We start from the raw sequence: 72,089 nt of genomic DNA, 5'->3' as shown, positions 1-72,089 counted from the left end.
CCTTGTCTTGTTCCTGATCTTAGAGGACATGCTTTCAGTTTTTCACCATTGAGAATGATGTTTACTGTGGGTTTGTCATATATGGCCTTTATTCTGTTGAGGTAGGCTGCCTCTATGCTCACTTTCTGGAGAGATTTTATCGTAAATGGGTGTTGAATTTTGTCAAAAGCTTTTTCTGTATCTATTGAGATGATCTTACGGTTTTTATTCTTCAGTTTGTTAATATGGTGTATCACATTGATTGATTTGCATATATTTAAGAATCCTTGCATCCCTGGGATAAATCCCACTTAATCATGGTGTATGATACTTTTAATGTGTTTTTGGATTCTGTTTGCTAGTATTTTGTCGAGAATTTTTGCCTCTATGTTCATCAGTGATATTGTCCTTTAGTTTTCTTTCTTTGTGACATCTTTGTCTGGTTTTGGTATCAGGGTGATGGTGGTTTCATAGAATGAGTTTGGAAGTGTTCCTTCCTCTGCAATTTTTTGGAAGAGTTTGAGAAGGATGGGTCTTAGCTCTTCTCTAAATGTTTGATAGAATTCACCTGTGAAGCCATCTGGTCCTGGACTTTTGTGTGTTGGAAGATTTTTAATCACAGTTTCAATTTCATTACTTGTGATTGGTCTGTTCATATTTTCTATTTCTTCCTGGTTCATTCTTGGAAGTTTATACCTTTCTAAAAATTTGTCCATTTCTTCCAGGTTGTGCAATTTATTGGCATAGAGTTGCTTGTAGTAGTCCCTTAGAATGCTTTTCTGTATTTCTGTGGTGTCTGTTGTAACTTCTCCTTTTTCATTTCTAATTTTATTGATTTGAGTCCTCTCCCTCTTTTTCTTGATGAGGCTGGCTAATGATTTATCAATTTTGTTTATCTTCTCAAAGAACCACCTTTTAGTTTCATTGATCTTTGCTATTGTTTTCTTTGTTTCTATTTCATGTATTTCTGCTCTGATCTTTATGATTTCTTTCTTTCTGCTAACTTTAGTTTTGTTTGTTCTTCTTTTTCTAGTTCCTTTAGGTGTAAGGTTAGATTGTTTTTTTGAGATTTTTCTTGTTTCTTGAGGTAGGTTTGTATAGCTATAAACTTCCCTCTTAGAACTGCTTTTGCTGCATCCCATAGGTTTTGGATCATCATGTTTTCATTGTCATTTGTCTCTAGGTTTCTTTTGATTTCCTCTTTGATTTCTTCAGTGATCTCTTGGTTATTTAGTAACATTTTGTTTAGCCTTCATGTGTTTGTGTTTTTTACGTTTTGTTCCCTGTAATTGATTTCTAATCTCATAACGTTGTGGTCAGAAAAGATGCTTGATATGATTTCAATTTGCTTAAATTTACTGAGGCTTGATGTGTGACCCAAGATGTGATCTATCCTGGAGAATATTCCATGTCCACTTGAGAAGAAAGAGTAATCTGCAGTTTTTAGATGGAATGTCCTTTAAATAGCAATTAAATCTATCTGGTCTGTTGTGTCATTTAAAGCTTCTGTTTCCTTATTTATTTTCTGTTTGGATGATCTGTCCATTGGTGTAAGTGAGGTGTTAAAGTCCCCCACTATTATTGTGTTACTGTCGATTTCCTCTTTTATAGCTCTTAGCAGTTGCCTTATGTATTGAGGTGTTCCCATGTTGGGCGCATATATATTTATAATTGTTATATCATCTTCTTGGACTGATCCCTTCATCATTATGTAGTGTCCTTCCTTGTCTCTTGTAACATTCTTTATTTGCTGAGAATCTCTTTTAATTAGTGTATTTAAATCATCAATGTTCAAAGTCTTTATATAGTTAGTTTCATATCTACCATGTTCATTACTGTTTTCTGTTTATTGCCCTTGTCTTTGTTCCTCTTTTTGTCTTCCACTCTTTTTCCTGCCTTTTATTATTTCAGTTGAGCATTGAATATGATTCCATTATCTCCTCTTTCTTAGCATACAAATTGTATGTTTTTAAGAACTTTTCTTAGTGGTTTCCCTAGAGTTTGCAACATATATTTATTAGGAATCCAAGTTCACTCTCAAATAACACTGTACAACTTCATGTGTGTTATGTATTTTATAATGACAAAGTAATTTTAGTTCCTACCTCCCATGTCATTTATTTTACTTATATATAAGCATACATAAGTGTGTATATTATACTTCACAAGTACAGAATTCTAGGTTGGTAGGAGGTTTCACACAACACTTCAAATATTTTACTCTATTCCTTTGCTGCTCAGTGGTTTCTGAGGAGAAGTTGGATGTAATTCTTACTTTTGTTTCTCTATAAATATGGTATTTTTCCCCTCTGGCCTTTTTTCAGGATTTTTCTTTATTATTGATTTTTGGTAGTTTGAAAATGATATGCCTAAATGTAGGTTTTATTCATTATTATTATTGCCATTTATGTTGTTCGATGTTCTCTGAGTTTCCTGGATCTGTGATGTCTGAAATTAATCTGGGGAATTTATCAGTCATTATTGTTTTAAATATTTCTTCTGTTTTTTTCTGTCTTTATTCTTCTCCTGGTGTTCCCATTATATTACACTTTTTGTAGTTGTCTCACAGCCCTTGGATATTTTATTCATTTTTTTTTAGTCTTTGTTCCCTTTGCTTCTCAGTTTTCAACACTTCTATTTGTATATCCTCAAGCTCAGAGATTGATTCTTCCCTCATCCATGTCCAGTGTACTAGTAAGCTCATCAAAGGCATTCTTTATTTCTGTTTCAGTGTTTTTGATCTCTTGCATTTCTTTTTTCTGCTCACTTAATATTTACATCTCTCTGCTTACATTGTCCTTCTGTTCTTACATGCCATCCATCTACTTTATCCATTAGAGCCCTTAGCATATTACTCATCATTGTTTTATTCCCAATCTGATAATTCCAACATCCCTGCCATGTCTGGTTCTGATACTTGCTCCTCTTCTCTTCACATTTTACTTTTTGCCTTTTGGTATGCCTTGTAATTTTTCTTGATAGCTGGACATGGTGTACCTGGTAAAAAGAAATGTTTTAAATAGTTCTTTAGTGACGTGGTAGTAAAGTGTTGGGGGAAGGGAAGACATTCTTTATTCCTTTGATTAGGTCTCAGTCTTTTAGTGAGCCTATGCCTTTGAACTGTGAACTTCATAAGTGTTTCCCAGTTTTTTCTCCTTTTTTAGGTGGAACAAAATTGTTAGAGTGGGTTGGAGTTGGGTACTTTCCTTCTCCCAGATCAGTTAGGTCTGATGTTGCCCCAGGAGTTTAAGTTCTGGTTAAATAATTTCTCCTGAGGGCAAGCATTGTTAAGAACAGAATGCTATGTCATATTTTAAAATGTTTTTTTCCCCTTCCTATGCCAGAAACATGAGGGGAATTTTCACTGATATTTACTGTGGGAACTTAAAGTCTACTTCACAAAGGTAAATCTCACACTAGTGTGAGGGCTCTTCAAATGACTGGGTCTCCCTGGAGTTTTTAAGTCTCAGAGTTGTCCACAGTGACCCTCTGGCAATTCATCAATTACAGTTCAGGTTTTTTCTATGCCCGCCCTGGTTTCTGTGGAGGTTTCACTCATAAGTCTGCTCCAGTAAGCTGTGACTCCCTGTGTTTTCCAGTCTGTCTCCTGAGTCTTAGGGGCAGACATTTTCCCCATGTCTTACCCTCTCTTACAAATCCAAAAAACGTTGATGATTTTTCAGTCTGTTCAACTTTTTACTTACTGTTCAAATGGAATGATGATTTCAAAGCTCCTTACATACAGAATTAGAAACTGGCCCTTGATAATCTTTTTAAAAGGTAGTTACCAGTCTTGTTTTTATGTCCCAAAATATATCCTGAATCAGTTCACTTATTTTCATTCTCTACTGTCATGAATTTGGATCAAGCCACCATCATCTACTTCCAGGAGTAGTACTGTGGCTTCCTAATTGATGCCTCCACTTCTTTTGGCCTCACTTTAATCAGTTTTTCACACTGTGGTAAGAATAATCTAGCATGCAGAGATCATTTCACTTCACTACTTAAAGCCCTTCGATGGCTCTCTTAGGCACTTAGAGGAACACTGCTTAACATGCATAGCCTAATATACCTGTTCACACTGCTTCCAGCTGCTCTAAGCTCATTAAGAGCTACTTCTGCCCTTGCTCCAGTCACAAATTAGGGAAATAATTGAGTCCAGCTCTTTTCCATCTCCGAGCCTTCTTACACACTCTTCCTTCATACCCGAAATCTTACTAATTCTTTGGGTCTCAGTTTTATTGTTCCTCCCTCAGAGAAGCCTTCCCTGACACACCAATCTAAAGTATCTCCTGTTATTCTTCCTTATTGTACTCTATTCTTTCCATCTATAGCACTTGTCACCATTTTTATTTTGGCTGCACCATGCAGCTACGGGATCTTAGTTCCCTGACCAGGGATCGAACCTGTGCCCGCTGCAGTGGAAGCACGGTCTTAACCACTGGACCACCAGGGAAGTCCCCTTGTCACCATTTTAAATTAACACATTTATGTGTGCATTTTAAAGTTTCTCTATGTTCTTCTGTTAAACTAACCATGAATTTAGAGATTATATCTTGTTTATGTTTAAAAAATGGAAACTATTGACTTCTGGCTTCAGCTCCAACATGTATAAAGAGCTTGGAAGTCCTCACTCCTGTCCTACAAAAGGAAAAGCTGAATAAACTGAAAATCAATGATTTTCTTTGATTCATTGGAGAACTGTTTGCAGGGAAAATCACTACCTCAGAGTCTGGAGAGACAGGTGAATCAGAGAGTCACAGCTGAGATCAGTTTGCTTGAAGGAGAAGATGTTTGGGTTACAACTGTTAAGAACACTTCAGTGGCATGAATAAATGATAAATTGCTTGAGGATGAGTACAGACTAGCATAAGAGTGGGAAACTTCCTCGGGGCTGCAGTCTTATGGGGGACCCACACTTTCATGGGTTTTTGCCTCCAAAACCCCCACCAGATTCTGAAGATAAATATTTGAAAAATATCTCCTCATGCCTGAGGTAGGAGCAAGGGAGTTGTAATCATTATGAAACACAACCTGAAGTTTCCTCATAACAAATGCCTACTCTCAAGGGAAAATGACTTTACAAGAAGCTTATTCCAGGTAGGGAAGGACATTTCTCCAGTTCCCTCTAGCCTTCCTGTCTCATCTGTTTGGGGGGAAAAAGGATATTCCTCTGGAGAATGTGAAGATCACAGTAAGAGGCCCATTAAAATACAGAGATTTAATCATAAGATTATAGGACACTTTACTTCCCGCATATCTTATCACACCACCAACAGGACTCTAGTATAATAACAGTGGATTATAGCTGAAAGAACTGGATAGTGGAAGAGTAATCATTGTGCAATACATCATGAGCGTTCTCCATAAAAAAGGCCTAATCTCCAAGGAAAAAGACTTTACCAGAGTATTATCACAGATGAGGAAAAAGTGTTTCCCACACTTTACTCCATTCCTACCACCTTTTCTTGCAATAAAATAAGCAAACATATTCAATAGATGCTAAGACTCAAAGGAAATGAATAGGGAATGATACAGTCAGGGAAAAGAAGTACTGGGGAAACATTTGTGAGGGTCACAGCTCAAGGCACAGTTTCACTAAAAGACAGATTTCTTCATAAAGTTATAGAATACTCCCCATTTCTCCATACCTTACCACCATGCTAACAAATCTCTAGTGTGATAAAAGTGTATTATAGTTAAAAAGCTGTAAAACACAGACTTTCTCTGAAGAGGGGAAAGCTCAAAATCAAGAGAGGAGACAAAAAGCAAAGATAATAGAGGAATTTAAAACCTCTGGCACCTATAACTACAGAAATAATTAAATACATCATAATAAAAATTTTAAAATAACTATGATTACCATGTTAAGGTCTCTAATGGAAAACATAGACAACATATAAAAACAGATAAGTAATGAATTTAAAAATTAAATCAGTACTTAATTATATTTTTCCAAAATAGAAAGCAACAGAACCAGATCATTTTCAGTGGAATTTCTAGCAAGTAGTTAAGGAAGAAATTATATCAATTTTTAAAATCTCTTCTACAAAAATAGAAGCAGAGGGAACACGTTCTAACTTTTATTCTCTTAGGCTAGCATTATTCTAATATCAAAACTGGAGAAGATATTACAAGAAAACAAAAGTATAGAACAATATGTCTTATAAATACAGATACCAAAATTTTCATCAAAATATCAGTAAATTAAATCAACATTATATAATGACAATTGTATACCATGACCAAGTGAAATTTATTCCAGATATACAAGTCTAGTTCAACATTGGAAAATCAGTCTATGTAATCTACAACATCAGTAAGCTAAGGAAGAAAAATCATATGATCTCATCAATTGATGAAGAGAAAGCATTTGACAAAATTCTTCACCCATTCATGATAAAAAAAAAAATTCTCAGCATACTGGGAAGTGAAAGGAACTTCCTCAATTCCATAAAAATTATCTGTGAAAAGCCCACTGCAAACATCATACTTAATGGTGACAAACAATATGCTTTCCCCTAAGATCAGAAACAAGGCAATGATGTTTTCTCTCACTATTTAACATCTACTACTACTTAACATCTACTACTAGTGCAATAAGACAAGAAAAGGAGGCAAATGTATACAGATTTCTAAGGAAGAAATAAAACTGTCCTTTTTTGCAGATGATATGATTGTCTACGTAGAAAATTAAAAAATAATTTACACAAACAAAATGTCCTGGAGCGAATATGCCAGTATATCAGGGTCATGTGGTTCACGGTTACTATATAAAAGTCAATTACTTTCAAATATTCCAGAAATGAACGATTATGATTTAAAATTTTTTAAATATTATTATCAATAGCACCCCCAACTTAATTCTTAGAAATAAGTTTAACAAAATATGTACAGAATCAATATATCAAACCATAAAGCTCTAAAGAGAAAAATCACCAAAGAACTACAAAAATTTTAAAAAGTCTGTGCTTATGTATCAAGACTCAATATTGTTAAGATATAATTCTTCCCAATGTGATCTATAGATCCACTGATTCCAATCAAAATTCCAGCAAGCTATATTTTAGATATTGACAAGCTGATTCTAAAATTTATGTGGAAATATCTAGAATAGCCAACATAATACTAAACAGTATGAAGTAAAACAAAATTGGAGGATTCACACTACCAAAATTCAGGACTTACTGTAAAGTTACAGTAAGCAAAACAGCATGGTATTAGCAGGAGAATAAACACATAGATCAGTGGGACAGAATAGTGAGCCCAGAAGACGTATACAGTTATACTCAACTGATTTTTGAAAAGAAGCAAAGCAATTCAATGGAAAAAGGATAGTCTTCTTCAACAAATAGTTCTGGAAGAGTTGATGCCTATATACAAATAAAATTAACCTAGATGTGACTTTAGACATTTTACATAAATCATCTCAATATGTATAAGAAAATTAAATGCAAAATACAAAACTATAAAACAACTTCAAAAACATTAATAGAAAATGTATATGACCTTGATTTTTTAAATAAACACCAAAAGCATGATCCATGAAAAAACTTGATGAGTGTACTTTTCTTAAAATTTAAAAATTCTGCTCTGCAAAATATATCGTTAAGAGAATGAAAAGAAAAACCTCAGTCTGGTAAAAAAGTATTTGCAACCACACATATGAGAAAGGACTATTATCCAAGACATACAAGAACTTTTAAAACTCAGCAGTAAGAAAACAAACAACCCAATTTAAAAAATGGCCAAAGATCTAAACAGAAATCTCACTAAAGGGAATTCCCTGGCAGTCCTGTGGTTAAGACTCAGTGCCATGGACCCAGGGTTCAATCCCTGATCAGGAAACTAAGATCCTGCAAGCCATGCAGCACAGCCAAAAAAAAAACTCACTAAGGAAGATATGATGTGTCAGTGTAGGCTCATCAATTGTAACAAATATTCTGCTCTGGTGGGGGATGCTGATAATGGAGCAGGCTATGCATGTGTGGGGCAGGGAGTGTATGGGTAATCCCTGTATCTTCTGCTCAATTTTACTATGAACCTAAAATTGCTCTAAAAAATAAGGTCTATTAAAAAAATAAAGTAAAATAAACTGAAATATACCTGAATAATTTTCCTTTCTTTAGCTATATAGACAAGTACTCAGAACAAATGCAGAAGTGGAGAAATTCTTCATGAAAAATTGCCAAAAAAAAAGAGGAAGGAGAATAAGATATATAGATGGAAAATAATTATATGAAAGATGCTTAACATCATTTGTCATTAGGAATTTGAAAATTAAAATAATAACATACTATTAAACACCTATTAGAAGAGCCATAGTCTAAAAGTTTAAAATCCTTTACAGGTGAGCTAAACAACAATAATTCTCATTCATTGTTGATGAGAATGCAAAATAGTACAGCCACTTGGGAACACATTTTGGCAGTATTTTACAGAGCTAAACATAGTTTCACCATATAAGTCAGAAATTGTGCTCCTAGGAGTCCACCAACTGATTTGAAAATTTATGTCCACATGAAAACCTGAATACCAATGTTTATAGTAGCTTTTTTCATAAAGACCAAAAAATTGGAAGCACTGAGAGGCCCTTCAGTGAGTGGATAAACATACTCTTATTACATACATCCATGTACATACATCCATACATACATCCATGTATGAAATTACATACATCCATGAATGAAATATTATTCAGTGATAAAAAGAAATAGGTTATCAGGCCACAAAAAGCCACGGATTAATTTTAACTGCATATTTCTAAGTGATAGAAAACAGTCTTAAAAAGTTACATATTATATAATTCCAATTATATGACATTCTGCAAAAGACAAAACTATGGAGATGGCTAAAAGATCAGTAGTTGCCAGGTTCAGGGGGCACAGGGCTTGAACTTGTGAAGCATTGAGAATTATTTAAGATGGTGAAACTGCTTTGTATGAAATGATAATGGCAGATATATGATACTACACATTTGTCAAATCCTATCGAAATTTACAGCACACGAGTGAACCTTAGTGTATGCAAATTTAAAACATTATTTAGGAGGTCCGGAGATCCCAGGATGGAATGCAGAAAGTGACAAAGCAATTCAACTGTTTTACAAATGTATGAAACCAAGCCCACTGAAGTATATGTGGGGGAAAAGGTACTAACTTAAGTAACTTTGGAAATAGATGGAGTCAAAGACTAAAGGCAAAAGCAACTGTACATAACCACAGTACTCTAGTTGATAATGTTATTGCTTATGGGGGTAAAGTCAACAATCATGAAACCACTATAAATATAAACTGGAATTAAATAATTAAGTAAATGAATAGCAGATGGTGGCAGCTAGTTTTTTCATTTTTTTTTCTTTTTTTTTTCTCATCGTTTTAATGGGAGATTACAGATAATCAATGAGAGAAGGCTAGAATGATCCATGTGGTAATGGATTAGAGTTAGAGACAACAGTATGCACTCATGTTTAATATAGCTACAGATAGTTACACGTAGAAATGTTTCTAGATATTTTTATATACAAGACTTAGTAGACACGTTTATTCTCTTGCTCTGTTAACTGAGAAGGACCAGGAACAATGACAGCTCAGTATCAATGAGTGCACCTACCACCCAGATCTTGGTTTCTAATACAAATCTCCAATATGAGGACACTGGGATTTAAAAGAAATGGCTGGTTCTAGGACTGGTCCAGAATATATGAAGAATGAGACTTGAGGAGATTATAGTGAAAAAAAAAGTAAAGAAATGCTCTAAAACCACAAAAACACCAAAGTAACCACAATGATGGGTGTATGTCCAAGGGATACAGGAACCAGCCGAAAGAGTACCCAAGAGGTAAATCTGATCCACTCTCAGCAAAAAAAAAAATAAAGTAGTAATGGATTATAACTCACAGTATAAAATAAATATCCACAGTGTAACATAAATATCCACAATATAAAATAAATATCCACAAGTCCATATTGATATAAATAAACAATTGAATAAATAAATAAATGGAGAATAGCCAAATCTCCTATGCAGAAGAATTCCAAATAATTTATGTAGTTACTCTGTCCTCAAGGAAGTAGAGCACAACTTCCTACTTTTTAAAGTTAGGTTGTACATAGTGACTTCATAGAATATGAAAGGGGAAAAGAAGAATAATTTTACAGTGGAGAAACCTGACAAACACTGCCTCAGCCAGGTAATCAAGATTAATATCAACAGCAATAAATCATGCTGATAGTGTGTACTCTTGATATGATGTTATGAAAATGGCACTTTACCTCTGTGGTCTTTCTCCCTCAAACACAAAACTCCAGTGTAATCATGAGGAGATCAGACAAATCCTAATTTAGGGATGTTCTGCAAAATACCTGACCAATACTTTTCAAAATGTCAAGGTCATCATAAACAAGGAGTCTGAGAAACTCTCACAGCTAGCAGGAACCTAAGAAGACATGACTTCTAAATGTAACATAGTATTCAAGATGAGTTCCTGGAACAGAAAAGGGCGTTAGGCAAAATATAAGGATTTCTGAATAAATTATAGACTTTAGTTAATAATAATATATCAATATTTGCTCACTAATTGTAATCAATGTTGTCATACCAATGTACTGTGTTAATAATAGGGGAAATATGGATTTGCATTGTATGGGAACTCTGTGTACTGTCTGAAATTTGTAACTCTTAAACTGTTCTAAAATTACAAATTTATATATATATAAAAAGAATACGAAGACTTGCACTAGTAAATATTTGCGAATTAATGGTTAGTGGCTGCCCAGTGGACTGAGCTACAAGTATTCTGAGGCTCAATGGAAGATCAGCAAACTGTCTCTACAGATTAAAACTGTGTTAATATTTTGGTGAAGTGTGAGGTATCAGGAGGCAGTATTACATCGGGAGTGCCATGAACTCACATGATAATAAAATTCCCTCGATTCATACATGAAGTAATTAAGGCACATAGTGGCTGTAGGTATATGGCATAGCAAAGCTAGGAGAATCCCCAACATTGGTCAGATATAGTACAGTTGAAAATTTTGATCTGGGTTGGACTCCAACACCTACTGGATGAGTGACCTTGAGTAAGTGTCCTACAAGTGATGGTCATTATAATACGTTGATAGTGTACTGGGTGCTGAGTTCTGCACACCCTTCTGAACACTTTATTATGTATCGACTCATTTTATGCATAAACACACGCTTGTGCATGTACACACACACACACACAGCGAGAAAATTTATGAGGCCAGTCCTATTATTTTCCTTACTTTACAAAGAGGTCAAATAACTTGCTCTAGATCACCAAGTGGGCAAATGTCAGAGCCAGTACTCACATTTTAGTAATCTGGGTCCAGTGTCTATGACCTTAAGCCATAAGAACAGAACTGTTTTGCAAGTCTGTATAAAATATAGCCTTTTGAGTTATTGGGATATTGAATGAGCTAATGAATATAAGGTATTCGGTACAATGGCAATTAATAAATATTTTTTGCTCTTATTCTAAAGGAAGACAAAATAGCATTCTCATCAGTCTTTAACTGTTTGGCTAGAGTTGAAACCCTTGCCTCGTTTTTTCCAACAGCTTTGCTGAGATACAATTAATATATAACATTGTGTATGTTAAAGGTGTACAAATGTGTTATGATTTGTACATTTGTTAACGGTTTACAAATGATTATCACCACAGTGTTAGCACACATAGCCATCATGTCACAATAATTATCATTTCCTTTTCTGTGGTGAGAACATTTAAGATTTAATCTCTTAGCAACTTGCAAGTATATAGTACAGTATTGTTATCTGTTGTCATAATGCTTTGCATTAGATCTCCAGAACTTGTTCATCTTCTAACTGGAAGTTTATACTCTTTGACCAACATCTCTTTGTTTCATCCCCAGCCCCTTGTAACCATCATTCTACTCTGTTTCTATGAGTTTGACGGTCTGTAGATTTCACATATAAGTGAAATAACATACAGTGTTTGTCTTTCTCTGTCTGACTTATTTTACTTTAGCATAATGCCCTCAAAGTCCACTGCCTCATACCTGTTAGAATGGCTATCATCAAAAAAATCAAGAGATAAATGTTGGTGAGGATGTGAAGAAGGAGAACCCTTGTATACTATTGGTGGGAATTTAAATTGGTGCAGCCATTATGGAAAACATTATGGAGGTTCTTCAAAAAATTAAAAATAGAACTACCATATGATCCAGCAATTCCACTTCTGGGTATATATCCAAAGGAAACAAAAATAGGATATTGAAGAAGAGATATATGCACCCCCATGTTCAGTGTACCATTATTCACAATAGCCAAGATATGGAAACAACCTAAGTGTCTGTCAATGTGTGAATAGATAAAGAAGATGTGAGATATATACATATGTGTGTATGTGTGTGTGTGTGTGTGTGTGTGTGTGTGTGTATATATATATATATATATATATATATATATATATATATATTCACTGACATTTTATCTCCATGCTCTATACTTATCACCAAGTCTTAGAGAAGATGTCAGCCTGAAACTTTTATTATATGTAGTTTTACCTTATTTTTAAGGATTTATATGTTGAACCAGACTTTTAAAATTATTTTGATAATTGAGTACCAAACAATGCTATTTATAGGAAGATATTCTATGATAATATTTATTACAATTTTGATAATTTAAAAGTCTAATATTTATAGAATACTGACTATGTTGCAGGCGTTGGGTTAAACATTTGCATTTATTAAATGCCTTTTTTATCCCTCCCATTGTTTTTGAACTGAGAGTATCAGGGCACAGAGCAACCAAAAGAATGTGCCTAAATTCACACTGCTAATATTCCAGACAGCAACAACTTAAACCAATATGCGCTTAATCATGGACCATGCTCTTAACTGCTGTTCTACAGCAAGGTGAAATTTCCCCAGTATCCAGCCAAATTATAAATTACACATACAGGTTTTGATTATTAAAGACATGATAAAGATACAATTTTAGCATAAAATGCAATTTCTTGATTTAGGTCTTCTAGGTTCTCTGAAATTATTTCAAAGAGAGTTTGTTGCTCTGCCTTCATTTCTTTTTCTTATTTGGGGATTCATTGCTCTAGATTACAAGACATATGTATGCCAATATTTTTTGTAATATCACAAAATAAACAAAGGTACTTAATCAGTCTCTATTTTATGACTAGTTTAGCCTTTCAGCATTCAACAATACTATTTGCTTCTTTTAAAATAATTTACTTATCAATATATTATGAAACAAGAGCCTTTTTCATTGTCTTCGGTTGCAGTATTATGTAAAGTACCACAGTAAGAAAGTAAACTCATGTTTACTTTCTGAAGCATTTTACTTAGAATAGGAATACAAAACATTAGTGCAGGCCTTTGTTAAATTTGCCACTTCTCTGATATTTGAAAAGTACTTGAGTTGAGGACAGCATTTCAATGGTACTGAAAACCTCAGAGGCTCTTCAAGCAAATAAAGACTTTTTGTCATTCTCATCTGCATTAGACTAGGAAATTGAATCAGAACTCTTTGCCAGTGTTCAATTTTCAGATCGTTTTTTCAAGACTACCTTTGCTTTCCCAGCTAGGGTATCTGCATTTATGGGTCAAATTAATTTTTGTATATAAAAGGTATATATTTGCATTTATGCATATGCCATTGTGAAGATGTATGCCTTTAATATATAGAATATATAATGTGTGTCTTTATGTTATTATTAGAACTAAAAGGATAATGAATAGTGTTGAGGGAGAAAACAAAAACACATTATGCCATGAAAACCAAATCAATTAGCTCTATATGTACCAACTAAAAATGAAATCCTGTTTTAGAGGTATTTTTTGACACTTGCTTGAGAAATCTTTAATTTTTTACATTTTCTAAATTCATATTTGATTTTGAATTTTTTCCCTTCACATATAAAAACCTCCTTCATTGTGCCCCTTCAGTTAAAAATGTCATAATAATAGTACAGGCTTATCATTTTTCCCCTTCTACTTTCCATTATTGCTAGCAGCACGACAACTCTCCTATCACCCAGGGTTACAACCTTGAGTCCATCTTTGATTATCTCTCTTTCTACCTTGCATCTAGGACCTTTCTATGTCCTGCCATTTCTTTTATAATGTTTGAAAAGCCAGTTTCTTCTTTTTTGGTTTCCACCACCAAGACCCCAATCTACTTTCTTTTATTTTCTTTTATTTCTGCTCCAACTATTGCAATCTTCCACATTCTTGCCTCCATATCTTTCTTCTTCCATCTCAACTACTAGATTGCTATGAAGTCCATGTATCTATTGGCACATCTGAACCAGAGGAAAGAAAATGGCTTAACTTTAAAATGAACATGTTGAAAAGCAGAAGGCACTGTTTGTTGAAGGTACAAATGATCATCAACATTTCAAACAGTGCATCCCATGGAACTTTTAGTCTCTTGAGATATTACACACATACATACACACACACTCTCACATACACACATACAATTTTATGCTCCAATAATCTTGGGAAACGCTTCACACAATATATTCTTTTAAAGAGTCAAATTCACACCAGCTTAACTTGAAGTTATAAGAAGTCCTGTTGAAACATGCATCTTTTTTAGCATTTTAAAGACAATGTTTCTTAAATGTACTTGACCAGAGAGTTGCTCCTACAGTAATTTTTTTAAAGTATAATATGAAGAGCACATTTTGGGGAAAGTCATTTTATGCTATCACCTCCATCTATTTACATTTCAGAGCTTTCTTTTAAAAAGGAAAGCAAAGTCTGGGGTTGCCCTAATTTTAAAACTGTAGAAATTCCAGCAAACTGCAACCACTATGCCAGAAACCAAAAGAGAGCTGTCTATAAAGAACAGCACTGTTCATGGTTTATTTCACCTGGCGGGAGGATTTATGCAGATGATTTATACCATAAATTGCTAATTTGGAAGCATTTTCACTGATGTCTTCCTGGAAATCATCCTCAGTTATGTTAAATCAAGAAACTATATTTCCCATCTTCAGCTTCACTGTCAAATTCCCATACATCTTCCTGCAGTCCATATGAAGAAATGAAAACAATAAACAACAAAAAGGTTTTTAGATACCAAAAGCTTATTGTCATGTTATCTTTTAATGTAAATTCATGTCAGTCTGGGACAGTGTTTATTATGCACTCTACAGCTCACTGTTTGCTGTATAAGCTTAATGAATTTGCCACTGATAATCAGTGCAACACAAACTCTTTATGGAGCTTATTATGTGGGAAGTGTAGCTCTCAGCCACATTATCTGACAAAAGTGTCTATATAAGCAGTCATCCTGAAGTGCTGATTCTGTTATTTGATTTGGGATTAAACAGTCTGTTGCAAGCCATCTGCTTTTCTATGCATGCGTCCTTGAGAGGTTAGATTTCTACAGACAGTGCCCCATAACTTTAACAGGTATTTGAAAGATCAGAATTAGCTTAGACATATGCCACTGAAATTGCTGGCCTTATCCTAGAGGACTGTCCAGACTTTGACACTGGAGCCTAAATCAGAAAAACAAGTTTACTTTTCTCACATTGTTGCTGATTCAGAATCCTGCTGCATTTGGCCAAGTGCTGTGAGACTCGAGATCACTTGCCTGACAAAGTTTTACAACAGTTCATGCTCCTGAGTATATGAAAGTGTGCACTGGCTGTTCAAGCCATGTCTCCTGATGACTCCCAAAGAACGCACTCTTCTGGCCTATGCCTGATTACTCTGCAGAAACTCCTGTGGTTTCTGCTATCTCAGCAACTTCTGGAAATACTCTACTGAAAACATGTATTAGATAGTAAGTGCAATTCTCTGTCTTCCTATTTGAGATAGAAAATGGTTTGGGTTCAATTCCAGGTAACCCAATCAAATAAAAACCTTACTTCATTAATAATCTGACTATTCCGGAAGTGGATTTTATGTGAGCTTCTAGGCATAGAAACAACTATTTTTCTTTGGATGTATGTCTGAATGTGTGAAGTGGATACTTTTGGAAGTTCCCAGATGTGTACCCCATTACTATTTCTTTGGTTTGAGATCTGAAACCCATTCCTTATTTACTCCATTGAAATGTAAAAAAATAAATGCCAATCTGACAATTTCCCTGATTATAACTGAAACTACTCAACTTTTGCCCTTTGGCCATTTGAGTTACATCTTCAGTATACTACCTGTTCATGTACTTTGCTCATTTTTCCATCGGGGTGTTTGTCTGTTTCTTTCTGATTTGTAGGACTTATATATAGCCTATTATATATATTGCAATAATGTCTCTTTGTCTGTGACTTGGTTTTTAATGTGGCAATGGTATTCTTTTTCACGCACAAGTATTTGATAGATATTCTGATTGAAAATGTGCATTAAAAATACAACCAAATACATGTTGTTTAAAAGACAAAAAAATAAAATGTAAGGTTAAAGAAAGGTAGAAAGTAAAGTGTGGAAAAAGAGGGACTAAATAAACACTAACCTAAGTTGTTGATGTAGCTATATTAATATCAAACAAAACAATCTTTAAGGCAGGAAGTATTACTAGAGATAAAAAGAAACATTTCATAATAATGAAAGGATCAATACAACACTGATATAATTTTTATATGAATGTACCTAACAATAAAGCCTCAAAATATATTAACATGCTGCTGGGCTGGATTTCTTCAGGGACACTTCTACCTTCCCCTCTAGAGCATGGGTAGAAACACGATTTTTCTTATTCAGTTGAATAGAATTTTCCCAGTAGTTATTCTTTTACAAGTGATATGTCCTTTTAGAGATCCTGGATTTATGCAGAAATCCCAATTCCTTTTGCCCTCCTGGCTGTGGTCCTGTCTTATCTCCATATGAGGATATTAAACCTCAACCCCTTAGTGTTTATTGGGTCTAATTCACCATTCCCTGTTCCTTTCTTCCATCTTCGAAGCAGTAGCATTAATAGTTCACATTCTTATGATTCTGGATTTTGCTTCCAGCATCTGAAAATTTCACTTTCAGTTTTGTAAGCTCAGCTATCAATTACATTTCATTTTATCTATCCAACATTTCTATGTGCTGTAACAAGTGGATTATGGTTATTAGGCTTGCTTATCAAATACTGATTTTCCCTTTAAAAGCACAAAGTAGGATTATCTTGGCTGAATGCTCTGAGGTTGGGTGGAGTCAAGGGACGTGTTCTCAACAGTGAATTCTGAGCAAATGTGATGCATGTTGTTTTTTGAGCTGAGCATTGAGTTGCTAGTGGGTGATCCCCTGGAGTTCTTTATTCTGTTGGGCACATCAGTTAGCTATGTTCAAGATGGCAGCAGCTCTGTCAGCCTGGATCTCTCATTAAATACAATGAGCAGAGATTACCTGATGACTTAAAAGGGACATGCAGCACAATTAGGAAATATATCTTTGTTATTACAAATCACTAAAGTTTTGCTGTTTCTGTGTATTTGTTTGTTTTTTATCACAGCATAATTTAGCCTACCCGCTCTGTGGTAGGCAGAAAAATGGCTCTGCCAAAATGTCCACACCCTAGATAAACACTGGATTCTGTGAATATATTAGGTTAAATAGTGGGGGGAAATTAAGTCGCAGATGGAATTAAGGTATTGATCAGCTGACCTTTAAATAGGGATATTATCCTCGTTCATGAGGGTACAGTGTAATTACAGAGTACTTAAAAATGCAAGAAGGAAGCAATAAAGAAGGTCAGAGAAAGAGATGTAATGACAGAAGCAAGGTCAGAGAGATGCTATGCTGCTGGCTGTGAAGATGCAGGAAGAGGACCAAGAGCCAAGGAATGTGGGCAGCCTCTAAAACTGGAAAAAGCAAGGAAAAAAAATTCCCCCTAGAGCCTCCGGAAGGCATGCAGCTCTGGAAATGCCTTGATTTTAGCTCAGTGATAAAGTCTCAGTGGTGTCAGACTTGTAGCTTACAGAACTGTAAGATAATAAATTTGTGCTGTTTTAAGCTATCAAGTTTATGGTAATTTATTATAGTGCCAATTGAAGACTAATACACTGAGCCATACACTTAATCATTTAGTATTGCCCTTAGACACAGGCGAGAGGGCCTAATCTTTAGAGGGATTGACATAGCATGGAGACACACAAAAACTTTATTAAAGAACATTTGAGCAGCTCTGTCATTTGGCGTTTGGATTCAGTCCTCACACAAAGCACCTATAATCCTAAATGACTTCACATTGACCACAAAATGGACATTGAATGCTAGAATTCCAGTTTTATTTAAAATATATTTAATTAATTTTAATAAATTTTCAAAATATTATTTAAAATTTCAGCTTTATTTATAATTTAGAAATGAAATTATGAAATAATCTTTTGGGCTTTGTTTATACTTTAAATATTTTGTATATTTAAGAAGAAAAATAATGATTTTTGAAAACATAAATAATAGTAATATTAATACTTCATAGTTTTTGACAAAAATAAATTTTGTACATTTTGAATATCATTTTATTTTTAACTCTTTAAATCATTACTGAGTGGAGGGATCTGGGTCCTAGTATTTTTAGACTACTGTACTTGAGGTAGAGCTTCTCCCCTACAAGTGAGGGCTGGATGGAGAAAGGGAGCCCTGGTCCTCTCAGCCGTATCTGCCTGGAATAGAGCTTCTGTAATACAGGACTGAAAGGTATAAGAAACACAGACAGACAGCCCCTCCTGGGGTAAAACTGTAGTTCTAGACTGGGAGCCTGGGGGAGAGCAAGCTTCTATCTTCTTTCCAAAACTTCCTGGAGTATGAAGAGCTTCCATACATTTGGGGCGGGAGTAAGGAAATGGGTCATGGCTCAAATGCCACACAGATTCTAGATGTTCTTACTGAAACTTAATAGATTTCCCTAAATGAATGTTTCTACATTACTATATGCCCTCAGGACGAATTTTCAGACTTTAAATGATTGTTTGTTTGTATTGTTTTTTCACCAGGTAAGAAGGATGTGCTGAGCTCATTATTCTGCCTTTCTGTAATCCTTTTGTGCATTAATTTTATACAGAGCATTATGCAAATTTTAAAGCATACCTTTGTTTTCTGAAGTGATTATTTAATCAGTAACCTTTCTGGAACATTTAGAATATTCTTTTAGTTTGGTTTATCTTTTTCGAAGATTTATTTCAAACATTTTCATTTTTTAAAATATTTTATTTATTTATTTATTTATTTGGTTGCACCAGGTCTTAATTGTAGCAGGCAGGCTCCTTAGTTGCAGCTCACCAGTTCCTTAGGTGTAAGACGTGGGCTCCATAGTTGTGGCACATGGGCTCCTTAGTTGTGGCATGTGAACTCTTAGTTGAGCATGCATGTGGGATCTAGTTCCCTGAACAGGGATCGAACCTGGGTCCCTTGCACTGGGAATGCAGAGTATTAACCACTGTGCCACCAGGGAAGTCCCTTAGTTTGGTTTATATAGAACTTTTTATGAGCACATTTTTTACATACAGTGAGGGATTTCTCCAAGCATTTTCATATTATTTAAATATAGTTTTTGTTTTTCAATCAACTTATTGCTATCTACTTATCTAATAAAATGCACTACTTCAACTGTAGTTTGTTTTGTTTTGACAAATTTATGCACTGACATAATCAAGATATGCAATATTTCCATCATTCCAAAAATCTCCCCTCTGTTCCTGTCCAGTCTAAATCATCTCCCACCAGGTTTCAATTGACCGTCTATCTGTTTCCTATTGATATACATTAGAATAGTTTTTTTGAGTGTTTCATATAAATGGAACAATGTACTTTGTTAACATTTTTTTTCTTTCCAGATGCTAAAATATCATTTTAGTATCATCTGGCTTGCATTGATTCTGGAAATTCCCCAATTATAATTATTTTATTTATTGTCCTTTGTATAACATGCCTTTTTTTCTGGATGCTTTTATGATTTTCTCTTTATACCTGGTTGTCATGTATAGTCACACCCTATGATCACTCACTGGTCTTCCTGAAGATATTCTGGCTTTCTATATTATAAGGCACTTAATGTACCCTAGGATGTGTATTTTTAATTCTTGTAGTTTTCTTTGGGCTCACTTTTTTTGAATTGATTAAGCCTCTTGTATCTGTAGGTTTATTGTTCTCATCAAATTTGAAATTTCATGACTTCAAGTATTTTTCTACCACCCTCTTTCTGGAACTCTAATTATACATATGATAGTATGTTTTATTTTTTTCTCACAACTTTTACTTTATTCACATTTTTTGGTCTTTTTTTTAGCTTTCCTTTTTTTTATTTGTTATTTTTTTAATCTTGTATTTAAATAAATTTATTTATTTATTTATTTTTGGCTGCATTGGGTCCTCATTGCTGCTTGCAGACTTTCTCTCGTTGAGGTGAGTGGGGGTTACCCTTCATTGTGGTGCGTGGGCTTCTCATTGGGGTGGCTTCTCTTGTTGCGGAGCATGGGCTCTAGGTGCGTGGGCTTCAGTAGTTGTGGCTAGTGGGCTATAGAGCACAAGCTCAGTAGTTGGGTCTCATGGGCTTAGTTGCTCTGCAGCATGTGGGATCTTCCCGGACCGGGGCTCGAATCTGTGTCCCCTTTCTATGAAGGATGTCCAGGGCATTTTGGAGATGGTTAAAAAAGTTCGCTGTAGAATACAGATTCAAATCTGTGCAGTAGTCACATAAGTCACTGCCTCCAATCAGCACTGTGATGACCTTCCAGTCCTCGTGGAAATTTTTCTATGGTCATCTTTCATCTTTTGTATCAGAGTCTGGACTTGGCTCGAAAGTTCCTTAGCCTTTGTTCCAGGAACAACCTGATTAAGGAAGGCATTTGTGTCATTGGCGTTGCCTGTGCCCACTGCACAGCCTGTGAGATTTCCGTTAAACTTCCGAAGGATATTCAGTAAGGTGGTCACCTTCTCCAGGTAGCTGTCCCCTCCTGAACTATATGACAGCCCCTGGTACTGAGTAGTGACATCAGAAAGGTGTTTTCTTTTTGTGCTTCAGCCTATTTAATTTCTATTGTTATGACTTCCAGTTCCTGGGTCTGTTCTTTTGCTGTATCTAATCTGCTGTTAATTCCACACAGTGAATCCTTCATTCATATATTTTATTTTTCAGCTCTAGAAATCCCTGTGCTTTTTTATATTTTCTGTATTCTCTCATGATGTTCATGATTTTCTTTAAAAATGTTGAACATCATTATAAGTCTGTTTCTTTAACTACCGCCCCTGACCCCCCCAGTTTTGGGGGAATACTTTACAGCTTCTTTGCGTATCTAGTAATTTTTAATTGGCTGTTGGACATTGTGAGTAACCTTGTTGAGATACTTTAATGTGTATTTACTTTTGTTTTGGCAGGTAGTTATAGTTACTTCACATTAGCTTGATTCTTTTGAGTCTTGTTTCTATGTATCTTTAGAAGAGGTCTGGAATAGCCTTTATTCTAGGGAAATTTTAGTCCTATTACTGTGGTTTAACTCTCCTGAGGTTGCCAGTAAATGCCCTGAGTGTTTAAAAAGGTCTTTTCACTTTGGTTCATTGAAACTTTAAAGGCTTCCAGTCTTGGAATGAATTATTCAGCTTATAGCTCCAACTATTTCTAGAAGATCTTCTTTGTGAAACCTCGTGAACTCTCACCTTATGCATGTACAAATTTAACCAAAGATTTATGAGGAGCCCTATACGTATTTCTGGAGCTTTTCCTCTAAATAGCTTCCTCCTCTTCAGTACTCTTGCCTTGAATATTACAGCTTCTTCTGATTCCCCAAACACCAATCTGCCTTTTCAGTTTCTTGAGATTGCTGTGTTCTGCTTGGGTTTCCCATACTGGCACCATGTCCTACGAAGAACGTTGGGATAATTGTAGAGAAACCCTCATTTATTTCTCTTTTTTTTTCAGGGATCACAGTCCGAAATTACCTCTTTTCCAATGCTGAAAAATAGCTGGTTCACATATTTTGTCCAGTGATAGGACAAATTTTGATTTTTTAAATTAGGTACCTTATAATATAGAAAGCCAAAATATCTTCAGGAAGACTAGTGAGTGATCATAGGGTGTGACTATAAAGAAGTGTTAGATGTAATATCTCTGCCATTTCATTGGTTTCACTAGGTTTCTATATGAGTAAGATACATAGAAGACCATGAATCAAAGCAGTCTCATAGAATTTAGAAAACTCATTAAAAGGAACTCTTTCTAATTATCTGATAAACAATTACTGTGTTCAGATACTGTACATTTCACAACTTTCATCTCATTGAATACTTTCAGCACTCTTTCAAAGAAGTTATAAATGGAACTTACAACTATAGAGGGAAACAAATAGATTACAACATTTTGGATAAGCAATTAGAAGAGACCAATTCTTGTGATGATGATAGAGGTTTAGTGGATGTACTAATGAAGCTGCTTCAGATACCTTTTGGTAAACTTTGAGCTATTGAATTGCATATGCTCTTCAGTAATTAAACAGTTAATTCCCTTAAGAGAAGTTTGAAGTAAAAACCCTGGGCTGAAAATCAACAAGGCATAACCAGTGTAATAACTACAGGTCCAAAGTAGAAGGCAGATTTACTCTTATTCAAAAACCTGATAAAATTACCAGTCCTAACTCACACAATAAAAATGATAAAAACACACAACCTTCTTGGTCTGAGGGATAGTAGAAATATATTCTGATTCTCTAATTTTACAGGGGACACCTCTGAATCCCAGCAGAGTTAATGGCTTCTACAAGGCTGCCTAGCTAGCTCTTAGCTTAGCTGACTTAGGACTTGCATCACTGTTTTGACTTTATCAACTGAGACAGATTCAATGAGATAAACACAGAAGATACATACTTAATTGACTGCATCTCAGATAAAACCACCAGGAAAACCAAACAAAACTGCTGCTTCACTGTCAAAGTTCTCTTTTAGCTTTGGGATTACATGAATTTCATGTATATAACTAAAGAGCAACTGGTATACATCACATATCATTTAATTTCTGGGGAAAATAATATCCCAGAATATTATATAGATTTGGTTTAAGATTCATTTATATGTGGATGGTAATATTGCTTTGGGAAATGAGATTTTGTTTAGTTTTGAAAGCTGAGACTGATTTAAAGCTTGCATCTTTAAAGGGAAGAAAACAAGAGGATGCATTTCTAATGATGGCTCTTCTGAGAAGGGATAATGCAGTCTCTCTTTTCCTTGGAGGCCTAATACTGAAACTCAACACAAGAGTGGGAGGGGCATGTAAGGAACAGTTTGGATTAGAAACACAAATTTTAAGCATGATGATGCTAAATATAGTTTTTTTTTTTTTTTTGCTGTACGCGGGCCTCTCACTGCTGTGGCCTCTCCCGTTGCGGAGCACAGGCTCCGGACACACAGGCTCCGTGGCCATGGCTCGCGGGCCCAGCCGCTCCGCGGCATGTGGGATCTTCCGGGATCGGGGCACGAACCCGTGTCCCCTGCATCGGCAGGCGGACTCTCAACCACTGCGCCACCAGGGAAGCCCAGTTTTTTTTTTTTTTAAAGGAACTTCCCTTCTTTCTGACACTTGCTAAAGAAGCTCTGGCCTAATCTTATATTTTTATTGCCACAATCAGATTTCTCCAAGGAACCCTGATTACCCTTTATTGGAGAATAGTATTTAGAAACCAAGATCTGAGTTCTCATTGCTACTGGGATGTCACTGCTTCTAGGTCCTCTCAGTATAGAGAGCTAGGGGAAATATACTGAATTATGGGTATACACATATCTATATGTATTTATGTGTCTAGCTATATCTATGTATTTTAAAATGTACATGAGTTTGTACTGATATCACTGACTAATCTAGAACCACAGATTTCAATTTAACATTACCTTCTGACTTATTTATCATGTCTTTCTCTGACAGTGAGAAATTTTGCTCACATTATCTACAATTTATTTACCTATTTGCTCAACCTTAATACATATGTAAATTAGTTTCAAAATTGTTAACCCATACCTCTGTGAGGATCAGATTTACTAATTAAAGTGCAGTGTTTGTAAAGTTCTTTTTGTCTTCCTGCTTATAGTTTTTAGTCAAATGCCAACTTTCCAAAAGTTACTTAATGTCCCTTTTTTTCTATCTTCTTCACTGAGGTTAATTCATAAATTGTAATACAGTTAGTTTCACTTGGTACAGTTTGTATTCTATCCTGAGATCCACCCAAAATTCTAGTTGATTTTATTTAAATTTGCATATGGTAAAGATTACAGTACTATGGGTTTTGACAAATGCATAGTCATGTGTTTTCCTATGCAATACCACACAGAAAAGCCCATCACACTAAAAACTCCAATGTGAGGCCCCATTGTATTCAACACTTTCCCCACCCTCACCACTGGCAAACACTGATCTTTTTACAGCTCTAACACTGTATCTTTTAAAAATAATATGTAAATGGAAGTATACAATATGTAAACTTTGGAGCTTGGCCTTATTTAGAATAATGTATTGAAGATTCATCTATGTTGTTGCAAGAATCAGTAGCTTGCTCCTTTTTCTTAAATTGCTGAGTAGTATTATATATATATATATATAATACAGTTTGTTTAGCCAGTCACCTACTGAAGGACTGTTATGTTATATTCAGTGACTTAGTCTTTTCAGGCTGCTATAACAAAATACAACAGACTGGGTGGCTTATAACAATAAAGAATTATTTTTTATAGTTCTGGAGGCTGGAAGTCTGTGATGAGGGAGTTAGCATGATTGGATGAGGGCTTTCTTCCAGGTCACAGACATCTCCTTGTATGCTCACATGGTGGAAGGGGTGAGTTTTCTTTCTGGGGCCTCTTCTATAAGGGTACCAGTCCTATTCATGAGAATTTTACTCTCATGACCTAATTATCTTCAAAGGTCCCACCTCTTAATACCATTGCAATGGGCTTCAGGATTTCAAAATATGGATATTTTGGGCGGGTGGGCCTGAGGCACAAACTTTCAGACCATAGCTTCAAGTTGTTGGTGATTATTTATAAAGTTGCTATAAACATTCATTTAGGAATTTTGTTTGAACCTAAGTTTTCCATTCACTTGGGTAAATATCCAAGAGTGTGGACAGTATGGAGCTGGGCCATATGTTAGTGTATGTTTAACTTTATAAAAAATGGCCAAACTATCTTCTAAAGTGGCTGTACCATATGGCATTCCTACATGAAAGTTCCTATTTTTCTGCATCCTTGCCAAGATTTGATATTGTTTGTTTGCCTTTCTAATAGGTATCTCATGGTTTTAGTTTGCATTTTTCAAATGGCAATGATACTGAACATTTTTTTCTTCTGTTTATTTCCTATCCATGTATCTTTGGCAAATACTTGTTCAAATCTTTTTTGGTGAAGTACTAGCTTTATTGAAATGTCATTCATAAAGAAAAAAATCCACTTATTTAAGATGCACAATTTAGTGTTTTTTGGTATATCTCCATAATTTTGAAACTATCTACCAATTTTAGAACATTGTCATAATGCCAAAAAGAAACCCCATACCCTTTAGCAGTCACCCCTCACCCCATTTCTCCTAAACTTCCCAGAGCTAGACAAACTCTAACCTACTTTTTGTCTTTATACATTTGCCTATTCTGGACATTTCATATGAATGAAATCATGTAATACATAGTCTTTTGTGACTGGCTTCTTTGACTCAGTGTAATGCTTTCAAGGTTTATCTGTGTTGTAGCTCATATCAGTAATTCATTCTTTTTACTGTCAAATAACATTCCATTATGTTGATTTACATTTCCCAGCAGGCAAATGATGTTGAGCATCTTTTCAAGTCCTCATTGACCATTTACATATCTTCTTTGGATAAATGTCTCTTCAGATCCTTTGTGCATTTTTAACATTGGGCTATTTGTCTTTTTATTATTGACTTGTAAAGATTCTTGATTTACTACATATATAAGTCCCTTATCAAATACATGATTTGCAAATATTTTCTCCTATTCTGTAGGTTGTCTTTTCACTTTCTTGATGATGTCTTTGGAGCAAAAATGTTTTAAATTTTGATGAATTCCAATTTACTTTTTTTCACTTTGGTTGCTTGTCCTTTTGGTATCATATTTCAGAAACCATTGCCCACTCCAAGATCATGATAATTTAGGCCTATGCTTACTACTAAATATTTTGTAGTTTTACATTTATGTCTACAAGCCATTTTATTTTTGTCTATAATATGAGGTAGGGATCCAGAGGCATTCTTTTGCACTGGGCCAGACTATTGTAGTGCTGTCTATTTTTCTCACATTATGAAGCCTCTAATGTCACTCCTTAGGTATGTACACATTCACACTGGGTTGACAATGGTTTTAGCAGGGCTCTCTTCAACTATTTCTTTCCCTAATCATTCAATGGAAACTTGCCTTTGTTAGTATTATACCGAGCTCCAGAAATAGGATCAACTTTTGTATTCTTGTATACTGAGACCTTGCTGAGACCTAACACCACCCTGCTAAATATACTCATTAGTTCTAGGAACTTTTTTTGATAGCTTTTTCTTGGATTTCATATGAGATTTCTAGATTATGTGATTGGTGACATTGGTAGATATGAAGTAAAGGAGAAAAGTTTTTGTTTTTAAATCAAAGGAATAAAAATTTAGGGGCTCATTGGGTATGAGGAGCCCTTTGGGACACTCATGTAGACATTTTCACTGTACATTGAAGATCCTGGTCTAGGAACTCTTTAAAGACATCTGATTTAGAGATAGCAATTTGAGGATTCTTCAGTAGATAGTTGCTAACTAAAGTCATGGACATGAATGAGGTCAATCCAGAGTGTAAAAAGACAGAAGACCAGAAGGAAAGATTTCTGAGAAGAGTAGCAGTAATTTGCTCTCATTTTGTCATTTTACAACATCTATAAGCAGTTGTTTACATAACTGCTTAAACTTTGAAGACGGTCAGTGGAACAGAATTACTCTCTATTGTCTTCTAGTATCTGCCCCTGGTAATAAGAAGGTGTGCAGAAAAGAGCACAGCAGGCCTGAGACTGCTATCCTTAGAAAGGCCTTGCTTGTGAGATTAGCCCGGCTGGTCCCTGGGAACTTGGATTTGGGAGAGTTTCCACCATTTCCTGATAAGGATGTCTCACTGTACCTAAACTGTTTGTACAAACAATGTAGTTTATGCTGACTACCTGCTTTCCTTCTGGGAATCTGGAATTTTTGCAGATGCTAGGTAGAGGGTGCCTACATGACCAAAGCCCACCAAAAACCCTGGGCACTGATTCTCTAATGAACTTCCTTGGCAGATGATATTTCATGCACATTGTCACAACTTACATTAAAGAGGAATTAAGTGCATCCTGTGTGATTCCAGTGGGACAGGTCTCTTGAAAGCTTGCTCCTGGTTTCCTCTGAACTTTGTTTCATGAGCCTATCCCATTGCTCATGTGCTTTTCATCTTTTTTTTTTTTTTTTTTTTTTTTTTGCGGTACACGGGCCTCTCACTGTTGTGGCCTCTCCCGTTGCGGAGCACAGGCTCCGGACGCGCAGGCTCAGCGGCCATGGCTCACGGGCCCAGCTGCTCCGCAGCATGTGGGATCTTCCCGGACCGGGGCACGAACCCGTGTCCCCTGCATCAGCAGGCGGACTCTCATCCACTGCGCCACCAGGGAAGCCCGCTTTTCATCTTTTGATGTAATAAATCATAGCCATGAATACAGCTATATAGTAAGTCCTGTGAGCCTTTCCAGTGAGTCATGAACCTGTGGGGGTGAGGCTTAGGGGCTCCTGACAAAGAAAGCTTTTATCATTTAATTACCATTACTTTGAACATGCTATATATTTTTTTCCTTCAGTGGCTTTTAAAATTTTCTCTTTATAGTTGAGTTCTGCAGTTTTGTTGTAATGTGTCTGCATATGATTTTCTTCTTACTTGATCTTACCACTTGATGCACCTTTTCAATTAGAGAGCTCATGGCTTTTCCTGGCTAGTTATTTCTCTACCAATATTTTTTTAAATGTTGCCTCTCTACCATGCCATTACATGGATTCTGGAACTTCTGTGCCATTTCCATGTTTCTTATTTCTGTCTCATATTTTAATATCTCCTTATCTGTGTGAGCTGTATTCTGAAAAATTTCCTCAGTTTTTTTCTGCTATTTTGCTAATTCTTCATTCAAAATTGTGTCTCATCTACTAATTGCCTACATCTATCAAACTATGTAGCTATGATTTTATTTACTAAAACTCTTACTTGTTTTTCTTCTATATCCTTGCTTTTTTGGCATAATTCCCTGTTCTTGGTACATAAGTGCTGTTCCTTACTTTATCTGTTTGAGGATTACTATAATTATTTTAAAGTTCAGATGCATCTCTGAAGTCATCTCTTCAGGTATAAATCCTCCTTTTTGGAAATGACATTTCTCATACATTCTGTAATTGCTTTCTGTGAATTTATTTTCTTTTGGAATTGCTCTAAAGGGGAAGTTTTTCATCCTGAGATACAAAGGCCTTGCTGGGTAGTGTAGTGTTTTGCTTGTTGCCTCTTCTTGGGCTCTATAGGCTTATTTTGCTTTTAAGCAGGTTTGTGCTGTGTGGATACCATGAATTCAGCCTCAGCACCCTCAAAACGCAGACTTCAGTTTCTGGTTTATAGGATTCTTTTTCCTCATAGTCAAGGTTAGTGGCTTGTTCTGGTAGTGATTTCCTGCCCCAGTTTGCAGGCAGGGGTGTGTTCCGCAGTCCTGCTTCCCTGACATGCAAGTGGCCTGTGGCTTTGGCTACTCAGGAATTGCAGTGGAACCTGAAACACTGTGGTTTCTACCAAGTCCTAACACTCCTTAGCCACTCGGATTACTTGTTACTTCTGTGAATTACCGTTCACATTCTGGAAATGTATTTCTCTTTCTTAATTTATGTATATGTTATTAAATATTTCAATTAGTTTTGAGTGGGAGGAGGAATTAGACTATGTTCTCCATGCTTAATCAACAGTCTGTACCCAGGAGTTCAGAATATATATGTTTATATCATAGATCACATAGGAATCTATTGTTGTCGTGAAGCATATTATATTTGGTGTAAACTTACCAATTCACAAAGTGAATCTTTATAAACACTAACTGAGATAATTGGTTAGACTGTTAAAACTGAGTGTGGGTCATTCAAGATAAAATTGGTTCCAACCTCTTGACCAACTTCTCCACCCACACTGCCCTAAATAATACTATAAGATTGACAATGTTGGGTTGTCACTGGAAATTGTTTTTTATATGTGGTTATTTACTTTGGTTGCAGCAGTCTGAGACTTTGCTTTAGGAGATGTTTACAGTTTTGAACCATTTCTATACTTTTTGTTCATCTCCCCTCTAGGTGGCTGCAGAAGAAGAGCATTGGTTGTAAGATTTTTCTCCTAGTACCATCATTTTTCATGGCCTTGTGCCACTTGCCACATAACACAGAAACTAGTGAATGACCCAGTGTTTTAACTGTCAGTCACCATGAACTACTTTATGAAACAGGCTTAACAGCTCATAAACTGAAAGCAATCCTGTTTACTGCCATCTCTAGATTCATAGATTGTTTGCAGCCTGTTACTGTTCTAGCAACACTTAGGGGCCAAGCACCTAAAGTACTTTATGCATTTCTTGATGTCTCTTAAGAAGGGCTGGTCTGGTGAGCATCCTTGTACTTTTTTCATCTAATATAATAGGATTAGACCTTGGGGTGACTGTATCAGAACTACTGACAGCTTTCTACAACATGCTGTGCATGAATATGTCTACCACATCTAGAAACTTTTGGAAGAGGAGAAATAGTACCACAGAAACAGTATTTGAAGATGAATAAATTGATTCGCCATTCTTTTTTTTTTTTTTGAGTCTATCACTGTAGGTTAATTGACGCTTTCTTTTCTTTGTCTTATTGGCCTGTCAGCACTTTTTCCCCCGTCAGAGTAATTGCTTTACTCTCTACCAAAGGTAGATGTATATTCTGAAAATAAACTTGAATCTATTAAAGTGGCTAACGTATAGTGGTGTCCCTGTTTTGTAAATTGAGTTCAGATATAGGCTATCTATCTGTTTGGCAGCAGAAGAGGTAGCTATTGGTCTAACTTTTACTGTTTGAGATGTTAGAGCTGCCTTGTAAGGTGGACAGGGGTCAGGGTAGTATCAGATTCACACATTACTGTCCTTACTGAATTTATATGAATGACCTGCCCTGAAGATTGAAGAATCCCACACAAGTATGCGTAAGGCTCCTTTCAACCAGAGAATACTATTTTCACCCCTTTTTTTATGGTAAGAGATGCTATTGCCTTTTGACATACACTGATCTTTTAAAAGCTTGAAGAAAGCTCTAAAATTGTGAGAGAATATTGACAATCAGAATTTTTAAGAAGAGAGTTTAGTTTCAAAATTTGAAAGATGAAAAATTTATGATTTACTTCTTAATGTGAAAGATCCTTTGGTTAGGTTTCTAATAAAACTCACTCTGTGGAAATCACCAGCATTAATATTTAATATTACAGCACCCCTGTGAGGAAGATAAGTGTTATTGTCCCTTTCTTATGGAAACAAAGAAGGAAATAACTACCATGACAACACTATCCATAGTAGACATGAGTATTAATGTCAATAAATGTTCCACTTCTGATCATAAACTATAATTACTACCACATAAGGTAAGGCAAAAACTAGCTAAGCGACCACATACATCAAGGCAACTAGTCACATATTATGTGTCAAAAACCAAACGCTACATACAGAAAAAAACAAAGCAGAAAGATGAGTTCATTGCAAACCTGCAAGCTGGGAAACTCAAGGCTACGGGAGCAATGAGTTCTGAGTTTCTCATAGACTAAGGGGTTTTTATGGAATAAATGTGGAAATCATTTGGCTTTTTTTTCAGCTGATTGCTTGCCTTGTGGTCTTTCTTATTGGATCAGGATAGCTGAGTCAGGGGAACAAGGAAGTCCAGAGATGGTGTGAACAGACTTGGCATTTAGGGATTGGCTGGTGCCCTCTGCTGATTTCTGAGAAGACCTGTAAATTCTTGTAAGGTTAGGTTGTTTCCTTTATGTGCTGCATTGGCCATCTCCATTTTGTCCTTGACATAAATGACTCCATTTCTGTTTGCTTCTACAAATGTAAGTGCCAATTTTTAAAGACTTCATATTTAATTTCAAGTTTAGCCAAGAACTTCAGTCTTCTGATATTTAAAGACTATTTGGATTTAATGTATTTTTTGTATACTTATATCAATGGAGAGAATTTTCTTCTTGTAAATTGAGTGATTTATGAAATATCCCATAGCAGCTGGACATTTTAAAGGATCAGTGGGACTTACAACTCAGTATTCAATTGATTTCAATTTCCTGTAATTATCCTGTCGACTTTATCTCTAATGAATTCTGTGCCCCAAACATCTTAAGTAAAATGGCTAACATATGGCGTAGTCAGTAAGCGGATCATTGAGGGCACAGATCCAGCTCTGCATAAGCGTCTTTCCACTTCCTATCCTTCCCTTCCATCCTTCCTTCCTTCCTTCCCTCCCTCCCTCCATCCCTCCCTTCATCCCTCCCCCTACTTTTCTTCTTGTCTCCTTTCTTAAATTTTTAAAACTTCAATTTGTGAGCTGGAAAATTCCTAGCACATTTTATAAGAGAGATGTCATTACTTACATAGTGAATGACTCTTGCCAAAATGATGAGAGAGCTCCATATAAAATAGCATAAGGAAATTTACTTGTTATTTTAGTAACTTCCACGACTGTCTGAGATCCACCTAAGACTGGCTAAATATTTTTCATGTGACTAATAAAAAGGTATCAAATATTTGACTTTTAAATATTTTTTAAAGTGTTCATGAGTTTTTCTGTCACAATTCATTGTTACCTTGGTCAAGAAGGGATGGAAATGTCTAGCGCAAATAGAAGGTCTTGTTAACTCTGGCCTCTTTTTTAACTGTACCCATACATTTTTAATAGAATGCGTGAACTTTGTAATACTATTGTGCTAGTGCACACATACACAAATACATATTTAAAACTGCCTAGATAAATCCATTTGTGGAAAAGCACTAATACTATCCTAAGAAGCTTTAAAGAAATAAAGTACCAATTTCTCTAAAGCATTTGTCTCATTATCTATGAAAGTTGCTCTTAAATATTTATCAATTTCTACTTGACCTGTCACAAGCAATTATTACTTTCTGAGATTAAAATACAGGCTTAGTTAAATGATAGAAGAGAAAGAACAAATGGCTTTTCCCCCTAGCTGGACTACTTGGGGTCTTCTTCCTCATGAATGCCAGTTTGCATGGCATATCACCACATTTTAGGTTTTGCTGATTAAATGCAGTCCCATAATTACTTTTTGTTTATATTCTCATTTGTGCTGATGTATAATGTTTGTGTGTATACAACTCTACATTTAATTTTTTCATGTATGTGTCTCTGCTTTTGAATGGCAAGATTCTGATATTAAGAGGTGCTATGGTTTTGTTTTTTTGTTATAATCTGCATCCAGGGATCTTCAACTCAGTTTGTGCTCAATCGATTTTTTTCCCCAATTAAATGTAACATTGCTCTAGAGCAACGGTCCCCAACCTTTTTGGCACCAGGGACCGGTTTAGTGGAAGACAGTTTTTCCACGGATGGGGGTGGGGGATGGTTCAGGCGGTAATGCGAGCGAAGGGGAACGATGGGGAGTGGCAGATGAAGCTTTGCTCAATCGCCCGCTTCTCACCTCCTGCTGTGAGGCCTGGTTGCTAACAGCCTTCAGGCTGGTAGTGGTCTGCGGCCTGGGGATTGAGGACCCCTGCTCTAGAGTAGTGTCATCATTTCCATTGTCAACATCATTATGTAACTAACATTTATGTACTACTGTGCTCAGGAGTTGCACATGCATTATTTCATTTATTTACAAAGCAACCTGGTGAACTAAGCATTCAGGGATTAATACATTTGGCTGTGTTCCACTAACTAATCTGGAATGCTATATTCATGGACCAGGTGTGAATGGAGTGAAAACATTCTGCCAAACCAGATCATTGATGTTTTACTTTTTAATTTTATAATGTATTGTCATGTGGGCAAGTAAAATACACAATTTTTTTCAATTGAAGTAGAGTTGATTTACAATGTTGTGCCAGTCTGCTGTACAGCAAAGTGACTCAGTTATACACATATATATATTCTTTTTTTATATTATTTTCCATTATGGTTTATCCCAGGAGATTGGATATAGTTCCCTGTGCTATACAGGAGGACCTTGTGGTTTATCCCAAGAGATTGGATATAGTTCCCTGTGCTTTACAGTAGGACCTTGTGGTTTATCAATTCTAAATGTAATAGTTTGCATCTACCAACCCCAAACTCCCAGTCCATCCCTCTTCCTCCTGCCCTCCCCATTGACAACCACAAGTCTGATCTCTATGTCTGTGATTCTGTTTCAGATTTATAGATAGGTTCATTTGTGCCATATTTTAGATTCCACATATAAGTGATATCATATGATATTTGTCTTTCTCTTTCTAACTTACTTCACTTAGTATGATAATCTCTAGTTGCATCCATGTTGCTGCAAATGGCATTATTTCATTCTTTTTTATGGCTGAGTAGTATTCCATTGTATATATGTGCCACATATTTTTCATCCATTCATCTGGCAATGGACATTTAGGTTGTTTCCATATTTTGGCTATTGTGGATAGTGTGGCTGTAAAACATGATTCTTGATGAAACCAGGGAGAATAACAAAATTGTGCAATACAGAGGATTTTCATCTTTCAATATTTGACCATAAATCCTGCCAAAGGAAAATAATTTAAATTAAATACAAATATTTACAGTAAGGCTGTAGAATAATCTAGTAGACCTACATGTTCCAAATTTCTTAACAGAACTTTTTTTTTTTGATTGAGGTATAACTGGTGTACAATATTGTATACATTTCAACTGTACAACATGGTATTTCACAAGCTTTAAAGATTATAGTCTGTTTTTAGTTATAAGAAAATATAGGCTATTCCCTGCAATGCAATATATATTCTTGTACCTTATTTATTTATTTATTTTCTAATATCACATTTTTTTAACATCTTTATTGCAGTATAATTGCTTTACAATGGGTCTGTTAGTTTCTGCTGTATAACAAAGTGAATCAGTTATACATAAACATATATCCCCATATCTCCTCCCTCTTGTGTCTCCCCCCCACCCACCCTATCCCACCCCTCTAGGTGGACACAAAGCACCAAGCTGGTGTCCCTGTGCTATGTGGCTGCATCCCACTAGCTATCTCTTTTACATTTGGTAGTGTATATATGTCCAGGCCACTCTCTCACTTCGTCCCAGCTTACCCTTCCCCCTCCCTGTGTCCTCAAGTCCATTCTCTACGTCTCTGTCTTTATTCCTGTCCTACCCCGAGGTTTTTCAGAACCTTTTATTTTTTAGATTCCATATGTATGTATTAGCATATGGTATTTGTTTTTCTCTTTCTGACTTACTTCACTCTGTATGACAGTCTCTAAGTCCATCCACCTCACTGCAAATAACTCAACTTCCTTTCTTTTTATGGCTGAGTAATATTCCATTGTATATATGTGCCACATCTTCTTTATCCATTCATCTGTCGATGGACACTTAGGTTGCTTCCATGTCCCGGCGACTGTAAATAGAGCTGCAATGAACATTGTGGTACATGACTCTTTTTGAATTATGGTTTTCTCAGGGTATATGCCCAGTAGTGGGATTGCTGTGTCGTATAGTATTTCTATATTCCGTTTTTTAAGGAACCTCCATACTTTTCTCCATAGTGGCTGTATCAATTTACATTCCCACCAAGTGTGCAAGAGGGTTCCCTTTTCTCCACACCCACTCCAGCATTTATTGTTTGTAGATTTCTTGATGATGGCCATTCTGACTGGTGTGAGGTGATACCTCCTTGTAGTTTTGATTTGCATTTCTCTAATGATTAGTGATATTGAGCATCCTTTCATGTGTTTGTTGGCAATCTGTACATCTTCTTTGGAGAAATGTCTATTTAGATCTTCTGCCCATTATTGGATTGGGTTGTTTGTTTTTTTGATATTGAGCTGCATGAGCTGCCTGTATATTTTGGAGATTAATCCTTTGTCAGTTGCTTCATTTGCAAACATTTTCTCCCATTCTGAGGGTTGTCTTTTCATTTTGTTTATGGTTTCCTTTGCTGTGCAAAAGCTTTTAAGTTTAATTAGGTCCCATTTGTTTATTTTTGTTTTTAATTCCATTGCTCTAGGAGGTGGGTCAAAAAGGATCTTGCTGTGATGTATGTCATAGAGTGTTCTGCCTATGATTTTCTCTAAGAGTTTTATAGTGTCTGGCCTTACATTTAGGTCTTTAATCCATTTTGAGTTTATTTTTGTATATGGTGTTATGGAGTGTTCAAGAATTTCATTCTTTTACATATAGCTGTCCAGTTTTCCCAGCACCATTTATCGAATAGGCTGTCTTTTCTCCATTGTATATTCTTGCCTCCTTTATCAAAGATAAGGTGACCAAATGTGTGTGGGTTTATCTCTGGCCTTTCTATCCTGTTCCATTGATCTATATTTATGTTTTGTGCCAGTACCATACTGTCTTGTTTAATGTAGCTTTGTAGTATAGTCTAAACTCAGGGAGCCTGATTCCTCCAGCTCCGTTTTTCTTTCTGAAGATTGCTTTGGCTCTTCGGGGTCTTTTGTGTTTCCATACAAATTGTGAAGTTTTTTGTTCTAGTTCTGTCAAAAATCTCATTGGTAGTTTGATAAGGATTGCATTGAATCTGTAGATTGCTTTGGGTAGTATAGTCATTTCCACAATGTTGATTCTTCCAATGCAAGAACATGGTATACCTCTCCGTCTGTTTGTGTCATCTTTGCTTTCTTTCAGCAGTGTCTTATAGTTTTCTGAGTACAGGTCTTCTACCTCCTTAGATAGGTTTATTCCTAGGTATTTTATTCTTTTTGTTAGGTGGTAAATGGGAGTGGTTCCTTAATTTCTCTTGCAGATTTTTCATCATTAGTGTATAGTAATGCAAGAGATTTCTGTGCACTAATTTTATATCCTGCTACTTTACCAAATTCATTGATTATCTCCAGTAGTTATCTAGTAGCATCTTTGGGATCTCTATGTATAGTATCATGCCATCTGCAAACAATGACAGTTTTACTTCTTTTCCTATTTGGATTCCTTTTATTTCTCTTTCCTCTCTGATTGCTGTGCCTAAAACTGCCAAGAGTATGTTGAATAATAGTGGTGAGTGGGCAACTTTGTCTTTTCCTGATCCTAGTGGGAAAGTTTTCATTTTTTCACCATTGAAAATGATGTTGGCTGTGCGTTTTTCATATATGGCCTTCATTATGTTGAGGTATGTTCCTTCTAAGCCTACTTTCAGGAGATTTTTTTATCATAAATGGGTGCTGAATTTTGTTGAAAACTTTTCTGCATCTATTGAGATGATCATATGGCTTTTCTCCTTCTGTTTGTTGATATGGTGTATCACATTGATTGATTTGCATATATTGAAGAATCCTTGCATTCCTGGGATAAACCCCACTTGATCATGGTGTATGCTTCTTTTAATGTGCTGTTGGATTCTGTATGAGAGTATTTTGTTGAGGATTTTTGCATCTATTTTCATCAGTGATATTTGTCTGTAGTTTTGCTTTTCTGGGACCTCTTTGGTTTTGGTATCAGGGTGATGGTGGCCTCATAGAATGAGTTTGGGAGTATTCCTCCCTCTGCTATATTTTCAAAGAGTTTAAGAAGCATAGGTGTTAGCTCTTCCAGTGTTTGATAGAATTTGCCTGTGAATCCATCTGGTCCTGGGATTTTGTTTGTTGGAAGATTTTTAATCACACTTTCAATTTCAGTGTTTGTGATTGGTCTGTTTATATTTTCTATTTCTTCCTGGTTCAGTCTCAGAAGGCTGTGCTTTTCTAAGAATTTGTCCATTTGTTCCAGGTTGTCTGTTTTATTGGCATATAGTTGCTTGTAGTAATCTCTCATGATCCTTTGTAATTCTGCAGTGTCAGTTGTTACTTCTCCTTTTTCATTTCTAATTCTATTGATTTGAATCTTCTCCCTTTTTTCTTGATGAGTCTAGTTAATGGTTTATCAATTTTGTTTGGTTTATCAATTTTGTTTACCTTCTTAAAGAACCAGCTTTTAGTTTTATTCATCTTTGCTATTGTTTCCTTCATTTCTTTTTTCATTTATTTCTAAATGAGCACCAAGTTTCTGTCAGCCACACAGCTTTTGGGAAGTCTGACGTCTTCTGCCTGTGTTCAATAGGTGTTCTGTAGGAGCTATTCCACGTGTAGATGTATTTTTGATGTATTTTTGGAGAGAAAGGTGATCTGCATGTCTTACTCCTCTGCCATCTTGAAGCTCTGCCTTACTTATTTATTTTATAGTAGTAGTTCATACCTCTTAATTCCCTACCCCTATCTTGCCCCTCCCCCTTCCCTCTCTCCACTGGTAACCACTAGTTTGTTCTTTATATCTGTGAGTCTGTTTCTTTTTTGTTATATTCACTAGTGTGCTTTAGAGTCCACATATAAGTGATATACACTATTTGTCTTCCTCTGACTTATTTCACTTAGCATAATACCTTCTAAGTCCATCCATTTTATTGCAAATGGCAGAATTTCATTCTTTTTTTGTAGCTGAGTAGTATTCCATTGTGTGACATATATATATATATATATATATATATATATATATATATATATATAACATATATATATATGTTTCCTTGAGTTCTCTTCTTTCTTTCTCAATATTGTCTTGGCTATTGGATGTTTTATGTTTCCATGCATATTTTAAAAAATTATTTGTTCTAGTTCTGTGAAAAATGCCCTTGGTATTTTGATAGGGATTGCACTGAATCTGTAGATCCCCTGAATAGGACCTTTTAAATACTAAGAAAAGTCTGTTCACTTTAAACATTAGAAACAATGATTTACACATATTAATCATGGTTTCCAGGCCAAACTTTATGTATATAATTTTTTAATTCCACATTTTATGAATAACATGACTTTTAAAATAGAAGATTTTATATTACCCATTCCATGTATTATTTAGATGATTTGGATTCATTCCCACTGCTAGCTCAAATAACCCCTCTAAACAAATGGAAAGTATCTGAAAAAAAATAAAACATTAAATTTCAATAATACAAATGAATTTATCACTAATCCTTTCCAAAAGGTGTGAAATTGCACTTATATGTTGTTTTCATTATGCATTCATTTGTAATAACCATAACCATTCTTCATGTATTATTAGACATATATTTACTATACAAAAATATACATTTTCACAATAAATAACGTTTTATTTAATTTAAATCTTTATGTTTACTTTTGTTCTTTAATCATGCTATTTTATAAAAATAAATTTATATATGTGGTAGTTCTGTTTTAAAATAACTTCCGATCATTTATACTCTGATTTTATAAAATATAGAAAATTGTATTTAAAAAGTGTTCTATAATTGTAGACCTAGAGATAATTACTGTTAATGTTTTTTCTCTCATACATACAGGTGTGTATATGTGTGCATAAACATATGTGCATATATACATATATATATTATAATATAAATATGACTTTATTTTAATAGACTTTATTTTTTAGAGAAGTTTTAGGTTCACAGCAAAACTGAGCAGAAAGTACAGAGATTTTGCTAAACCTCCTGCCCCTACATATTCACAGACTCCCACTATCAATATCTGGAACCAGAGGGGCACATCTGTACCAAAAAATGAACCTATATTGACACATCATTATCACCCAAAGTCCACAGTTCACTTAGGTTTCACTCTTGATCTTGTACATTCTATGTACAGTTTTGACAACTGTATGATGACATGTGTCTTACAGATTAGTTTCACTGCCCAAAATGTCCTCTCTCCTCTGCCTACTGATCCTTCTTTCTCTACTAAACCCCTGGTAACAATTGATCCTTTTACTGTCTTTATAGTTTTTTAGTATTAATTTTATTTTATGAAAACACTTTCTTCTATGAACATATTTCATGTCAGTAAAATTTGCAAATGTATAATTTTATAAATTTATATAATATTGTATTTAAGTATCATTTTCCTATTTTTTGCCATATAATATTTAACCATTCTGATATTGTTGGGTATTTAAGTAGTCAATTTCTTTTTTCTTGCTATTATAAATTGTTTCTTTATGAAAGTTTTATCCATTAATTTTTGAAAATATTATGATTTTCTTAGCTTACAGTATAGATATTGAAGTCCATATTTTACCATTCCTCAGGCCAAAAAAAAAGGATTCATCCATGACTCCTTTATTTCTCTTCTACCTTATTTCCATTCCATCTCAAATCCTTTCAATTCTACCTATCAATACAATCTACACCCCAATCCAACCCTTTTTTTTTTAAACCACTTTCATATAAACTATTCTGTTCTAGGTCACTGTCTTCTCTTGTTTGTATAAATACAGTAGGAATAGACTATGGCACTAATAAACCCTTGCATCCCTCAAGTTATCTCAACATGAAACTGGTATGATCATGTAAACTGAGTTAGATTGCATCATTCCTGTGCCCTTTTATTTAGAAGGGCAGAGGAGCAAAAATAGCTAAGCAAAATAAGAATTAGGTTGGAAGCATCACTACCTGACTTTAAAAATTACAATCAGGCTACAGTAATCTGTTGTATTTTAAATACTACTAGATAGCAACTGGGAAATGAAACAAAAAAAATTCACCTACAATTGCGTCAGTTTAAAATATTGAGGAATAAATTTAGAAAAAATGTGAAAGACCTCTGCATTGACAGTGTGATATTGGTGAAGGAATAGACACCTAAATCAATGGAGGAACTGAATAGAGAGTTCAGAAATATATCCACACAAATGTGTTCATTTGATTTTTTACAAAAGCACATAAGAAATTCAGTAGAGAAAAGATAGTCTTTTCAATAAATTGCTAATCCATATGCAAGAATATGAATCTCAGTCTAAACCTCAAACCTGTACAAAAGTTAAATCAAAATTAATCATAGGTCTAAATTTAAAATGCAAAACTTTAAATGATTTAGAAAAAAAAAAAAAAGAAAAGGAAGAAGAAAATCTTCTTGACCTGGATTTAGGTGAAGTGTTCTTAGACAACAAAAGCATCATCAACAAAAAAACTGTAAATTGGATTTTATCAAAACTAAAAACTATTTTAACTACTAGGTGTTTTATCCTGTCACTTTGCTAAATTTACTTAATAGTTGCCATAGTTGTTTTACAGATTCCTTAGGATTTTCTATGTAATCAGTCATGCTTTCTGTGAATGGAGACATTGTACTTAAAAATTTTTTTTCCCCTCATTACTATGCATAGGATATCCAGAACAATGTTGAACAGATGAGGTGAGAGTGGGCATCCTTGCCTTTTTTTTCAGTTTTTAGTGATAAAGTATTTAATATTCCATAATTAAGTATAATGGCAGTTGTAGGGGTTTATTTTCTTTGTTTTATTTTTTTGCTTGTTTAATTTTGGTAGACAAACTTTGTCAAGTTGAAATAGTTTCCTTTCATTCATAGTGTTCTGAGAGCGTGTAAATCTTATAAATTTTTATAGTGAAGTATTGAATTTTGTCAAATTATTTCCTGCATATATTGAAATGATATTTTCTTTTATTCCATTAAATGGTGAATTAAATTGGTAAACTATTTGAATGTTAAATTAGCCTTGCATTCTGGGAATAAATGCTATTTCAGCATGATGTGTTATACTTTTTACATATTTCTGGCTTTGATTGCCAATATTTGCAAGTATTTTTTTTTTTTGGCATTTGCCTTTACTTTATAAAAATACACAACTTAAATACATATGACACTCTATACAAGACATAAACAGCTGTTAGATTTAACATTTTCCGTTAGTTCAACAGAAAGCAAGTATGTCAATTACTTTGTAAGAGCAAAGGGTTTCTTTAGAGACTGTGCATTCCCGGCTCAAGGGCAGACCACCCCGTGGGCCACTGATGCAGGAAGCTCACCCAAACTGTACAACTTTCCAGCAAGTCATTTCACCAACATGGCCTTTATTGCACGGCTTCCTATTACACTGCTTGTCAGACATAATCTAACTTACCCACACCACAAGTTTAAGCTTTAGTCTTCTCTAGAAATGCTTAATGGAAAAACCAACGTATAAACAGTAATAACTGTCTCTTACAATTGTGCTAAGTACCAATCATGAGAAATATGAACCCCTCTTCACTTTGCAAAACTTGCAATGGAAGGTGGTTAGCTGTATTTCACGGCTAAATTCCTCTGCAAAAGTTTTACAAAAACGTTGGCAGACTCCGAGTGAGCTATATGGAGTGTGGTGGAGAGGGAGTGACATCCCAGGGCCCACTGAAATTGCTTATAGGACAGGCACTGTTCCTGTCAAAGTCAATGTGCGCACGGCCCTACCCTTTCGAACTTGAGACTGAAATACCTCCCTCCCCCTCGAGATTCTGTCATTGCTCTATGAGGAACAGCTACCTCATTACTGATTCAGAACTTACAGGGGCTGCCCATTTACTCTGGCTTTCTTTCAGAAATTTCGCTGCCTTATCTGTGGCTCATTTAGCAAACAGTGAATTATGTACTAGTTTATCTGTATAAAGAAATATTTACCAGTTGAGAATTCAATGCAAAAAAAAAAAAAAAAAACTATACTAGAGTGAGTTTCCTGAGGTAAATGTAGGCCTTAAAGAAGAGAGTGCAATCTACAGACTTATAGCAATTTATCTTGGGTAGCACCAGAATACCCCCAAGTCTGGACTTTACTGAGCACACATTTATGTGAAGAAATAAAATGACAATGCTGAAGTAAAAGAAATGTTGACAGTTGAGAATATCAATTCAAAAGGAGGCAGGAAAGAGGAACGGAGGAACAAAAGGAGGGTATATTTTAGAGTTCTTAGGTAGGTTGGACAATTAATTTCAAAAGCCCACAGGTATTTCTAACAAGTTTTAAAAGTGTTCATTCTTGGTGACTCAGATGCAGAAGAAATGGCTTTTCTTGAATAAGAGCTGTTCGAACTTTTTATTCTTTTTCGAAAAACATGACTTTCTATAAAAATTTTTTTAGCCACTGAAATTATTCTGCTAGTTATTACTCTCACTGATGTATTGTGCAATCCTAACTGGCTGAAGAATTTTAATAAGGTTGAACTACAAAGTACATATTTGCACCAAGAATTTATATTAATGCACAGAGGTCTGTAAAATTTTGTATGAAGTTACTTTTCATTGCAGATCAGGCTTCATTACTTCTTGCTACTCAAGGATTATGGAAATCAGAAAAATTCTAGGACCCTGAAGCTTAACTTTCTTTTACATAAATGAAGTAGTACATGGCCATCCTTAACGTTAACAATCAAGGTGCTGGGAACTGAGTCTCAAGACCTACGACTCAAGATCAGGCTAAATTTCAACAAGTCACTCACTATATAAGGCTATGAATGGAAGCACTAAAGAACTCTCTCTGCTATAACTGCTCGTCTGCACCATGAAGTTGAACAAGGTGACCAATCTAGTGTTTAACAACAATGATGAAAACTGGCACCCGTTTTTACCCAGGGCCACATACTCAGCGACCTGTCATGTCTATTTGGGCTGACACCACCATGCACAGGCCCTCATAAATATGACCCTCCTAAGTCCTGCTGTAAGAACAGATCTATGTTTAATTACTTCAGGCACGATGAAGGCCTTAAGCAACATTGAGGCCCCGAAGAACTTTGGGCTGGAGTTCTACAGGCCCAGAGCTAGTTAAAATTAAAAGGCCAGAGGAAAATCCCACAAGAAATCATACTCGTATCTCAACTTATAGAAAAAAAAAAAAAGCATTCAATATCACTGAGATGAAAATTCATACTAGAAAACAATGCTCTGACAACCAGCTCAATGCAGCTCAAGGGCAGCCACACAAAGCAAAGCTGCCTTGACGAAGGGAAGAGTCCAGAAGACTGCAGTAGGCTTGAATTAAACGAAAGTGGTTTTTCTTCTCCGGTGGTAAGGTGAATGCTCCTTGGCGATCAATATGGAATAGCTCTAGGGAAAGTCTGTTTGGACTTGAGGCCCACACTTGTCTTTTTTTTCTACTTTCTATTTGATGTTTTTCAGTAGGGCTGTTCGGGCATTCACAACGGCTTTGAAGGCATCTTCACTACCAGGTGCTACACACTTGTCAGGGTGAAGCAGCACAGCAAGTTTCCGATATGCTTTATTGACTTCATCTCTTGAGGCCCCAGGTTTGACTCCCAACATGTCCCAACTATCTTTACTATTTCGAATTCTGCGAATGGTGTCTGCTTGTTCTTTGCTGAAACTAGCACTGTTATTTGTGATAGGACGTTTCCCGCCATTTTCACATAAATCAACTATGGATACATAAAAGGTCTGGAACATCTCACTGATTCCTTCTCCAGTTTGAGCCGAAGTTTCGAAGTACAGGAACCCTTTGCTTTCAGCCCAAAGACGTCCTTCACTTTCATCAACACAGCGGTGCTTAGCACAGTCGATCTTGTTGGCACACACTGCAAATACAATATTTTCCATGTTTCCATGAGGTCCAAGATCTTGCTTCATTTCTGCCAGCCATGCATCAAGGGCATCAAAGGAATCTTTCTGCCCAACATCATAGACCAGTATCACACCCTGTGTGTCCTTGTAAAACTCATTACGAACCTCGTAGAAGAAGGGATGTCCCGCCATATCGAAGATGTTAACTTTGATTTCTCTGTCTCTGACTTGTACCTTTGTGACTCCATAGTCAATTCCAATTGTTGCAAGGTATTTAGACACAAATCTTTTCTCACAGTATCGCTTTATAATACAGCTTTTTCCCACTTCGGCGTTGCCCATGGAGATGACTTTGATACGCAGGGACTTGCCAGGCTCCTTCCGCTTTGGTATGTTGGCCTCCATTGCTCTGGCTCTCTTGGGGCCACCGCCTTGGTCTCTCCTTGCTCCCCACGTTGGCCCGTCCCTCAGGCTTCCTCGTCCAATGGCGGAACTGCTACTCTCGTCACCACCCCGGCTCCGCGGCTCGCCATCCCTGCCTCTGTCTGGCAGCGGGCGCGGGCGGCTGGGAGCGTAGGCAAGTATTTTTTGCATCTACATTCATTGAGAGATATTGTTCAGTAATTTTTGGATAATGTTTTCATCAAGTTTTTGTTTTAACTTACATTAGCTCAGAGTTGAGAAATGTTCCCTCTTCTGTTTACTGAAAGAATGCATAAAACTGGTGATATGTCTTCTTTAAATTTGTGATAAAACTCATCAGTGAAACCATTTGGGCTTGGAGTTTTCTTTGTGAAGAGATTTTTGATAAGAAATTCAATTTTTAACAGCTACACAGCCAATCATATTCTATATTTCTTCTTGTGTCAGCTTTGATAAGTTGCATTTTGAAAGATATGTATATATTTTTATCTAAATTTTCAAATTTGTTGCATGAACATATTCAGAATACTTTTCTCTTTTCCTTTGGATAACTTAATTTTAACATCAAAAATGAGGCAAACACATAACAAAATGGAAACTATAGGCCAACATCTGTGATGATCATGAATTCAAAAATCTTACAACATTTATTAGCAAACCAAATTCAACAATCTGTTGAAAGAAAAATATATTAATACCTAGTTGTGCAAACTCCAGGAGGGAAATGTGTTTAGCATAAGGAAATCAGTGAATGCAATCCACATTTTAACAGGTTATAAGAGAAAATATATATTATCATAATCATAAAAGAAGCAGTAATTAAAAAATAAAACATAGCATTCATTTATGATAGAAGATAGAACTAAAAAAATAAAATATAGCATCATTTATGATAGAAGAAATCTAGGAATAGAAAAGCATTTTAACCTGAGAAAAATCACTCTGTATAAGCATACAGTAACTCAAACTTGATGGTGAAGCTCTGAATATTTCTTGAGATCTTCAAAAGGATAAAGGTGATCACTAACACCACTTCTATGCAACATTGAAATAGAAGACCTAACTTGTACATTAAGATAAGAACAACAAAATATATTAAAATTGTAAAGATAGAACCAAAATTTTTCTTTTTTTGAGATTATGCAATTTTGTACATGGACAACACAAAATTACTTGTCAATACAAATTATTAAAACTTCTAAGAGCTTTTTAGTATAAAATCAATACATAAAAATCAGTTTCATAAATGAGGGGTTATGTATTTTTGACCTTAGGGTGAGGAAGGCCTTCTTAAGCCCCAAAGAGCAGAACTCATAAGCTGGCATATGGGGGCATAATAGATGTATTAAACTGTACCCATATTTTACAGATTTTGTTGATCAATAAAAGATACCATAAAAATGCTAGGAGATTATTTAACAGGAAAAAATATTTTTAAAGTCTATAACTGACAGTGGTTAATATCTAGAATATACAATGATTACCTGTAAGTCAGTATGAAAGATATAAGAAACCCAATTAAAAAATGAGCAAAGGGTATATATATAAAGCCAATTCACACAACATCAAACACAAATATCTATCAAATATTTGAAAAGCTAGTCATACCTGACATTAGTAATCTGTAAGTTAAATGTAAATTTAATTATTGTATCAACTTGCCAGAAGGAAGGCAGTGGAGTAAAATTGAAGTCCTCTAAACTCGTATAATTTATAAAAACTTTTGAACAAATGAAGATACACAGAATGAAGTTGAGAGTTAATAATAATTAAAAATGATCATTATCGGGCTTCCCTGGTGGCGCAGTGGTTGAGAGTCCTCCTGCCGATGCAGGGGACACGGGTTCGTGCTCTGGTCCGGGAAGATCCCACATGCCGCGGAGCGGCTGGGCCCGTGAGCCATGGACACTGAGCCTGCGCGTCCGGAGCCTGTGCTCCGCAACGGGAGAAGCCACAACAGTGAGAGGCCCGCGTACCGCAAGAAAAAAAAAAAAAAAAAAAAGATCATTATCACTGAAATTGTATGGAGAATATATATAATGCACTCCTCCAATTATTATTTTTTCCCTTGGAGTTATTCAGCAGAGCTTGGAAAGGATTGAGCACTGTTTTAAACATGTATTTCTTCTTGTCATATGACCCTCCAAAGAAATTAGCCTTTAAAGTTGTAAAAGCTCTCCATGCATACCTTGATTATACTTGTGTATATAATGTATATACTTTGTGATACTGACTGCTCAGTAAGGGTCATAAGTCAGATTGCTATTATTTTTTATTTTTAAGGTAGTTTTCTTCAAATACGTTATTTCCTTTGCTTGAAACACCATGAACATAGCCTTTTTTGATTGTAAAACCTTTGGAGTATAACAATTTTTTTAACAGTTCTGAAACAAACAAAAAAAGTTTCACTTATTCCTGAAACCCTGATGGGTTTTAAACTGTGTAGCTCACTTCTTTGTTCTATGTAACAAAAGAAACTTCTTAGGGTTTCTGACTGCACTGTTCTGGTTGTGCCAGGTTACTACTGCCTTTTACAAGACAGAAAAACGTTCAGCACTTCTGACTCAGACTGCTTATTCAAAGACCAGAGCCTTGAAAAGGGCATTGAGATGGCCTTAGAGCTAAATTTACATTATTTTTATGGTTTTGAGATTCTGATTTTCGAACTTCAGCATTTACAACATTCTGTTAAAAGACAGTCTTAGCTTTGGCGGGAAGGGGCTTTAGAATATTTTCTATTCTGTGTAAATTGATTAGCTGGTCATCAATGTCTTCCACATTCTTGGCTGCTTACAGCATGAAGAGATTTCCACTAAGCCAATAAATATGCTGAAAGCTTTGAGAGTAAATAAGGCACAAGTTGAAATTCCTGCATTCTGTTCTATGGCCAAGATTGTAAGAACTAGAAAAGGTTATTCGCTCCTTCTTCCCTTCTTTCTCTTCCTCCTCTCCCTCTCTCCTCCCCTCCCTTCTTCCCTCCCTCCCTCCCTCCCTTCCTTCCTTCCTTCCTTCCTCTTTCTTCCTTTCTTTAAGTTACAAAGAGTTCAGTAAGAGCACTAAGAAATGAAGTTGATTGATGCCTATTGTTTAAAATAACAAAAGGTGCCATATATGTGTGATAAAACTTAAGATCTAATATATATGTTACATAGTATATCCTAATAATGTATTAAACATAATATATAATATGCAATAGAGTCAATCCCATTTTGGGGCATTTAGGTGCTTTCTAGTTTTTTGCATCATAAATAATATTAAGTAACTTATTGTACAAAAATCTGCCAAATTTCTGTTTCCTTTAATTAAAAGTAACAGTAGGTTTAAGTGAAAGTAGGTTTACTAAGATAAAAAGTATGAACAGATTTTTAAAAATCTAAATGTTTCTTGCTGTTCTGTAAAAATCTATTGATTTATAATACTTATTTTGAACTGTCTTCTTTATGACATTGCAATCATTTCAAATAGGTATTTCTTTTCTATTGTTTCTCTTATTATTAAAATGCTCAGTTTTCTCCCCTAGCTTGGATTCCAAAATGCTGACAGCCAGGCTTGTATGTCCATGCAGGAGATAGGCTGATTCCATTCTGGGGAACCTGAGCAGTCAAAGGAAAAAGTCTAAATTTTCCCACATTCGAGTTTCCCTAAGGAAACAGCCCTGCCAGCTGATCTACAGTGAGGCTCCCCGTTGACAAAGACCATTCACCAGTGCAGAGCTTTGAATCAGCTTTTAGGTGTTTCATCTCTAAGTACAGATAGCCAGAAATCATTGGACACAAAAGACAGAGACTGAAACACACATATAGGAAAATGGACTTTTAATTTTAGATCAGGAAGTCCACAAACCAAATGGCAGGTGTATTAGAGAGATCATAAAAAATTAAGTGATGAAAATCATCAAATAAATGATTCAAGATTTTATGAAATTGAAGGACATGAGTTTCTGTGTTTAACGAAAACATTCAGGGAGAAAAAATTGGCCCACATTAAACATATCATTATTAACTATCAAAACAATGCAGTAAATGGGACAATTGCAAAAGCTTGTTGAAAAAAAAATCAAACAATAAAAGAAGCCATGTACAAAGAATCCGTAGTCCAGATGTTTGTAGATTTCTCTATTTTGACACCAGAAACTCAAAGCCAGTAGAGCAAGGCATTTACATTTTGACAAAAAAAAGGACATCTAACCTAGAATTTTATACAGAAGTAATTATGTGTAGACAAGGATATTTTCGTATATGGGAATTCTCAAAAAAATTCTCATTTACATATCCTTTCTCAGTAAGTGAAGGAGTGGGTAAACCAAGAAAGAAGAAATAATAGGATCCAGGAAACAATGTCTCCAACTCAAGAAAAAGATAATGCCCTAGGATGATGGTGAAAGAAGATGTCAGGGTGAGCACTGTGCTCCAGATGTAAAAACCAGGTCCAGAAAGTCCAGGGGACCTGTCTCCAAGATGAGGTAATTGCTAGGACCCATGAGGTATTTGAAGGTATTGAGAGAGATTGTAGACAACTTGGGGAAAGCTTGGGGCTGAATTAGTGGGAAAGAGAACACAAAAAGGTAAAAAGAAAATAAATATTACCTTCAATGTAAAGTAAAAGTTGTGCCCCCCCAAAAGTAATCTCCATCTAGTACTTAGTCCATCTAGGAATAATCTTCACATAATCTTAATAATCTAAGCATTTAATATTGATCTAACTAAAAGTATGGTATAAAAGTATTGAGAGGATGGGTGGACCCAGATATATTTCAGATATAGAAATAATTTGGGAGATAATTTGTTTGTGTTTGTCATGTTTGACAGATGACTAAATGGTCATCTTCCATGCTGGGAAATCAATTAATAGTTGCTACAACTAAAAAAAAAAAAAAAAAATGAAGAACTAGACATAATGAACTAACTCAAAGAATTGAAAGTTGTTGCCCCTGGGAAATGAAAACAGAGAAAAGGGTTATAAGGACCATTATTTTGTAATAAGTCTTATAGAACTATTTAATATTTTAATCTATGTGAAAGAATTTTTTTGCTGAAGTCAGTAACTAACTTAAATCTACATGATGAAGTGTTCTATCACTAAAATTCTAACTTTTACATAGGACAAAATTGTGGTGAAATGTTTTCTGCCCAAATAACACATGCAAAAACAAAACAAAAAACTCAGTGAAATTCAATTATAAAATAAACAGTTTGTGCCACAAAATTACTGTGCCTTCCATTAGCTGCTAAGTTGTATCGACCCCATTATACAGGGTGTCTTACCAAGCAGTCATATGTTCTTGAATAATTAATTATTGCTTACTCTGGTGACACATCATTAGCATAAGATAATGACATTTTCAGATAGCCAAAGTATCCTTAGGCAGACAAGGTCTTTGGCAAATAAACACTGTGTATATGTAGACTCCAGTACAAAATAGAATCATGAATTTTTTTAGGGGAACTTACAGATCTTAAAAACTGGATAGCAGGTGCTTTGGTTTCAGTCTGAAGTAACAGTTTGTTAATGACACATCCCATAGTCAGATTTTCTATCCATGAATTTATTGGCTGAAATAGTTACTAATATGACAAATTTATTAGCCTGCAATGAGAAACGCCAACATTGAAGCAGATGGTCTCCTCCAACAAGTGACAATTTGAAGCATCAGATTTATCATGAAACAAATGAAACTGTTTAGAACCATGGTATTCGGGCCTCAGAAGGGAAGAACAATAGGAATAGTAGCAATTAATAGCAATAGTAGCTTTATAGTTTAGTCACATTTTAGGAAATCTTTGATGAGGAACTTTTTCAAAAAGCCTTTTTTTAAGTGCCACGTGAAGAATTTTATTTCTTTACTAAACTGCAAACTGAAGCAGTTGTCTTGGTTTGATTACATTTGAATTTTCTTATTTTTTTGCAGAGATTTAGCATGCATGTGTGTGTGTGTGTGTGCGTGTGTGTGTGTGTTGAAAGAAAGATAATTTCTGAACACCCATCTAAGAAAACGCCAGCAGGAAAGTGACAACAGCACCTGTGGGAAATAGCAAAAAGAACATTGTGGGTGTTATATCCTGTGGGGTTTGGTGGTTGGTGGTAAAAATCAATTATATACTGTACAAATAAATCTGGGTGGATGGAAGATGGCAAGCACAAATAATGTGTTAGTGTCCTTAAATATATATCACCCATAGAATTAGTAGCACCAGCCATGACCCAATTGTGGAACACAGCTGAAAGCTAAAATGAAAGGTTGAACCCACGTACAACCCTGTGCAAGTGATCACAACTAGCTTAAGTGAAATTGTGCCAAAGCAAAGTGCCTTCATAAGCCATTCTCTATTCCTTTCTGTTGCCCATATTAATTGCCAGAATTCTGTTCTGTGGCAAACTTCCACCTCAAAAGTATTTGCAAAAGTGGCTTAAGAGGGCTTTCCTGGTGGCGCAGTGGTTGAGAGTCCGCCTGCCGATGCAGGGGACATGGGTTCGTGCCCTGGTCCGGGAGGATTCCACATGCCGCAGAGCGACTGGGCCCGTGAGCCATGGCCGCTGAGCCTGAGACGTTAGGTTTTAGTGTCAGTGGGAGATCAGCTACAATTCTAGTGGAATGGGTGCTATGCTGTTTCTTACAAGTGTTTGCTTTTGTGTGTAACACTTGATTCCAAATCTCACTCTACCTTGGCGAAGAAATTTAAAAGAGAATTCAAAAGGAAGATCGTTTTGGGTATCAAACAGTCTCAGCTAAGTAGAAAGACAAAAATCTATAGTTTGATCTCACTTGTATATGAATGTGCTGATGGCCTGCCTGAGAAACAGTGGTTGAAATCCCATGCAATGAAAGCATTGTTCACATAGTTTAAGTTGAGTAATTGCTATCGTTTAATGAATATCTTTCATCTATCTATATTCATCTATCTATCTATCATCTATTAATCATCTATTATTTACCGATCTGTCATTATTTCTCTATATCTATCTATCTATCTATCTATCTATCTATCTATCTATCTCCCTCCAATCGTTAAAAACACCATTAGGTTAGGGTATTATGTCCATTTTGAAGATAGGGTAATGAAATGAAGAATTTATGCTTTAAAAATATCCTTGTGACGGCTTTGACATTTGAAGAAGGAAAAGGAAAGTGAGAGCCAGAAAGAAGTCTCTTGACTGTAGCCAGATGAAACAAGCTGGCTCTTGGGGAGAGAGGAGCAGGGAGGAGGGAGAGTGGACCGATCATGTGCACTTCAGAGAGAGTAATACCTTTGGAATGTTTATCATATATTTGGTTATATATAGCATAAAATCCCTTTTTTTTTTTAATTTAAAGATTTCTCTTCTACTCCCATGGCTCATAATCCCTACTGCTTTTTTCCCTGAGCATTGTAAGTACTAGGAATTCTTTTCTAATACCAGAGTGGTAGAATATCCAAAAGAGACTGTTTGGTGGTAGTGGTACTCTAATTATTGCTTTAATGGTATCTGCTGCTTATAAGTTACCTTGCTGAATAAGATTCTAAGTTTTCCTGTATATGCTAAGATATTTTACAAAAGGTATTTGTCTTTAAACTGTAAGTTCCCCACTGATTGTTCCCACCCCTTCTCTGCTGAGGCTTTAATAACTTTCAATTATATCTGGAAACTTAATAGAAATTTAAATGGGAGCTATGCTTTTTAACTTTGAATTAAAATGAAGAAAAATAAACTGAAAATATATAAAGTGCTTAATTTGATCAGTTTCAATACATTTATGTAACCATGAGATCATCACCAGTATCAAAATAATAAACATTTCCATCAACCACAAAAGTCTCCTTGTGTCCGTTTATAATCCATTCCTCCCATGACCCCCATCTTCAAATAACCAGTAAACTGTTATCTCTTATAGCTCACTTTGAATTTTCTAGAACTTCATATTAATACACATACTATTTTTTTTTTTTTGGCCTGGGTTCTTTCCTTCAACACAATGATTTTGAGGTTCATTTATGTTGTTATATATAACATCAGTTAATTTTAATGACTAGGAAGTATTCCACTGAGCAAATATATCCCAAATTGTTTATTCACTTATCTGATGATGAGCATATAAATTGATTCCGGTTTGGGGCTATTGCAACTCCCTTTGAATGAATATTCATATGCAAGTCTCTGTGCAGACATATATTTTCAATTCCTTGTAGTTAATAAAATTTCAGTGAACACTCACAAATCTTTGAACAGACATATATTTCAATTCTCTGTGGTCAATACCGAGAAATAATATGACTAAGTCACATGGCAGGTGAACGTTTAACTTTGTTAAGAAACTGTCAAGCTATTTTCCAAAGTGATTATACCATTTTACATTCTTTTCAGCACTGTATGAGAGTTCCAGTTGCTCCACGTCCTCACTAACACTGTGTGTGGTAAGATTGTTTATTTTGATCCATTTTCATGGTTATGTAATGGTATTTTATTTCAGTTTTAATTTGCATTTCTCTGGTGAATAACAGTGTTGAATATCTTTTCATGTACTTACTGAACACTCATATATATTCTTTTGCATTAATTTTTATTGAATTGTGTTTTTCTTATTATTGGATTGTAAGAATTTTTCATATTTTCTAGATATAAGATTTTTTTCTAATGTAAGTGTTTTCAACGTTTTCTCCCAGTCTGTGGTTTAACTTTTCATTTTTTAAATTACATTTTTCAAAGAGCAAAATCTGTTATATTGATGAGGTCCAGTTATGATTTTCTCTTTTTTGACTTAAGCTTTCTATGTTCTGGTTAAGAAAACTTTGACTCTGCCTTTCTTCTAGATTTTGTTTTTTTAGGTCTTATATTTAGGTCCATGATCCATTTTGAGTTAATTTTGTGTTTGATGTGAGGTCAATGTTCACTTTTATCCATAGAGATATCCAGTTATTGCTATAACCTTGCAAACACTTTCTTTTCCCCATTGAATTGCCTTGCCACCTTTGTGAAAAATCAATTGACCATATCATAGAAGTCTATATCTGGACTACTCTGTTCCATTGAGCTAAATATCTAGGTTTTTTGTTTGATTTTTGGCCTTTGAAAAATTAAATTGTCTTCATTACTTTAGCTTTATAGTAAGACTTGAAATCAAGTAAGTTCGTTCTCATACTTTGTTCTTTTTATAAAAAAAAGTAATTGGTTAATTAGGGCTCTTGCATTTCCAAACAAATTTTAGAATCAATTTGTCAAATTCTGGAAAAAAAAGACTTGGAATTTTTTTGGAATTGCTTTGAATCTATAGACAAACTGCCATCTTAATACTGAGTCTTCAAATTCAGGAACATGGTGTATCTTCTGATTTATGTAAGTCTTTAATTTCCCTCAGTACTTTTTAAAATTGGAGTATAATTGCTTTACAATGTTGTGTTAGTTTCTGCTGTACAACAAAGTGAATCAGCTATACATATACATATATCCCCTCCCTCTTGGAACTCCCTTCCACCCCCATCCCCCCATCCCACCCATCTAGGTCATTACAGGCACTGAGCTGAGTTCCCTCTGCTATACCACAGGTAGCCACTAGCTATCTATTTTACACAAGTAGTGTATTTATGTCAAACCTAATCTCCCACTTCATCCCACCCTTCCCTTCCCACACTGTGTCCACACATCTGTTCTCTATATCTGAATCTCTATTCCTGCCCTGCAAACCGGTTCATCTGTACCATTTTTCTAGATTCCATGTATATTCATTAATAGACGATATTTGTTTTTCTCTTTCTGACTTACTTCACTCTGTATGACAGACTCCAGGTCCATCCACATCTCTGCAAATGACCCAATTTCGTTCCTTTTTATGGCTGAGTAACATTTCATGTTTATAAGTACCACATCTTTTTTATCCATTCATCTGTTGATGAACACTTAGGTTGTTTCCATGTCCTGGCTATTGTAAATAGTGCTGCAATGAACATTGGCGTACATGTGTCATTTTGAATTATGGTTTTCTCAGGGTATATGCCCAGTAGTGGGATTGCTGTGTCATATGGTAGTTCTATAGTTTTTTAAGGAACCTCCATACTGTTCTCCATAGTGGCTGTATCAACTTACATTCCCACCAACAGTGCAAGAGGGTTCCCTTTTCTCGACACCCTCTCCAGCATTTGTTTTTTGTAGATTTTCTGATGATGGCCATTCTAACCTGTGTGAAGTGATACCTCATTGTAGTTTTGATTTGCATTTCTCTAGTAATTAGCAATGTTGAGGATCTTTTCATGTGCCTCTTGGCAATATGTATGTCTTCTGTGGAAAAATGTCTATTTAGGTCTTCCGTCCATTTTATCACTAGGTTGTTTTTTGATATTGAGCTTCATGAGCTGTTTGTATATTTTGGAGATTAATCCTTTATCCCTTGCTTCATTTGCAAATATTATCTCCCATTCTTAGGCTTGTCTTTTCATCTTATTTATGGTTTCCTTTGCTGTGCAAAAGCTTTTAAGTTTAATTAGGTCCCATTTGTTTATTTTTGTTTTTATTTCCATTTCTCTAGGAAGTGGGTCAAAAAAGATTTGCTGTAATTTATGTCAAAGAGTGTTTTCCCTGTGTTTATCTCTAAATGTTTTATAGCATCCAGTGTTATATTTGGGTCTTTAATCCATTTTGAGTTTATAGGTAGTGTTCTAATTTCATTTTTTTACATGTAGCTGCTCAGTTTTCTCAGCACCACTTATTGAAGAGACTGTCTTTTCTCCAATGTATATTCTTGCCTCCCTTGTCATAGATTAGGTGATCATAGGTGTGTGGGTTTATCTCTTGACATTCTATCCTGCTCCATTGATCTATATTTCTGTTTTTGTGCCAGTACCATACTGTCTCGATTACTGTAGCTTTGTAGTATAGTCTGAAATCAGGGAGCTTGATTCCTCCAGCTCCATTTTTCTTTCTCAGGATTGCTTTGCCTATTTGGGATCCTTTTTGTTTCCATACAAATTGTAAAATTTTTGTTCTAGTTCTGTGAAAAATGCCATTGGTAATTTGATAGGGATTGCCTTGAATCTGTAGATTGCTTTGGATAGTGTAGTCATTTTCACAATATTGATTCTTCCAGTGCAAGAACATGGTATATCTCTCCATCTATTTGTGTCATCTTTGATTTCTTTCATCGGTGTTTTATAGTTTTCTGAGTACAGGCCTTTTGCCTCCTTAGGTAGGTTTACTCCTAGGTATTTTATTCTTTTTGTTGCAATGGTAAATGGGATTGTTTCCTTAATTTCTCTTTCTGATCTTTCATTGATAGTGTATAGGAATGCAAGAGATTTCTGTGCATTAATTTTGTATCCTTACTGAATTCATTGATAGCTCTAGTAGTTTTCTGGTGGCATCTTTAGGATTCTCTATGTACAGTGTCATGTCATCTGCAAATAGTGACAGTTTTACTTCTTCTTTTCCAATTTCTATTCCTTTTATTTCTTTTTCTTCTCTGATTGCCATGACTAGGACTTCCAAAGCTATGTTGAATAATAGTGGTGAGAGTGGACATCCTTGTCTTGTTCCTGATCTTAAAGGAAATCCTTTCAGTTTTTCACTATTGAGAATGATGTTTGCTGTGGGTTTGTCATATATGGCCTTTATTGTGTAGAGGTAGGTTCCCTCTATGCCCACTTTCTGGAGAGTTTTTATCATAAATGGGTGTTGAATGTTGTCAAAAGCTTTTTCTGCATCTATTGAGATGATCATATGGTTTTTATTCTTTAATGTGTTAATATGGTGCATCATGTTGATTGATTTGCGTATGTTAAAGAATCCTCGCATCCCTGGGATAAATCCTGCTTGATCATGGTGTATGATCCTTTCAATGTGTTGTTGGATTCTGTTTGATAGTATTCTGTTGAGGATTTTTTTTGTGCCTATGTTCATCAGTGTTATTGGTCTGTAATTTCCTTTTTTTGTGATATCTTTGTCTGATTTTGGTATCAGCTTGATGGTAGCCTCGTAGAACGAGTTTGGGAGAATTATTTTCACCATACTATCTTCCAGCTCGCTTATTCGTTCTTCTGCTTCAGTTATTCTGCTATTGATTCCTTCTAGTGTATTTTTCCTTTCAGTTATTTTGTTGTTCATCACTCTTTGTTCTTTAGTTCTTCTAGGTCCTTGTTAAACATTTCTTGTGTTTTCTCGATCTGTGCCTCCATTCTATTTCCAGGATTTTGCATCATCTTTACTATCATTACTCTGAATTATTTTTCAGGTAGGTTGCCTATTTTCTCTTCATTTATTTGGTCTTGTAAGTTTTTACCTTGCTTCTTCATCTGTAACATATTTTTTTGTTGTCTCATATTTTTTTGATGAGTGGCACTGCATTCCTGTCTGGTTGTTTGGCCTGAGTCATGCAACACTGGAGTTTTCAGGAAGTTGGGTACAGCCAGGTCTTGGTGCCGTGAAGAGGACCTCTGGGAGACCTCACACAGATGAATATTCCCTGGGGTCTGAGGTTCTCTGTTAGTCCAGCGGTTTGGACTCAGTGCTCCCACCACAGGAGCTCAGGCCTGACCCCCAGCCTGGGAACCAAGGTCCCGCAAGCTGCACAGCACAGCAAAAAAAAAAAAAAAAAGCAACAAACAAAAAGGAGCAGAACAATAAAAAAGAACAAAAAAATACACTAAAATTAGAAAAATTAAAATATATTAGAAAAAATAAAAATATAAATGAAACAACAAGGCGAAACAGAACAACAATAGCAAAAAAAAAATAAGGGCAGAAAACGCCTTGGGGGTGGTGGGTACGTGAGGCTTAGGCTTAGCGCAGCCAGCGGGGGCCCCGGAGGGCAGAGGTTCTGGCCTGGGACCCCCTCAGGCTTCCCAGGGCCTGAGTGGGCAGGGGAAATGCTGGCTACATTCCCTTCCAATCCCCTGAAGGTCTCTCATTGTCCCTGCTGATACCCTCACCATGAGTGGGCCCCTCCAGGCGTGGGAACCCCTCGCCTCCCCCACCCACCCCTCAGAGGCGCTCGTCCGGTCCTGCCTCTGCTTCCCCTTCCCCTCTCCTCCCCCAACATCATACCTGGTCATGCAAGGGTTCCTCTCATCCCCTTAGGTGTCTGAGGTACCCCACCAGCACCTGGTAGGTGCCCTAGTTGTGAGGAGATGTGAGCTCCACGTCCTCCTACTCCGCTGTCTTCTCCCTCAGCATTTTTGTTGTTGTTGTATTCAGTGTAGATGTCTTGAACTATTTTTACAAGGTATTTCATGATTTTTGGTGCTACTGTAAATGGTGTTTAATGGGATATAAAAATTTTATTTCTAATAGTTTTCTTTTACAATATAAGAATAAAATTAATTTTTAAGAATTAATTTTGTGTCATAAATTCTTGCTAATAAAAATATATTGATTTTAGTAGTTATTTTGTACTTCTACTGGTATTTTTTGACAGAATATTATCTCACCTACTAATATGAACAGTTTTACTTGTTCGTTTTAGATATTCATGCCTTATATTTCTTTTCCTGGTTGTATTGCATTGGCTAGGAATTTATTCTGTGAAAGAATAAACAGAAGTGGTTAAAGTGAGCATTCCTTATTTTGTTCCCAATCTCCTATGGAACCAATTTAGTTTTTCACAATTTACTGTATTTTTTGAAGAACCTTTATCAGTTTGAGGAAATTCCTTAATACTTCTATTTTTCTGAGAGTGTTTATCATGAATGGACATTAAATTTTGTGAAATTATGTAATGTTTGTCTTTATTCAGTTAATATTATAGATTACACTGACTGAAATTTGGATGCTAAACCAACTTTCCATTCTAGGAATAAAAGATACTTACTTTGTCATGATGTATTATCACTTTTTATATGTTATATTCAATTTGCTGATATTTTAAAGAACTTTTAGTCTATATTCATGATAGGTGTATTCTATATATATATATTTCCATAATATTTCCTCAGGTTTGGGTTTTGGATTATGCTGGCATCATAAAATGAGTTGAGCAATGAAACATTCTCCTCTATTTCCTGGTAATTTTTCTTCTCTACTATATCATTCTCATTATACAACAAATAAGCTGTTATTTAGTTGACTTAAATAAGCCCCTTTATAAGGGAACTATCTGAAAAAAAATTATCTGTAATCACTGTCTCCAATATTTTCCTTCGTATTGTCTTTTGAACCTACTCAAATCTGGCTTTGCCCTCTTTATTGTACAAAATCTTCTCTTACTGAAGTCATCAAAGTCTAATTCGTAGTCATTACATTGCTAATTCTTAGTCACTATTCGGTCTTCATTCTATTGACCTAAAGCAATATTTTAAACAATTGATCCCTCTCTATACTTTAAAGGTTTTCTTCACCTAGCTGTCAAGACAACACACTAATACAGTTTTCCTCCAGCTTCTCATGTGATTTCTTATAAGTTTCATTTGCCCATTCCTCCTTAACTCTTTCTCTCTTCTATAATTTGGGGTACCCTAGGCTTTTCTTTGATCTCCTTATATTTATCCTACATACTCCCAATCCAAGTGATCACATTTAAAGTCTCAAGTCTTTAAATACCAAGAATATTCAGATGACTCTCAAATCATTATCTCTGTCCTGAACTTCACACTCATATTCTACTGAAACTCTCCACTTTGATACTTAAGAACTATCACCTGTTTGTCTACTTTTTCATCATTCTCCCCTTTCACGTGATTATATCCAGTCTTGAGAAGGCAGCGAAAGGAACAAGAAAGAAGCAAAGGCTATGACAAGTGGAAAGCATAGCAAGATGTTTGATTTAAACCTAACCATATTAATAAATTAAATTAAATGCAAATGGTCTAAATATACCATTTGAAAGGCAGAGATTGACTGGACAAAAATGCAGTAACTGCTGCCTACACAAAATAGACTTTAAATTTTAGTACACAAATACATTAAAAATAAAAGGGTGAAAAACAATATCCTATGCTAATACTGATCAAAAGAAACCAGAAAGCCTATATTAATATCAGACAAACTAGATTTCAGAGCCAAAAATATCCCTAGAGATAAAGATTATTTCATATTGACAAAAGGATCAATTTATTAAGAGGACATAATCTTAAATGTATATGCATCAAATAGTAGAACCCCAAAATATATAATGCAAAAAAATGAGAGGAGTTCTTGGAGAAACAGATAAATTTACAATTATAGTTGGAAATTTCACCATCTCTCTCTCAATAACTGATGGAAGGAGTAGAGAGAAAATCAATAAGGGTATAAAAGATTTGAACAAAACAACCAACCAATTTGAAATAATTGATATTTATAGAACATACTGTGCAACAACAGCAAAATAACACATTTATTTCAAGAGTACATTAACATTTATAAATATAGACTATATTCTAAACCATAAAGCAAGTCTCAATCAATATGTAAGAATTTAAGTCATGGGATATATATTCTCTGACTACAGTGGAATTAATTTAGAAATCAATAAAAGAAAGGTATCTGGAAAGTAGCCAAATATTTGGAAACTAAAGAACACACTTCTAAATAACCCATGCGTCAAAGAAGAAATTAAAAGAAAAATTAGAAAGAATTTTGAGGTCAATGATAATGAGAACATAGCAAAATTTATGGGATGGTGCTAAAGTTGTACTTAGGAGGAAATTTATAGCAGCAAATGACTATATTAAAAAACAGGAAAGATCTCAGCTTCAACTGTAAGTAATTAAAAAGTTAAGAAAAATTAAATACTAAATAAGGATAAGGAAGAAAAAATAAGTATCAGAGTGAAAATCAATAAAATAGAAAACAGAACAATAAAGAAAAATCAGTAAAAACAAGATCTGGTATTTTGAGAAGATCAAGAAAATTGATAAACCTCTGAATTAACAGAATGAATAAGAGAAAAGAAAGGACACAGATTAAATACTAACATCAGGAATGAGAGAAATGACATCACTATAGATATTAAAGATAATTAGGGAATTTATGAATAATTTTCTGCCAATAAATTTGACTATTTAGGTAAGACAGAGAAAGTTCTTGAAAGGGATAAACTTTTAAAGCTTATACAAGAACAAATAAATAACATAACTGGTCCAACATCCATGAAATACATTGAATTTGTAGTTTAATATCTTCTCCTGAAGAAAACTGCAAGCTCATATGCCCTCCCTGGTGAAATCTGGTAATATTTATGGAAAAAAATATGTCAATGATCCAGAAAGTCTTCCAGTAAATGGAAAAATGAGAGAACACTTCCCTACTCATTCTATGAAGCAAGCATTAAGCTACACAAAGATATTACAAAACTACACAAAGATATTACATTAAAACCTACATCACTCATGAACACACATAGAAAAATTCTGAACAAAATTCTAGAAAATTGAATCCAACCATACATTGAAAGACTAATACATCATCACCAAGTACTGTTTATCCCAGGAATGCAATTGGTATAAGGTTCAAAAAGCCCATTCTTTCACTAATTGTGAGTCTAAAATGTTCCCACATATACCAGAGTTTGTCTCTGAGCTTTCTTTTTTACTGTTTTATTTGTCAATAATGTGTCAATACCATACTTTCTTATGGCTTTGAATTTATTATATGAATTAATATCTGGGAGGACAGGTAATTTCCTATCACTTATTTATAAAGTTGACTTAGTTTCTACAGACCTTTACACATCCATGAAATTTTAGAGTAAGTTTTTTAAGTTACTCAAAAAATATCCAACTGGAATTTTAATTGATCTTTAATAATATGGAATCATCTCTCCCAGACTTTGGATGTCTCTTCATTTGTTCAGATAAATAGTTATGTCCTTGCTATGGACTGAATGTTTGTGTTCACCCCACCCCCACCCCCACTCATATACTGAATCCCTAACCCCTAATGTAATGATATTTGGAGGCAAGGCCTTTAGGAGGTAATTAGGTTTAAATAAAGTGATGAGGTCGGGGCTCCCATGACAGGAGTAGCGTCTTTACAAGAAGAGGAGGAGAGACCAGATCTTTCTCTCTGCCACGTGAGGATATGCAAGAAGGCAGTCATTTGTAAGCCAGGAAGAGGGCCTTCACCAGGAACCAAATATTCCAGCACCTTGATCTTGGACAGCCTAGTCTCCAGAACTGTGAGGAATGAATGTCTGTTTTTTAAGCTACCAGTCAATGGTATTTTGTTACAATACTTGGAACTGACTAATATAGTTATTTATTATAATTTTGTTGTTTCCTCTAAAGAGGGAATATTCTTGCTTTGACTGATTCTTAAAAATTTTATTATTTATGTGCTATTATAAAGAGTATCTTATTTTTGTCTTATTTTATTGTTATTGCTGATTTCGAGATATGCTTTTAATGTTGTCAGTTGAATTTTTAGTTGGTAAACTTGCCTAGCTTTTTATAGTTATTGATTGTTTTAAGGTAGATGTTCATGTCTTGATAGTTTGTGTCTTCCCTCCCAATTCTTACACCTTATTCCTTTTTATTTTCTTATCATGTTGGCCTATACTACCACAGTATATTAATCATTAAAAATAGTGTGCATAAAGACAGTAGGAATCTGTCTTATTCCCAATCTCAAATTGACTGCATTCATTTTCTAGTTTCCCTGTGAAAGTTCCTCCACTGGTGTTCCTCCAGTGGGAAGGTTCCTCCCCTGGTTCCTTTCCCTGTGAAAGTTCCTCCACTGGTGTAGTTTCCCTTTGAAAGTTCCTCCACTGGTATATCTCATTTTGGTAGATAGCCTCTAAGATGGCCCTCAGTGATCCCTGCCTTCTGGTATTTATACTCTGGTGTAACCCTCTTGCCTTGAGTGTGGAATGAGCTTATTCATTCACTTTTAATGAACAAAATGTAGCAGAAGTGATAGGATGACACTTCCAATATTAGATTATAAAAGATACTGTTGCTTTTGTCTGGGGTGCCCTCTTTTGCTTGCCCTGAGGTGAAGTTAGGTGCCATGTCATGAGGCAGCTCTATGGAGAGGCCCACATAAGTGAGGTTGGAAGTGGATCTTCTGTGGTCAGTCAAGTCAGGTGAATGAACTCGGAAGGAGTTCTTCTGAGGCCTGTCAACACCATATGAGTGCGTTTGAAAGCAGATCCTCCTTCAGTGGAACGTTGAGATGACTTCAGCCCTGGCCAACATCTTGACAGCAGCTTTATGAGAGATTCTGAGGCACAACTTCCCAGCTCATCTGTATCTACTATCTTGATTCACAGAAAATATGAGATGATAAATGTTTTTGTTTTAAGCTACCAAGTTTTGAGATAATATGTTATGCATTAAAGGCAACTAACACACGTTTATCTACTTTTTAAGAAAATTTCCTACTCTTTCAAGTTTGCTAAAGATTTTCTAAATCTTCACTTGAAAAAAATCACATTTTTTTACTCTTCTTTTTTTTTTAATTGAAGTATAGTTAATTTACAATGTTGTGTTAGTTTCAGGTGTACAGCACAGTGATTCAGTTATATATATATATATATATCCATTCTTTTTCAGATTCTTTTCCCTTAAATGTTATTATAAAATATTAAGTATAGTTCCCTGTGCTATTCAGTAGGTCCTTGTTGGTTATTTATTTTATATATAGTAGTGTGTATATGTTAATCCCAAACTCTTAATTTATCCCTCTACCCTTTTCCCCTCTGGTAAACATAAGTTTGTTTACCATGTCTGTGGGTCTATTTCTATATTATAAATAAATTCATTTGTATCTTTTTTATTTTTTTAAGATTCCACATATAAGGGATATCTTATGATATTTGTCTTTCTCTGTCTGGCTTACTTCACTTAGATTATGATAATCTCTAAGTCTATCCATGTTGCCTCAAATGGTATTATTTCATTCTTTTTATGGCTGAGTAATATTCCATTGTATATATGTACCACATCTTCTTTATCTGTTCATCTGCTGATGGACCTTTATGTTGCTTCCATGTCTTGGCTATTGTAAATAGTGCTTCAATAAACATTGGGGTGCATGTATATTTTCAAATTATGGTTTTCTCCAGATATATGCCCAGCAGTGGGATTGCATGATCTTGTGGTAGCTCTATTTTTAGTTTTTTAAAGAACCTCCATACTGTTTTCCATAGTGGCCACACCAATTTACAGTGTAGGAGCATCCTTTTTCTCCAAACCCTCTCCAGCATTTATTATTTGTAGACTTTTTGATAATGGCCATTCTAACCAGTGTGAGGTCATACCTCATTGTAGTTTTGATTTGCATTTCTCTGATAATTAGCAATGTGGAGCATCTTTTCATGTGCCTTTTGGCCATCTGCCTGTCTTTTTTGGAGAAATGTCTATTTAAGTCTTTTTCCCATTTTTTGATTGGGTTGTTTGTTTTTTTGATATTAAGCTGTATGAGCTGTTAGGTTGTTTCTAATTACTCACTAGTATAAAAAAACAAAGCCTAAAAGAAGATTTCATTTTAAATGGTTGCCTTTAGAGACATTCCAAGAGTTTGAATTACTGAAATGTTACAGGTTAGAATAATTACTAATATGTTCTTTTTTTGATCAATTTTTCTAAATTTTTATTAATCTTTTTAAAGAATAGCTATTTTGGTTATTATCTCTATTTTTATTCTCAATTTCATTGATTTCTTCCCTTACCTTTGTTATTTATTTTCTTTGTTTCTTTAGGTGTTACTATTCTACAACCTCTCTCATTAAACATTCAGTTTGTTTGTATTTAATCTTCTTTGTTTCCAGATATACACATTTAAACCATAAATTTCACTCTAAGTACAACTTCAACTCTATTCCACACATTTTGATATGCTCTGATTTCATTGTCATGAAGTTTACAATATTTCTTAAAATCCCTTATCGTTTTCTTTCAAACCCAAAATCAATGGTATGTTAATTAATTTCCAAGTATACAGGAAATTTAAATTATCTTTCTGTTATTAATTTAGAATTTTGTTACATTTAGGACAGAGAACAAGTGCATCATATCATCTTTTGGGATTTATTGCCACTGCCCTCATGACTGAATGTATGATTTATTTTTGTGAATGTTCTGTGTGTCTTCAAAAGCAATATGCATTCTTTGCCTGTGGGTGTAGAGTTCTATATATAATCTGTTAACTCAAGCTTATTAATTGTTTTTTCAAACCTTCCGTGTCTCTGCATATAGTGTTGTCTGGTTGCTTTCTTTGTATTTGCATGGAGTATGTTAATATCACCAGCTACAGTAGTTTCTTTCTATATTTCTTTTAAGTTCCTCGGTATATTATGAGGCTATATAGTTAACTCTATATACGTGAGTATGTTTATAATGTTGTATTTTTGTTGTTGTTTTTCCTTTTGTCAGAATACAGGATCTTTTCTCTTTCTTTTATATTGTTTTGCTTTAAGCTTGATTTCATCAGATGTTATGGTTGCTACTTATATATTTTTGTTCATATTGGTCTGATACAGTTTTTTCCATCTTTATTACATTTAAACATCTTCATTGTGTGGCTTTGGATTTAGTGTGTTTTTTAAAAAACTTTATTCAGGGCTTTTATATTGCTGAAACCTTTTTAATGAGCTCATATCTTTTCTTATAAAAATAATGTAAACATTCTGTAAAATATGTATCCAGTCAGCTCAGTATATAAGTAGGTAAAAGTAGTCTATTTTGAAATAGTAGGACCAGACCATTACAGAGATAGTTAATAGTCTAGGTTTGTAGCTTCATACAGTGAATTATTCAATGAATGTCCCAAATTTCACTTGGTTTCACACCTCAGAAGACTAAATTCCAGTCTGGTTTATAGTATATATTAGTATATACTATATACTAGTATGTATATAGTATATATATATATATACACATATATATATATATACTATATATATATAATAGTATATATTTATAAATAGTATATATTTATAGTATATATACTATTTTATATATATATATATATATAATAGTATATATTTTGGGAGAAGAAATATGCAAAAATGAGTGAGAACCCAGGCTTCTTTGAACCCCTTGCGTAGCAATGCTTGTGTAACTTTAAAATAAGAGCTCTATTAAAAACTCCCCTATGAGATATACGACAGAGTCCTTCCAGCTGGTAGTTTTCCCAGCGTCTAACTATGGTTCATTGCCAGCTGCACTGAGGCGGGGCATGAAAAGCAAAACTGAATGAGATAAGCCAGTAATTATGCTTGTATGGTATGCTAGGTGATTGAGCTGTTTAACTGAGAAGGTTACAACTTGGAATGAGAGACAAAAGAACCTTGAATATAGTGTAAAAATAAATATTTGGTAAATTCTTTTTCTTCTGACGATTGACTTTAATTGGATTTTTAACAAGTGTATATTAAAAGAAACAAATTATATATATTTTAGACTGCCAGGGTGAGGTGAAATGGATATGCTTGCAAGTGAATTATGATAGTTTTATTCTCATTTTTCTTTCTTTATTTAAACACTGTTTCAATGTATTTTGATGTTTTTAGTGTATGATTTGTTATTTTGAAAATACATATTTGAATGCAACTTCTCCCTTATGAATCAATAGTAATAAATTAAATCAGAAAATACTGTTTCTCTTTAAAGCTTGGCCATTCTGGGGCAAGTTATGTGCACTTATCTTGATGTTTTACTTTCAAGTTGTCTAAGCAAATTGGAAATAGTGCATTGAAGGCACTTTCACATATGATATCTGTTAAATGTCATTTACCATTTATGTATTCTTACACAGAATTTTCCTTTCTATCTTTAGAGAATGAGAAATAAAATTTCTTCCCTGCCACTTTTTTTTTCCTATTTGGAAAGGGAAATATTTAAATATATATTTTGGCACTGTAGATAAACAGGCTATTATTTTATCCATTATTTCCATTGTATGTCTACATTTCCTAGGACTTTCCTTTTTTACTATTACATTTGTTTTGGTAGTGAGAAGATATATCTATCTTTAATCCAAGCAATTTCTTTTAAAAATAAAATGTCTCTTAACCCCTACTCCTGAATGTAAGTAGTAAATTGTACAATCATACTTTTTCATCTGTGTGTGAGATATTTACATTAAATATGCATGTCATATACAATATATACATAGCTAAAATCAAAAACTGCCACAGTGTTAGAGAGAAATCATTAAAAGACTTTATTTAACAAAACACCTAAAACACCATAAAGAATTAATTAAAGCAACACAAATATGCAGTTAGCAAAACTTAGTTTTAAAGGCATCACTTTAAATATATCTAAATATATATACATTTTTGACAGATTCATGTGACTCTTAATAAGCACATAATGTGTGAGAGGAGAGGAAAACTAAATACATACATGTATACATGTAATTTTCATATTATTGCAATTGACTGCATTGGTTTTGTCGCTTTAATTTGCTTATATCCTTGTTAATTCTTTCAATAACTTTATTCAGCATTGGTCAGACTAAATATGATAAAATAGGAAATAAAAAGATTTTTAAAGATGGAAGAATTGCTCTGATCTGAGGTTTAGCTAATAAACCAGGAGAAATCAGAGACAAGAAGAGGATTGAAAATTTGAGGATATTTGGTAACAATGATCTCTCATATTTATAAAGCACTTAACAGATTCCTCCCTCATTAGTAACTGCTAATATTGTAGATCTCAGATGAAGCATTTTTGGTGGTGGAACCCTTATAGGAATTAAAAGATGAGTAAATGGATAAAATATCAAGGCAAAGAGAAAGACTTTTAGAAAAATTTCAATGAAAGAAATTCCATGGAGCAAAGATGACTGGAGGAAAAATAGATATATTAAATTATATTTTGATTCATTGAAACATGTGGAGGGGAAATGTATAAATAAGAAATTGAAGGCATGAAAGTTCTAATAGGATAACTAATAGATTACTAATGGACAACGAATAGCATACAGAGCTAGAGGGAAAAAGGACTGTGTGTTCTAATACAGAAAGAGTAAAACAGGAAAAAGAATAGATGAACATGGAAAGGATTTTTGGGTTGGAATAGAAACATTAAAGGTGTTCATTTTCTAAGATTCTATAATGAAAACTGCAAAGTTTCTCCTGAAAATGAGAGCCTACAGAGAGAGGGAAAGTTTGTAATTGATATTGAAGGAAATTGATACTAAAGGAATTGAACAAAAGGATAAAACTCTTTAAAAGGACAGTTAAGCACCCAACTGATATTGGAATAAGTGAACACAGTCTATTTACTTTCCCAGAAATGCCTGGCAAAGAGGAAGCAGGAGCTGAGATGGCAAAGGTTACAATTTACCAAGATTGTAGAAAATGTGAACTCCAGAAAAAGGAAGAATCAGGATTTGAAAATAAACTATTAGAAGTCCTATTTCATTTTGATTGTTTAATCCCTGAGAGGTAAAGGTTAACATTTTTAAGACTTAACCCCAGCAGCCTGGCTACCCAGAGAAGGCACTGGTTTACTACATGGAAACCAGCTATGACCCAAGGCTTCAGACAACTGATCCTGGTCAATGACAAGGCTTGGATCCCAGATCCACATTGTGCCTGGGAAGGGACTAGGTGCTTCATCAGTCTTGAAGGCTGCCACACTGCACTTGGTACATGGTTACGATTCCTTTACAAGACTTGGACCCCAGCTTCATTACCCCACCAGTGAAGGGACTGTTGTGAAGGCTGATATACCGTGCTTGTCATATGACACAACTTTGACAGTGTGGCTATTCACTTACCCCATGATTATGTTAGGGGAGGGGCTGGTACTGCAAGCTTAAGGTTGGGGTCGGTATCTGGCACATCATATTATTGTGGTATCCTGACTCCTGATCGTGCCAGTGGAGGGGCAGTGCTTCCCGGATCTTGCAGTTTAAAGGTTCCACAGACCAAGGGTCTATGATACTCACCAAGAGTCTGAGGTCTGGTTTTGACAGATTTCTTGTGCTCTGTACAGTATGTGATAAGACAAGAGAGCCTAAGCACTGGCCATGATGCTTCCTCCTTGAGTTTGCCCTTGTGAATACTATCATTCCGGTGTATATGTGTGTGCTGCTTGGACATTTACAATCAGAAAGTCTGGAGACATCATCTCTAGCATGAAGATAGACAGATCTTGGTTATGGCTATCCAGAGACAGGAGATACATGAGGGCAGAAGGGAGGTGATTGGTTTTTGCAATAGGCAGGTTTCAGTGGACGAGGGACAGTATGAAATCAGTAGATATAAGGGGGTGAGAGAGGCATAAAGACAGAGGATTGCAGTCAGAGAAGATAATTTCATGATTTGAGCTCATGCATGTAAGCATTAACGCATTATGTTAAGGTTCGGACTGAAGAGCTGGTGAAGTAATGAGAAGGCAGTATATTGCAAATCTTTTAGAAAAATCTATAAAACTTAATAGGTTAAAGTTCTAGGAAGAATTTATCCTCTGCAAAGTTATTTCTGGTATATATGTCTTTCTGATATTTTTGGTATATTATTTCTGGGCTGTGTGATTGAAAAGGTTCTAGTAAAGAGGTAAATAGATGACCTGATGAAGCAAATTTCCTTCAACTCTGATTTTTGACTGTAAACTACAAAAACAACCCCCCACACACACACACTACTACATCATCTCCTAGAATTAAGGAAATTACAAGACATCTGGTGAACATTTAAAACATAATTGTTGGTATAATCATTAATGATATGCGCTGTCATAAAAGATTGCTGGAAGAGATAACTGCTCTATCTAGGAATTCTATGGTTAACCCACTGTAACTAAAAGCGAAGTCAAATATTATATTTTCTCAATTCAGGACATCACATGTTTGAAACTAGGTGCATTTGAAATTGATGTTATCTTAGTTTTAATAAAATATGTTAATAACATCCTTATTAACTTATATTGTAAATTTAAATGTTCATGGTACAGAATTAGTTGTAGTAAAAATACTCTTTTAAAACATGAAGTATTCCATTTATTATTCTTTAATTTGCCGCTTCAGTTTTAGATTGGTGCTGAATTGTCTGTAGGAATTAGCAAATGGAGAATGATAGGATCATATATGGCATTACAAATATAAGTTAATAACACACTTTAACATTTCACCCTCTCTCTAAGACTCCAATCAGGAAGTGGGAATTGTCAAATTGCATATTTTTCTCTGCAATTGTTGAAATAATAACTGCCAGGAAGAAAACTGACCATGCAAACCACAAAATCAACAAAACAAAAAGGGAAATGTTAATCTTTACTTCTCTCTCTAGCTATGAAAATTCCATGTGGATTTTTCTGGCTGTCCGGATTGCAGGTTATGCTGATAGTATATAAAGGTTTCATTTCAGATGGATTTCAATGAGAACTAAATATTTGGTTCAGCTACTGTGAGTTTTTTTATAGTTTGCAATCTTAGGCAAACATTAGAAAATCTAGCTACGCTTTGATTTTACTCACTTCTTAAGGGTGCCTAAATCATGATAACTTGTAGTTGATAATTGCCAAAAGTTCAAAACCGCAATATTTTTACTCTTGGCGTGAAGGAGGGGAAAAAAATGAAGGATTTTTCTTGTCTCTCAGATATATTGGCCTATTCTCCAAATGACAGGTTCCTGACTGATCAACTGTACCACCTGCTACTAAAGCTCAGTAATATTAGTCTGTGGAATGGTTTCATTCTCATCTCACACCTCAGAGATCTTGCGCTCAACCCCAGGCATCCCTTGTGTGCTTAAATCAGCTTAACGGCTCATACAGTGTGCTGATTTCCTTGTAGGCCTCTGTTTTCTCAAAAAGTGATCACCTTTTGCCAATGCCCTCAGGATTAAACAGGGCAGTCTGGTTTTCCTTTTCTGCATTGGCTATACCTTTGTAGTCAATAAAAGACTAACTAGAAAAGAATCAGCTGATGAGAGAATCAATCTTCTGGAAGCCTCCCCACAGTTTTCTCATCATTTTTGTGCGTCTGTCATCTCAGATTGTAAAATGGAAACCAAAACTCAGTATGTGGGAAGACTTTTACTGCTCCTTGTTAACAAAAACAGTAAGACCAGGGGTTTTGATCTTATGAGTGTATAGGTAAACAGTAAGCTGTAAGTGCACACTCTTGAAGTGGTTTTCTCTCTTTCTAATGGAGGTTTGCAAAGAATTATCAAAGTGATATCAAAAAGGTCTCCTAACTTACTGTAGTGTGCCTATCCATTCTGAGGAGGTCAGGTTAAATCTGAAGGTCTTATATATGATGATACTGGGGTATCTTATGGTACAGCAAGCAGTACTGTGTGCTTCTTACTAAGTCAGAGAAATAGATAAATATAAAAGGGATCCTTTCTGCATATTTATAACTGGTTCCATTGCACTAATTTATTTCTGTAGCATTACATTTTAAAGGAAGTGACATTTTGTCTCATTTAACTTTTATTTTAACAACGTTATCTCACATAATTTGCTTTCTTGTAGACTATTCAAAAATATGTATGAAATCTATTCAGATTACTTTTTCAGATAAAGTTCATTTCTTCATATAACCCATTGTATATATTTTCTCCAGCATCGGAGAATCTGAAAATAATTTTCTTCCTGCTTTTACTTTATGGTTTCAGATCTCATTTGTAACTTGAAAGCACAATGAGCAGAGGGAATTTAAACTTGCTAACTGATCCTATTAACATACAAAATAGAGTTTGAAATTTGATTTTTTTTTTTTTTTTTGCCTGAGTCCAGGCTTTTAGTCAGTTACAATGCTATCAGAGCTGTTTAGCTTTTCCCTCTGGTAATATATAAAATACATTTAATAAAAATAAAAATGTATCTTTAAATGTGTAAAATCCATTTCAAATTCTCTGGTATGAATTATATCATTAAATTATGAAGTAGAATGATTTCATTGCTTCCTTTCAATGTCATTGAAGTAGCCCGGTGATTGAATTGTCACTGCTTTCTGGAGCTGGGAGTATGGCTTGGTGAGAACAAGACTGGCACTTTTCTACTGTTTATAAGTTTGAAAATTTGAATGTGTCAATACTGTATTTTGTATTGTGGAGATATTTAGATTTTTTGGATCTACCTATTTGTAGGAAAATAATAGAATATTGTTAGGAGGAAAAAGACATCTTTAGCACTTTTCTAAATATGTGGAATTTATTTCAATTTAAATCATATATGAAGTTAGCTTATAAAATGGAGAAAGTGGGGAATAGAATATTTTTCATCTCATTAGTTTATTCTTCCTTATCGTTAATACTTATTCACTGCTGATAACATTCTCATCATAACTCTTGATTGATTGTCCGTAAAGTATATAATCTTTTCCTGGACACTATGTAATTATGTAATGTTTTTGATAATGCAGAAGATCCAAGATTAATTAAGGAATCTGAATGAGATTAGGTAGAATATACTTATGCTTTCCATATTGCCAAGCTATTTCTCTCAATATTTAATATTGCCTCATTTTCTCATTATAAATTGTTCTTTAGACAATGAGTTTCATCCTTATTTTATTTAGTTTCTTTCCCCCAGGGCACTTCCTATAGCTAAGATTCTCTGAGGAAATAAAGATCCCATTTCTTTCTCATAGCCCAAACCTCAACATTATTTTTAGTGCTGTTTTGTCACAAAGCATCTAAATCCCATGATGGCAGGATCCTCTCCTGTCATGTCATAATTGTATCTCCCACATCTGACACATACAAAGTAGTTCACTATTACCTGTTGATTCAACAAAAGGAGGAAATTCTGGAGGATAGTTTTATCTCAACAGCAAAAAGTTCTTATATACCTTAGTACCCAGGATGTACAAACCACTGTGGTATGTGCTACTAGGGCCTGCAAAACAGTGTAATGCAGCATTACTGCCTTCAAGTGTTTTTTTTTGTTTTTTTTTTTTTTTTTTTTTTTTTTTTTGCATTACTTAAGAGCAGTGATTGGAATGGAGGGGCATTACAAGGATTTTCTTGTTTATGTCATCTTTGTTTATATCATACACCTTTTCTCTACTCCAGGAAAGATGCTTACCTGAGAAAATAATTAAGTTGTATTTCCCATGAAACCATTACTTGAAGATACCAGTTGCATAAAAGCAATGAGAAAGAAAGCAAAAAATTCAGTCAATGACTTTATATTCAAGTCTATATGTCCAATCTATTTTAACTTATTTTGGATCAGTATTGTTTTTTTTTTTTTTCTTTTTTTTTTTTTTTTGCGGTACGCGGGCCTCTCACTGTTGTGGCCTCTCCTGTTGCGGAGCACAGACTCCGGATGCGCAGGCTCAGCGGCCATGGCTCACGGGCCCAGCCACTCCGCGGCATGTGGGATCTTCCCGGACCGGGGC

General features: G+C 35.0%; 1 protein-coding gene across 1 annotated transcript; it reads right to left on the bottom strand.

The window, feature by feature from the left end:
• Positions 1 to 42,177: 42,177 nt before the first annotated feature.
• LOC132494986 (dnaJ homolog subfamily C member 27) lies at positions 42,178 to 44,044 on the bottom strand. The gene has a single exon (XM_060106479.1). It carries the CDS (start codon positions 43,887 to 43,889, stop codon positions 43,068 to 43,070), a length of 822 nt encoding a protein of 273 aa, XP_059962462.1. The 5' UTR covers positions 43,890 to 44,044; the 3' UTR covers positions 42,178 to 43,067.
• Positions 44,045 to 72,089: the final 28,045 nt, after the last annotated feature.

Source organism: Mesoplodon densirostris, chromosome 8 (genome assembly GCF_025265405.1).
Source record: "Mesoplodon densirostris isolate mMesDen1 chromosome 8, mMesDen1 primary haplotype, whole genome shotgun sequence".
Taxonomy (NCBI): domain Eukaryota; kingdom Metazoa; phylum Chordata; class Mammalia; order Artiodactyla; family Ziphiidae; genus Mesoplodon; species Mesoplodon densirostris.
Note: the sequence above shows the minus strand (reverse complement) of the source record. Positions and strands in the feature narration are given on the sequence as shown.

Excerpts from the sequence above, each read along its gene's own strand:
- LOC132494986 (XM_060106479.1), bottom strand. The coding sequence starts at position 43,889 with ATGGAGGCCAACATACCAAAGCGGAAGGAGCCTGGCAAGTCCCTGCGT.